Source organism: Lactuca serriola, chromosome 4 (genome assembly GCF_051521515.1).
Source record: "Lactuca serriola cultivar US96UC23 chromosome 4, Lser_US96UC23_V15, whole genome shotgun sequence".
Lineage (NCBI taxonomy): Eukaryota > Viridiplantae > Streptophyta > Magnoliopsida > Asterales > Asteraceae > Lactuca > Lactuca serriola.
In genome coordinates this window covers 67704664-67765611 of record NC_136411.1, presented here as the reverse complement: position 1 = coordinate 67765611, position 60948 = coordinate 67704664, and the positions used below count along the sequence as shown (strand labels likewise).

The following is a 60948-nucleotide window of genomic DNA, read 5'->3' as shown; positions in this document are numbered from 1 at the left end:
GGCAACCAGGTGAGCTTCTACCCAATTCTTTTCCATACTCATCTAATCGGGATCTCGACCACCTAGTACCTTTGTAAAACTTCATCAGATAGAGGGAACACCAATAACTTCTAGAGAACCCATATTGCAAATGTAGATTTAAGTATATGGAAGCAAAATAGAAAAGTGAAAGAGCAATGGGACCTCCGTCAAATCTTGAAGCGATGAATGCATACCCATAAAATCTCTCAACCTCCAAATCAGTCTCGATCTCCTCCACCTGCAAATTGATCTTGTTGAGCAGAAATGGTGCCACAGTGGGTTGACGAGAGAGAGAGAGAGAGAGAGAGTGTATGTGTGTGTGTGTGAGAGAGAGGGAGAGATAGACAGGGGGAGCAGCCTAGATACAGTCGTTGCTTCACCATGGTTGTCGGTGGTGCTTATCTGGTTCCTAGCCAATGTTCTTCACGGCTGAAGCACATATCTGTGAAGATCAAAATTAAGTCACAAACCGATGGTGCTTGATGTGGTTCGGGTTCTGATTTTCCTATAGGCTATCTTCTCCGACGATGCTCTTTACTTTCATGCTTCACCTTCGTCGCATTTTCGTGATCTTCTTTTGGGTAGAGAATTAAGTGCAGGGAGATAAGAGAACGAGAGAGAGAGAGAGAGAGAGAGGGGAGGGAGGATGGGTGGGACCCCTTGCATATTAAATATTATATATTTATTTATTTTTTAAAAAGTAATTAAAAACCTCATAAATGGTCCCTGTGTAGTGAAATGACAAAATTACCCCCGACTTAACGGCTAAATGGTAACGGAGTTAGCCGGAAGGACCAAATGTTAAAAGTTTTGAAACCACAGGGACGATCCGTGAGGTTTTTTGAACTTAGGGACTAAACTTGATATTTTCGAAAACCACAAGGACCATTTTTGAAGTTTTGTCTTATTTAAAAGATAAAAGTATTTTCTATAACGCCTGGCAATGCTAGTAATAATAATAATAACACATTAAATAGAGTGACTCTATGGGCCTAGCCAGTATAGGGCAAAAGTGAGATAATATATTGTTGTTTATATCGATTAAACTCCATTTTAAATTATTTTATTGATGTAAGACAACATCGTTTGCAACTTAAATAAAAAATTTAGTTAAAATTCCTATATAGTTACATTTTGTAATCATTTGAAGAATTTTGCAAATCATTCATATTTTGTATATTATTTGGCATACCCTAAAATAAAATGTTGATTATTGAAACAAGCTTTGAATCCAATATGAAAAAAATATAAAGGATGTTGTTGTTGTTGTCATATTGCAACTTGGCTTTACAAAATGGGTCAGGGGCTGTTTGATGCACCTTCCAATTGGGTTTAATGCTTGGACTCGGTCAGAAATCTCCAGTCTGTGCGTTTGTTTTCCTGCGACATCCTTGGGCTCGGTCTAAAATGTTGATTCAGTTCCCATTTTTCTACTGATTCGGTCCAAAGGAAAAACATGGCTAACTGGGGAGGAATGAAGAAAAAGACATGTTTTGCCCTCTAATGGCGACGCTCCTTCACCTCTCCTTGACGATGAATATTCTTCCTTCATTCATCCTTTTCCTGCGATGGATGAAGGATACTTTTTTTAATCTTCATAATTTTGTTTTATAACCATCAAAATCGAAACATATCCCTTAGTACAATTGATCCTAATTGATTTCTCCAATCATTTCATCATCTCCAAGCCAAGGTATGCTATATTTATATTTTGATCTTTGTAATTAGTTTTTTTTTTTTTTTTTTTTTTTTTTTTTTGTAATTTGTCTTCAATTGTATCAGTGCTCTTGTGATTCAATTATATCAGTTATTGATTGGTTGAATGAGAAATTTGAATAAGCTATGACCAGGAATGATGTAAAAGCTATCAAAACGGTTAATTCATTGAATAAACATGTTTCTTTTACTGAAATTGTTTGTTACTTTGATGTAATTTCTATGAATTGGAATGCTAGTAAACTATTTGATGTCTTGATTTAACGAGATTACAATTAAACAAGCTACTGCAAGTGACTCAACGGTATGTTAAATGTGATTTGATAATGAAATTTTAAGTGGAAAAAATAAAAATCAATGTTTTCGATGGATTTTGTTTGTTGTTTACAAATATGGATGGATTTTGTTGGTCTTAAATTGCTGGAAGCCTTGTGTTAGAGATCAACAGCTTTTACTTTTCTTGGAAGAACATTTTTAATAAGGGGCAAAATAGTCTTTATTGGAGATTTTATTTTATCTCTTGCAACCTCAATCTTTTTCCTGAGATGGACATTTTTCAAATATAGAAAGTCAAAATTAATGAAACAAGAAGGAGAAGAGTTTTAATACTAGTAATAATTTGTCTGATGTACAATCTTTTTCCTAGCCTAGGCATGAATATGATGGGATAACATGAAAAAAAGAGTTAGGAAAAAATTATATATTTATAAGTTTTTTAGTAGAGATGGTGATAAATACTAGCAATAATTTAGTAATATGTGTTGTACAATTAATTACATTATCAGAGCCATTGACAAAGTGAGCAAAATAGGATTAAGTTATCAAAACTTAATTATTACATAGTTATGTTAGTTTTTTATTTTTCAAAAATTGAGCTTTTAAGGTACTAAAAGCTTTGCTATTTTTTGAACTTTCTAATATGATATGATGTTTGGGACTTTGGGTTACCGAAGAGGAATGTACATGTAAACTAACAAATGAAATACATATAACGGCTAGGGTTTCATATTATTATCAAAGAGAAGTACAAATACAATGAAAAGGAAAGACATAATATATAGACAAGCTAATTAGGGTTTCCTAGCGAAAAGGCCCAATCATCAAACTCAATACAAAATAAAAACCAAAATATTATTAGGCTAACATCCCCCTTCAAACTCACAATGCAACGGCAATAAGCATTGAGAGTTTGTCAGACAGAAAATGGAATCGATGAGCAGTCAACGGCTTCGTAATAATATTAGCAATCTGCAAAGAGGAAGGAACATAAGGAAGGGAGATAGTGCCCTTCTGGAGATGATGACGTGTGAAATGACAATCAATCTCAATGTGCTTTGTGCGCTCATGAAACACTGAATTCTTGGAAATCATTATCGCACTCTCGTTATCACAATACAAAGGGGTAGGCTGAGAGATGTGAACGCCCATATCTGCAAGAAGCCATCTCAACCAAACAATCTCACAAGTGGCGATAGCCATGGCTCGATACTCAGATTCTGTAGAAGATCGAGAAACAACATCTTGTTTCTTGCTTTTCCATGATATCAATGAATCTCCAAGAAAAACACAATACCCAGTAGTGGACTTACGATCATAAATATCACTATCCCAATTTACATCACTATAGGCACGCAACTCAAGAGAGGGTGAAGAAGGAAACATAAGAGTGCGGAACTGAGTACCAAGTAAATATCTCAAAATACGAAGAACAGCTCCCCAATGAACAGTAGTAGGAGCAATGACAAACTGGCTAACCACATGAACTGCATGAGCAATATCCGGTCTAGTGACAGTCATATAAACCAAACTCCCAACAATGGTATGATAAAGACTTGGATCTGATAATGGGACACCATTGGTTGGAGAGTACTTTGCATTACTCTCTATAGGCGTATCAACTGTTCAATTATCCGTGAGTCGTGCACGTTCAAACAAATCTGAAATATACTTCGTTTGAGATAAAAGATAACCCTTTGGAGATTGAGCAACTTAAATCCCCAAGAAATAACGAAGTAATCCCAAGTCTTTCATAGCAAAACGGTGAGCCAAATCACGCTTTAAAGACTCTATACCATCATGATCATCACCAGTAATAATCATGTCATCGACATACAAGGAAAGAATAATCCGACCTGCATTTGTACATCGAATAAGTAGAGCCAAATCATGGTTACTTGGTTGAAAACCAAGAGAAGTAATCACCGTAGAAAATTTCTCAAACCAAGCACGAGGGGCTTGTTTGAGGCCATATATAGTCTTCCGAAGTCGACAAACTTCACCTGGTCGGTGAGCAATACCAGGGGGAGGAGACAAGTATACTTCTTCATGAAGATCACCATTCAATAAAGCATTCTTGACATCCATTTGATAAATCTTCCATTGACGAATGGAAGAAACTGCAATCAAGGTGCGAACAGTCGTCATTTTTGCAACAGGAGCAAACGTCTCCTCATAATCCATACCATACTTTTGCGCGTACCCTTTCGCAACAAGTCTGGCTTTATAACGCTCAACGGATCCATCAGACTTTGTTTTGATTTTATAAACCCAACGACAACCAATCGTGTGTTTTCCAGGTGGAAGCGGAACCAGATCCCATGTATGAGTCTGATAAAGAGCTACAAGTTCCTCAGCCATAGCGGTCTGCCAAAGGGGATCAGAAATGGCCTCTTTATAGGATGTTGGCTCAGAGAGACGATGTACATTAGCAATAAAAGTGGAAAAAGCCAGTGAGTAAGAGAAATTGACAAATTCAGGAAGCTTTGTGGACTTCTTATTACGATAAGGTCTCGATGAAGGGGGGGGGGGGGTCTTGATGATTTGTAGGCAGAGGATCAACGATAGGTGTTGGATCAACCACATGTGGTGGATCAGCAGCAAGTGGTGGATCAGTGACATGTGGTGGATCATCAATGTCAATGCTAAACGGATCAATAGTATAGAGCTCCTCTCGGGTTGCATCATGTGACTGAACAGGAATGTTATAGAATGGAATATGCTCCAAAAAGGTGACATTGTGAGATACATACAGTTTCTGATTTGAAGGATCATAGCACCGATAACCTTTCTGACCAATACCATATCCCAGAAAAACACAAAGAGCTGATTTTGAAGAAAACTTATCTCTCTCTACATGAGGCTTCAAGACAAAACATGTACACCCAAACACTCGTAATGAAGAATAATCTGGGAGTTGTCCAAACAACATTTCATAAGGAGACTTCCCCGAAGTGTACGCAGTAGGAATGCGATTAATAACATAAGTAGCGGTATGAAAAACTTCTCCCCAAAACATATTGGGAACTTGAGCAGAGAGTAGTAAGGATCTAGCAGTTTCTAGGAGATGTCGATGTTTTCTTTCTGCAACACCATTCCGCTGAGGAGTGTCTGTACAAGATGATTGATGTATAGTGCCATCAGATGCCAATAATTGTTTAAAATCATTAGAGGTAAATTCTCCTCCCAGATCACACCGAAAACATTTTATGATATCAGAGTGTTGAGTCTTGACAATAGCTCTGAATTCACTATATATGGAGAAAAAGTCAGACCTGCGCTTCATAAAATAAACCCACGTATAACGAGTGTAATCATCAATGAATGAAACATAATAGTTAGCTCCTGACTTGGAGGTTATCGGAGAGGGACCCCACACATCAGAATGCACGATATCAAAGGGAGCAACAAAACGAGTGACACTTTTATTAAACGGTAAAGCAGAAAATTTTCCCAGTTTACAACCACAACAATCAGAAAATATCATCAAATTTCAAAGAGCCTAACACACCAGTGGAAACCAAAAACTGTAAACGAGACGCTGAAACATGTCCCAAACAAGAATGCCAAAGATAAAAAGGAGACGATGAAGGGTTTAAACGAAAAGACGACAAATCGACACTAGATGCAGCAACATCAGCAACATGTAGCTACTCCAAGACATAAAGCTCCCCAAGTCTACGGCCTATCCCAATCACCCTCCGAGACCGAATGTCCTGTACACAGCAGAATGAATCAGAAAAGAAGACCCAACAACCAGATTTACACAACTGACTGACCGATGCAAGATTCAAAGCGAGTGTAGGAATGTAATACACATCTGTTAAAGATATATAAGGAGTGACAATAGAACCAACACCCTCTACTGACATGGGTGTAGCACTAGTAGACATAACAGAGACAGGTGTACGAGAAGATAATGAAGCAAAAGATGAAAAATGTGGTGACATGTGATGAGATGCACCAGAATCCAATATCCACAAGGATGAAGGAATACCTGACGTGTTGGATGAAGACAGACCTGAATGAGACATGGAAGCTGACATGACAGTTGGATTGGTAGCTAAGAACTGTCTGAACTGCTCAACAATCTATGGATCCAAGGCTGGTGGTGGTGTGAAATCTGTTTCAATCTCAACTGAAGGTGTAGCAGTAGCGTACTGTGCTGGCCTAAAAGATGAAAAAGAGGGACGTGACTGTCCAGAAGACTTGTTTTGCTGTGAAGACTGAGAGTGTGCTGGTGATCTTGTTTGTTGTTGTTGTTGATTTCCCTTGCTTGTAAGTAAAGGACAATTTGCCTTTCAATGGTTTTTCTTCTTACAGAAAGCACACTCATCAAATGCAACTCTGAGACGATTTCGGTTTGAAGATTGGGGTCGTTGTGAAACAGCAAAGACAACAGGAGTGGCTGTCTTGGGAGCTTTGTCAGCATGGGACTTGATACGAGTTTCTTCAGCAATCAACTCGTGAACAACCGAATCAACAGTGGGAAGAGGTGTACGATGCAAGATTGATCCACGCAGACCTTCAAAATCTGAACGTAATGCCATCAAGAACTGAACCAAACGTTGCTTTTCCCTTCTATCAATATAAGGCTTAAAGCCTTCAACACATCAGGTTCTGTAAGAGCTAACTGATCCCACAAATCCGACATAGCTGCATAAAATTCCTGAACACTAAGATTGTTCTGTTGGAGGGCTCGAATATCAAACTCTAACTGATACTGCTTTGCAAAGTTAGACTGAGTATACAACCTAGCCAAGTGATCCCAAACCTCCTTTGTCGTATCATACTTCGCCAACTGAGTACCAATAGACTGGATGACAGAATTATTAATCCAAGTAATGATCTTGGAGTTATCAGTCTCCCATGAATCCAGTAAGGTTTCATAATTAGCGGCATTCTCGTCTATTGGTTTCTTCTTTTCACCTGTAACAATCCCCCACATAGTCTTGCCCCGCAAGAAATTTTTCATAACATAACTCCAATAGACATAGTTTTTGCCATCAAGTTGAATACTAATGGACTGAAGAGAATCATCTCTTGGGGCCATATTTCAATATCAGTCAAATAGTAAATACGAGTAGCAGCAAAAAATGATCAAGATCTCGAAATCAACAAAGCTAGACGAAAACGAAACCCTCAAAACCGACAAACGAACAAATCAAACCAAACCAAATACAGAAACGAGCAAAAAAGGCATACCCCAAAATTGCAAATGGTGACAATGAACAGTGCACGTGAACAGTATCGATGAATAGTGCAATGAACAGTAATCAATGAACAGTACTTCGATGAACAGTACTCGCCCAAAAAAAAAAACGAAAAACTACAGATAATCAACCGAGTTCTGATACCATGTAAACTAACAAATGAAATACATATAACGGCTAGGGTTTCATATTATTATCAAAGAGAAGTACAAATACAATGAAAAGGAAAGACATAATATATAGACAAGCTAATTAGGGTTTCCTAGCGAAAAGACCCAATCATAAAACTCAAAACAAAATAAAAACCAAAATATTATTAGGCTAACGGTACAAAAGAGTTGTTACGTTGATTTGATATTAATTTTATAAAAAAGTTGTTTGTTTCGTGCCAAAATATGTAGTTCTTCATCTTGAGGGTTTTTTTCTCCGAACAAAAGTTACAAATCTTTAATTTCTTTATTTACATCCGACAAAATTCATATTTATACCTGAAACTTATATTTATTTCGCGGAGCCCTTGGAGTTTACCTCTGCAAAACTCATATAAATACTTGGAAATTTGATTTTTTTATTACTATATTTTAAAATTTCATCCCAAAAAATATTTACATACGACAAAATTCTTGAAAAAAATTAAAACAAAATAAAATTACGAAGATGCGTTGTGATATTTCTCTTTTTCTAAAAATACAAAAAATACATATATATTTTTGGGTTGGTAAGATGTGGGGGGGTTTGGTGAGGGAAATGACACTTTAAAAGCCGCCACCAAACTTCCCACCACCAACACCAATGCCACCTCCTCTTCCTCTTCCAATTCACAATCTTCGATCTCTACGCTAGATTTAGTTCAACTCGCCACGGCTATTGCCTCTTGTGTGCAAAACGCAGAAAGGGAGAATGTCGATTCACGTTAACAACATAGCTAATTTTACTTCCAATCTCTCCAAAACCCACAACCCTTCTTCCAAATCATCACCATCACCATTATCCTTTTTATCTTTTGGATCGAAATTCGAAAACCCGATGATGAAAATCGCTCTTCCGTCTAGTCAAAACCTCCGGAGAAACTCCCTTACCATTTCAGCCTCTGTTGCCACCGCTGAGAAGCCTTCCACAGCACCGGAGGAGATTGTGTTGCAGCCCATTAAAGAGATATCTGGAACCGTTAATTTGCCTGGATCCAAGTCTCTATCCAATCGGATTCTTCTCCTCGCTGCTCTTTCTGAGGTATCACAATCTCATTTGATTTGATTTTGTCAAAAGTACTTCAATCAAAATGCTTGTCAAGGTTAATGAATTAAGTTTCCAATTCAAATTTGATAAGTTATTTACTTAATATTGCTTAACTTAGATAATTATTTCATTGCAGCTACATTATAATGTAAAACAAGCGTAATAATTATTTACTTGCAACAATTCATTATGTATTCTGCATTAAAAAGGTGCATGATTTGGTATCAAAATCGAAATTCAGCTCATCTTTTGCTATCGAGTCACAGACTATACAATTTTGTTTGATATTTTGTAGATGTATTTCTATCATGAATACTTTTGCAATTCTGTATAAAGTTTGAATTTCTGATCATTTGTTAGAAAACATGTTGGATTTGTTATTTTGGGGGTTTTGTATGTGCTCCTTACAGTCGATTTATTGCTAACTGAATAATCAAAATCAGTAACCCTATCTAAACACCCCCTCTGATATTTATCTACTTCTTAATGTGGGAAATGAAGAGGTAGAATATTAGTATCATTGTATTACATAAAATAGTTTTATTCACAATCTTTCAGCTTTCCATTCTTCATATCATAAATTTTTGTGAAATATATTGTCAGGGGACTACTGTTGTGGACAACTTATTGAACAGTGATGATGTTCATTACATGTTGGGGGCTTTAAGAGCTCTAGGGTTACATGTTGAAGAAAATGGTGCACTTAAAAGGGCAATTGTGGAAGGTTGTGGTGGTGTGTTTCCAGTGGGTAGAGAATCCAAGGATGAAATCCAGCTTTTCCTTGGAAATGCAGGAACAGCTATGCGTCCATTGACTGCTGCAGTTACTGCTGCAGGGGGTAGTTCAAGGTAAATTTTTAATTAATCTTTTTCTAAAAACATCTAAACCTTTACCTATCAGTTCAAACAACTAATGATCAAAACGTAACATTGTTATCAAGTCTATAGAAATGGAATGAATTTTTCATCACTTTTTTATATCTTATATATGCACATGCTACTACCCACATTCCTATTTACTTAACATGTATGATATGGATATTTTGTTCAGCTACATTCTAGATGGTGTTCCTCGAATGAGAGAGAGGCCAATTGGTGATTTAGTCACAGGTCTTAAACAACTTGGTGCAGATGTCGATTGTTTTCTAGGTACAGATTGCCCACCTGTTCGGGTAGTTGGAAGTGGAGGCCTTCCTGGTGGAAAGGTGAATCTCAAATGACCTTTATACCCCTTACACGACTAGACACAACAGGTTGTACTGTGTTTGACATGCATTTGACGTGCACTGACTGATTGAGACATGTGGGACCAAAGTTGAAAGTTTTTTTGTCTCACCCAAAAAGACACATAGTGACATGAAAGTTGAAACAAAACTTTATATATAATAAATAATTGGTAAAAAAATATAATTCTTCTTCTATCTTTTAGTGACTTTCTCTATTATTTGCATTGCATTGCAGGTGAAATTGTCGGGATCTATTAGTAGTCAATACTTGACTGCTTTGCTGATGGCAGCTCCCCTAGCACTAGGAGATGTAGAGATAGAAATTATAGATAAACTTATCTCTATACCTTATGTGGAAATGACACTTAAGTTGATGGAAAGATTTGGTGTTTCTGTACAACACAGTGACACATGGGACAGGTTCCATGTCCAAGGTGGTCAGAAGTACAAGTAAGACATTGTTTCATATTGACTTAATTGGCTTAATCACGTAATCTTGACAACTACACAGACAGGGCTGTTTCTTTTTTACTTAATCTGGACAGAATGACTTAACAGGTTAAGCAAATAAACCTTGCTTCATGTATCGACATTAGTCTTTACCTATTTCTCATTCTTCCTCTCATATTAAATTGATGGGTATTGTCAAAATTAATGAATATTATGAAGGAAAAAAAAATCAGAATGTAAGGGTAAAATGGTCATTTAGTCTCATTCAGACTGGTTATTCAGTCTAGAAAAGAAACAAACCTTATGTATACTAACACTTTATCCAAGAATCCCCTTAGCCTCTCATTTAAAAAAAAGAACTTAAATTCACACTTTTCTTCAAATTTATGGGCTTTTATAATAACAATAATAATAATAATAAATAATATTTCTTCAGGTCGCCAGGAAATGCTTATGTGGAAGGTGATGCTTCAAGTGCTAGCTACTTTTTGGCGGGTGCCGCCATTACTGGCGGCACCATCACGGTGGAAGGCTGCGGGACCAGCAGTTTACAGGGAGATGTAAAGTTTGCTGAGGTTCTTGGACAAATGGGTGCTCAAGTCACGTGGACTGAGAATTCTGTTACAGTGAAGGGCCCACCAAGGGATCCTTCCGGAAGAAAACATTTGCGTCCTGTTGATGTAAACATGAACAAAATGCCTGATGTTGCCATGACCCTTGCGGTGGTTGCTCTGTATGCTGATGGCCCCACAGCCATTAGAGACGGTATGACTCCTGTAAATAAGTTTGAGTAAAATTACAACTTTGGCCCTGCATTATCTCGAAAGTTATGGTTTTAGTCCGGCTGTTTCATTGATTTACATGTGTGATATTTGGTAGTGGCTAGCTGGAGGGTAAAAGAGACCGAAAGGATGATTGCAATTTGCACAGAACTAAGAAAGGTACACGTTAATAAAATAAAAAGGATTTATCTACCATTTATTTGTTTAACGCTGAAAAGACTGTTTTGCCCTTGGAACATTTCAGTTGGGAGCAACAGTGGAAGAAGGACCTGATTATTGTATAATCACTCCACCAGAGAAATTAAATGTGACAGCGATTGATACATATGATGATCATAGAATGGCCATGGCTTTCTCACTTGCAGCATGTGCTGACGTGGCTGTAACCATTAAGGACCCTGGTTGCACCCGTAAGACCTTCCCTGACTACTTTGAAGTGCTTCAGAGGTTTGCTAAGCACTGAACCAAATCTCTTGACGACTTTACCCTTTTGCTAGTGCTTTGGTTATACTACATGTTTGAGGCTATAATTGTCTTCTTCTTTATGAAATTTGTAGTTGTTTTTAGAGGACCACTACAAAGAATGTATTAGTTTAAGCTGGATTTTGAAATCACTTGAATCGTATGCAAAATCTGTTAGCAAGATATGATGTTTGATGCATAATGTATGAGTTAAGTTGTTATAATAAATGTGTTTTGAATATAGCAAATGTTTGTATAACTATTAGTTTAATGAGTTTTTGACCTTTTTTTTTAAAACGTTTGGAATGCAATTTATATAGCCACTAGAACTTTCATGATTTGGTTTTGATAGAGAAAACATGAGGAATCATATCACAACCAAGATATGCGTTAGAACTTTCATGATTTGGTGGAATATATCTATAAAAGTTAGCTATGTATCTTTGACACGGATTCAAAGTGATATATTTTTTTAATTAATATTATGTTTTAGTCTTGCTTTAATATTATTATGTAATTTTTTTTTTAAATTTTAGTTTGAGTTAATGAAAAGTTTCAAGTTTTACTATCTTTGAATTTACTTATAAATAAATTAAATTTCTTATAAGGACATGCTACTTACCCTATGTCCTTATTAGCTATTAGAATTAGGTATTCTTGTAACTTTGTGGAGTCTAGTATCACCGACTTCCATGAATAGCTCATTTTTTTTTGGACTGAACCAATGCAACATGTTCACGTGCTTTGTGTGTATTTTATTCTCATCGAGTCATTGTTGTGTTTTTTTCTCTTTATTTTATTATTATTATTATTATTATTATTATTATTATTATTATTATTATTATTATTATTATTATTATTTTGCTTCTATTACATGCGTGACATCCGTACGTGTTCACTGATTCCTAACAGGTAAATTATATCAAACATGTACAACTTTTGTACTAAATTAAATATTTTTATAGCAAAAAACTTTTTATTCGAAAATATAGCTGAAAATATTTTTGTGATGTTAACTAAAATCCGATTTTGTTAAAAAACAATAATTTTAGAGTTTCTAAAGCTTTTAGTTATATTCATGCCTAATATAATCATTTACCAAAATAGTTCAATTTTGTTTATAATATAAAATGGTTTAAAACGTGAAATGGAGCTAAACCTACATTTTAATTGTGCTATTATCAATTCAATTATATACAAATTATAGTTATGAGCTTAGACATCTAATCCAACAATTTATCCATCATTCTTCAAGAACTAAAAAACTATTGGTGTTTACTAAAGGCATCTTTGTGGATATAAAAATTGTATGTAACGATCGGAATCTAGGTAATTACACTTCTTTCCCTTAGTATGAAAATTTATGGCAATTTGGTCCTCTCGTACGCTGGGCGTACTTGAGGAGTACACTTAGCGTACTAAGGGATGAGTGATCGCGGAGGCTGGCTATGTACGCTGGGCGTACGCGACTGAAGGCCAAACCCTAATTTTTGGGCTTGACCTATTTAAACGTCCTTAAGTCCTTTGGACCAAACTAAAATAAGCCTCCATAGCCCTATTTCGTCCCTCAACCTCAGATTTCCTTGTGAGTGTGATTCTTGAGCTTAGAAAGTGTGTTGGTGGCCATTTTAGAAAGCATTCAAGAAGGTGAAGGTGGTGAACAAGCTTTGGGTGTCTTTGAGCTTTCAGATCCTACATCTAGTTTATCTTGAAGAACTTCTAGAGGTATAAAGTCATGACCTTGTCATCTATTTTGATTGTTTGAGCTAGGGTTTTGGTTATGGAGTCCTTTTTTGGCTTTTAGAACTTCTATTGTGAGTTGAGCAACTTCAGAGATTAAAATTGCTAGAGCTAAGCTCCTTGAGCATGTTTGATGCACAAAGATGTCATCTTGAAGGTAGTTTTGACTCCATTCATATCCTAGAGGTCTTAATGAGGTCTTAATGAGAAGAATGAAGTATTGGGGTCACTCATGGCTTGCAAGGGCATAAAGTTGCCAACTTTATGCCCTAGGACGTCTTAATGGACTCAGATCTAAAGTTTTACATTGAAATCCCAAGTATTAAGCACTTAATGATCATATGTTGCATATCCTACTTGTACGCCGTGCGTAAATTCATGTACACAACACGTACTGCTTAAGGGGGTAGTATGCTTAGCGTATTGGAGTGGTATGGAGGGCGTACACACTCCAGTTGGATTTGGGCTTTATGTGGGCTTGGAAGCTTTTGGGCCTTATTCGGTGTTAGGCCTAGTCTTATTTAGAGCTTTGGGCTAATTTTCTGTTTTAGGCCATAGTTATTTTGGGTTGGGTCTTATTGGGTCGTGTGGCCTATTAATGGTCTTTAGCATGGACCTTAGGCCCATTTGCAAAGGGGAGACCTTTGGGACATTATGGAAGGACTTAGGCTTAAGGTTTTAGACTCTTTAATTAGGTTGCGTATAATCCAAATTTAGGGGTAATTGTATCATTGTTTAGTGTGTGGTTTCGGACTGTTAGACGAGCAACTTTCGTGTTCAACAGATTGAGGTGAGTCTTCTCACCACACTCATGGGTCGAAGGCCCAAGGCCGATCCATTAATTGATATGTGATGATTAGTAATGGAGTATGTAAACGTTGCTATTTGGTCTATATGTGGATTTATGTGAAGACCATGGGAGGAGCCCATGGCCCGGGGATACAAGACCATAGGGTAGCCCATGACATTCCAAATGAAGACTACGGAGGGAGACCGTAGCAAACTTATGTGTATATATATGTGTGCATGGTATTATGTGATTATATGATTCGGGTGTTATGGGAAACTCACTAAGCTTGTGCTTACAGTTTTATTGAATGTTTCAGGTACCTTTATTGATAAGGGCAAGGGACTGGTTTGATGGCGCGACGTGCATTCTCCAGTGATTTCATATTTTGGTTTTGTACTCCGAACATTAAAATAATATGGCTATGTAATGGGGATTTTTTGACATCTTGTGGTTGATATTTATGAAATTAAAAGTTAATTTTTTTTCTATAAAATTGTGTTGTTACATTGTAATAAGATCATCTCATAACCAAAGGTATATTTCCGAACATCCATTGTTTGCATTACTTACTAAATTGGATAATTGGTTAATTAATTATGTGTGTATTTGATATTAACAGGGCTTGAAGCATAACTTTATAATGCTTGTGCACGAGGAGGATTTTTTTGATCAATGGAGACATAAACACACATTTGTGTTGATGTTTTGGTGGATATTAGGCCACCATTGAAGAATAAGTAGAAAGGATTTCAAAATAATCTTGGGGTTCATAGTCTTTAAAATTACAATCTTTGGACCAGAGTCTGTGTAACACCCTATTTCGATTTGTTTCCTATTTCAGGATGGTCATTAAGGAGTGGATATTAGCAGACTTAGGATCTATGAAGAATTGAGATTTAGACTCATTTGGAGGTGGATGATCCGGGTGTCCAGTTTGTGTTTTAGAGCCAAAGGGCATTTTTATAATATGTCAACTCAGGCTTTTATGGAAATTAGATATTTATTTGGGTAATTATAAGGCATGTATGAGTTGATTAAAGCGTAAAGCTTCTTGTTACCTTTCCATGGATATAAGGATCGTAAGGATCATATTTATAATGAAGAAGTTATGGCCTTTGGAGTGCTTTAGGGTTTACAGGGAAACCCTAGTACGCGGGGCGTATAGGTGCGAAGAGTAGTACGTGAGGCGTAATGTGGTGTATGCTTAGCGTACTGCGAAGGAAGGATCGGGGTGCGAGGTCTCATACGATGGGCGTACGAGGAGTACGTGGGGCGTACAAGGTGTAAATGAAAACCCTAATTTAAGATGTTGTACACTATATAAGCACTTTGAGTCTTTAGGGCTAGCCTCTCTACCAGCCCCAAGCCCCTAAAACCCTAGAAATCATCCATTAGCCTCCATGGTGGTGTTTTTGAGCTCAATGTGTGCATTTTGGTGTGTTTTGGTTCATATTCAAGAAGATGGAGTTTGGTGCAAGATTGTTGATCTAGGAAGAGCTTATGGATCTTGATTCTCTACTTCATTTCTAACTAGTTTGAGGTAAAAAGCTATGAGCTTGTTCATTTTTGGCTTATATCTATTATATATGAGTTTTGGTTCCTTTTTGGCCCCAAGAATGAGATCTAGTGGTTTGATAACACTATAGGAGTTATGAGTTGCCACTCTTGGTGTTTCTGAGGTTCTAGATTCATAAAGTTGTCTCTTTTAGGGTTTAGAATTCCCCATGCATGATATTTTGTCCATTTGGTGAAAGTATAATGTTATATCTTGAAGTTAGGTTCTTTTGGGGCATTCAAAGTCACCAAGTCAGCGAATTTATGGTTCTAGACACTTATTAGGACTCAAATCTGTGTTTTGGACTTCTGGACTTAAGCATTAAGAGCTTAATGTAGAGTTTGGCTTAATGAATGAGTACGCTGGGCGTATAACTCTGTACGTGCAACGTACAAGCCAAATAACGTGTACGCTTAGCGTACAGCTGAGTACGCCCTGCGTACTCAGGTGGGATTTTACATATTGGGATTCAAGGTTGGGCTTTCTTTTGGGCTTGGGTGTTTGAGTTCTTAGTGGGCCATCTGAGTGCAAGTGTTTTGGACTGGGGAAGAATGGTTGGGGTATAGGGTAAGGCCCATGTAAGGGGTTTGGGCCCAATTTGGAAAATTAGGCCATAATTGGGCCTTGGTTGGTTATTTGGATTTTAGGCCTTTTAGCTTGTGAGTTTGGGCCTTAATCTTGGTCCAAACTTGGTAAGGGGTAAATTGGTCATTTACCCTAGTAATGGTCTGACGGTTTGGATGGGAATCCAATTATTAATTTTATGTTATTTGATATTGATAGTTCGGGGATCTGTCAGCCAGCAGCCAGGAATTTTCTGTGTGATTTGGCAGTGTGAGGTGAGTTTTCTCACTAGTTTTAGAGGGTCAAAGGTGTAACACCTGCAAATTCGGGCTAGTCAATTAAGATATAATAAGCATTTAAAATGATTTTTTTATTATCTAGGATAATGTAACGCTTGTGTTTCCGGGCTTGCCATTTTTAGCAATGTAATAGTCTAGGTTAACATTTGTAACCCGTTTTGAAATAATAAGATTGTATTATTTGAGTATTATGTGTTTTATGCTTAATTGCTTAATTATGTGGTTGGATTAATTAAGAATCAAAATAAGCGTCAAAATTTAAGTGTAAAATAAACTTGATATCTTTGGTTAATGTTGTAGTAGTTGAAACGAGGTTTCCGAAAATATATAGAACGCCCAAATCTGACTTCGTATGAGGAAGTTATGATTTATCGAAGTTTTGGCTTAGCGGTATGCAGCCTGAAATACTCGATTTGAGATCGAGCGGTTTTTAGTCGAATCGATCTAAACGAGAATCGAAGATCCCGTTGTTGGTATCGAAGCGATGAAAAGTTGGGCCAGAACGGACGTCAAACGAAGAAGTTATGAATTTATAACGAAGTTTTTCTGTCCCGACCTATTAAAAATAAATAATAAAAATAAAGTTAAAATTAGCCGACGAAGTCTAAACGAAAGTTGTAGAGCGTAGTCTCACCTTCGCGTGGATATAAAGAACGTCGAAAACGGAGTTCGTATGAAGAAGATATGAATTTCCAAAGTTTATTAAATATTTTGTATTTAAATTTAATCTTTAATTCGGATGATTATCCGAAGGAGTCACCGATCTGATCCGAAGTACGCCCCGCGTACAGCGAAGCATGACGACCTTCGCACTCGAGTTCTTCGGATGAAGAAAGCCATGACGTTTCGGAGCAGTACGCCCCGCGTACTCCGAGGCTCCAGCCTCCTATAAATAGGAAGCGAGGGCAGCCGAGTTCTTTTGCTATTTTCTTTCTTCTCTCTCCCTTTTTGCATCGATTTGCATGCTAGAAATACCCCGAAGCCCCGGTAATATTCTCGAGCCCCGAGGCAAGTCCCGAGATCCCGAAGATCCCGAGAAGTGCGGTTCCCGAGCCGAAGCTCTGCCCGCGAGAAGTTTGATTTTTGTGAAGATCTTCCAGATCTGCTGAGGATTACTACTTCTGCAAGTCGTAGTGCTGTCTGATCATCTTCTGATCAAGTGAGTATATACTACCTTTCATAAACACGATAATAATACAAGTATGGTTTGAGTGTATTAAGTATATTGTTGTTTATATGTGTGAATGTGTATTCACTTCCTTCTATCTCATAGATATGATTATTCTCTATGAAATACATGTTATGTTTGTGTGTGCCTCATCTGTTATGTGGAATATGTATTGATTAAAGCATGCTATACAGGTTTTTAAACTATGTATAAAAATGTATATTTTTATCTACTAATATGTTGGGTAGAACATGGGTAGATAGTTGGTGTGTAATAAACATATGAGAGACCTCGTTATTGTTTGATTTAGTCATCTAGCGGAGTTTAGATGACGACCATGAACTTTTCTAGATAGTATTGTGGAAACATTAGCAGGTTCGCCACCTGTAGGTGTTAATGAACTTGGGTGTTCATTCGCTGTACTCCATCCCCCTCATGGTTGCCTTATTTGACTTATATTGTTGAGGAACCCCCGAAGCATGTGTTGTCGCCCCGATGAAATATTCTTAGACTAGGTCCCTTATGTTAGTTGTCTTAGGGACATAAAGTGGGAATAACGGGAATGGGTAATTGAGTTATTGTTGGTTGGTGGAAATTAAATATGATTATTTATTGTGGGTTGAAAACCCTATATGCTCACCAGGCTCCCAAGCCTGACCCACTCAGATTTATATGTATTACAAGAAGTGGCGCGAGGGCATAAGATGGACGAACCATCAAGTTGTTTTGTTTACAAGTCTGTATATGTATATATTTGTTGAATGACTTGTAATGTTATCGTTTATGCTTATTGGTTTGTATCGGAACATGACACCCCGAGTTTTGATTATATAATGAAAATACATTTCTTTTATGAAATGCTTTGGTAAACATTGTTTTATCATGTTTTGTTTTTGGGAACAAATTCCGCAACTCTTTCAAATCAAAAGGATTTACTCTGAAATTATTTAAAAGCATAAATAAAAATCGGTCTTTTCTAGCCGAGATTTTGGGGATGTCACAGTTGGTATCAGAGCATTAGTTTAAGCGAACTAGGAATTTGTAGGATTTCTAGACTTAAACTTAGAATGCTAAGTGAAGTTTTGAGATGTGTGTCTGTTATGTTTTAGACACGAGCACTGGTTTATTTTAGGAAAGTTGCCTAAAATGCTTTTATGTGCTAAATGTTATATGTTGCCATATATGATATTATTTGTTCGGATCTATGGTCTGTTGCCGACCGGATCTAGAAACCTTATGTGTGTAGGATTCTAAGCGTACGTCTACGATATCAGAACTAGCATGTAAACGTTTCGGAGCGATAAGGATGATTTGAATATCTATCGTGATTGAGGATATAATTTCACCTTATTCGGTGTGTAGATCAAAATGGTGAGAACAAGAAGTGGAGTTGGAAATGCTGATGAAAACAGGAATCAACCACCAGTGATTGAACAAATACCTGTCGTAGCAGCAGCACCTGAGCCAATAACCATGGCTGGTGTGCAAATGATGATTCAGACGATGTTGGATCGTCAGATGGATGAAACTAGACGGTTGCTTCAACAGAATCGTGAAGAACTGTCAATTCGTGTGGAGGAGCCTGAATTAAATGAAGGGCACTCGGAAGGTGGAAACTTCAGTGGGTCTATTGGTCAAGCCAACCCACCGATAGTTAGGCAAAACAACCATGATGGAAGGAATGATGGAATGGGATGCAAGTACAAGGACTTTCTAACTTGCAAACCATCGACCTTCAATGGAAAGGAGGATCCGATTGGGGTTATGGATTGGATCTCAGAAATGGAGTTAGCCTTCATGACTTGTGGCTGCAGAGGCAAGTTGCAGACTCTCTATGCAGTGCGTCAATTCCGAGGTGGAGCCGTTCGTTGGTGGAACACTCTAGGGAAGACTTTGAGCCCTAATGATCCACTGCAATTGACATGGGCATAATTCTTGGTACAGTTCAAAGGCAAGTTCTGTTCGGCCCAAAATTTATTGGAATTGGAGAACAAGTTTTTGACATTGACGAAAGGCAGCATGTCAGTTGATGATTACACCAATAACTTCACCGATAAGATGGAGTTTGCCTTGCGTATCATCCCAGACGAGTTGACAAAGGTGGACCGGTATGCGAAGGGACTCCCATGGGAGTACGAGGTGCCAGTACGTCAGGCACATACTCTAGAGGCAGCTATCTGGGCTGCCAAGTCTGTTGAGAACATGATTAAGGGGAGAACCACCAACAAGGTTGAGGTTGGTGAGAAGAGAAAGTTTGAGGGAACATCTGGTTCCGGTAAGAAAAAGCAAGTTTTTGAAATCTGATTCGAAAAAGTTTGGTGGAGGAAAAGGAGGCGAAGCGAAGTGGTGTGATAAGTGTAAGAAAAAGCACTTTGGGAAATGTAGCGAGGATGTAACCTGCTACAAGTGTGGGAAGGTTGGAAATTTTGCCAATGAATGTCCGAACAACAAAAGGATGTGTTTTGGTTGTAATGAAGAGGGGCATATTTTGAAAGACTGTCCGAAGAAGAAGGAGGCAACAAAGCCCAACATTCCACCAAAGCCGAAGGCGAGAGCCTTCCAGATGACACTTGAGGCTGCGAAAGATGAAGCTGATGTCGCTTCAGGTACCTTTCTCGTAAACGAATTACCTGCTCAAATTTTGTTTGATTCTGGAGCCCACTACTCCTTTATTTCTCACGAGTTTGGTAGAAAACTAGATTTGCCTGTTGATAGACTAGATAATGCTTTATTAGTCGAAGTTGCTAGTGGAAAGTTTGTACCTGTTAGCCATCGTATGAAAACATCTTAATCGACCTTAATGGGAATAAGTTTCACGAGGAATTATTTCCTATCGAGCTAAATGGTTTCGACATCGTGTTGGGAATGGATTGGCTTAGCGCCAATGATGCCGAAATTTTGTGCAAGAAGAAGATAGTTAAAGTAAACCCGCCTGGGAAAGATTCGTTTATGGTGTATGGGGACAAACGCAGAGTAAATTCTGGAATCATTTCCCTAATGAAAGCCAGGAAGTGTTTGACCAAGGGATGTACATCATATTTAGCATTCGTGATCGTTGCTAAGAAAGAAAAGAAGGTGATGCAGAGTATTCCAGTGGTGTGTGATTATCCGGAAGTATTTCCCGAAGATCTTCCTGGATTACCACCTGATAGACAAGTAGAGTTCAGAATAGACTTGTTACCAGGGACCACGCCAATAGCAAAAGCACCTTATCGATTAGCACCGACGGAGATGAAAGAGCTAATGATGAAACTTCAGGAGTTATTGGACAAAGGTTTCATTAGACCTAGTTCATCGCCCTGGGGAGCTCCGGTGTTATTCGTGAAGAAGAAAGATGGAAGTATGAGAATGTGCATCGATAACAGAGAGATGAACAAGGAAACAATAAAGAATAGATATCCGTTGCTGAGGATTGATGACCTATTTGATCAATTGCAAGGTTCGAGCTATTTCTCGAAGATCGATCTTAGGTCAGAGAGTGACATGTTGAGTCGCTATCCGTATTTGTTTGTTGATGTGTGATTCCGGGGACGGAATCATTCTAAGGTGGACAGAATTGTAACGCTTGTGTTTCTGGGCTTGCCATTTTTAGCAATGTAATAGTCTAGGTTAACCTTTGTAACCCGTTTTGAAATAATAAGATTGTATTATTTGAGTATTATGTGTTCTGTGCTTAATTGCTTAATTATGTGGCTGGATTAATTAAGAATAAAAATAAGCATCAAAATTTAAGTGTAAAATAAACGTGATATCTTTGGTTAATGTTGTAGTAGTTGAAACGAGGTTTCCGAAAATATATAGAACGCCCAAATCTGACTTCGTATGAGGAAGTTATGATTTATCGAAGTTTCGGCTTAGCGGTATGCAGCCTGAAATACTCGATTTGAGATCGAGCAGTTTTTAGTCGAATCGATCTAAACGATAATCGAAGATCCCGTTGTTGGTATCGAAGCGATGAAAAGTTAGGCGAGAACGGACGTCAAACGAAGAAGTTATGAATTTATAACGAAGTTTTTCTGTCCCGGCCTATTAAAAATAAATAATAAAAATAAAGTTAAAATTAGCCGACGGAGTCTAAACGAAAGTTGTAGAGCGTAGTCTCACCTTCGCGTGGATATAAAGAACGTCGAAAACGGAGTTCGTATGAAGAAGATATGAATTTCCAAAGTTTATTAAATATTTTGTATTTAAATTTAATCTTTAATTCGGATGATTATCCGAAGGAGTCACCGATCTGATCCGAAGTACGCCCCGCGTACAGCGAAGCATGACGACCTTCGCACTCGAGTTCTTCGGATGAAGAAAGCCATGACGTTTCGGAGCAGTACGCCCCGCGTACTCCGAGGCTCCAGCCTCCTATAAATAGGAAGCGAGGGCAGCCGAGTTCTTTTGCTATTTTCTCTCTTCTCTCTCCCTTTTTGCATCGATTTGCATGCCAGAAATACCCCGAAGCCCCGGTAATATTCTCGAGCCCCGAGGCAAGTCCCGAGATCCCGAAGATCCCGAGAAGTGCGATTCCCGAGCCGAAGCTCTGCCCGCGAGAAGTTCGATTTTTGTGAAGATCTTCCAGATCTGCTGAGGATTACTACTTCTGCAAGTCATAGTGCTTTCTGATCATCTTCTGATCAAGTGAGTATATACTACCTTTCATAAACACGATAATAATACAAGTATGGTTTGAGTGTATTAAGTATATTGTTGTTTATATGTGTGAATGTGTATTCACTTCCTTCTATCTCATAGATATGATTATTCTCTATGAAATACATGTTATGTTTGTGTGTGCCTCATCTGTTATGTGGAATATGTATTGATTAAAGCATGCTACACAGGTTTTTAAACTATGTATAAAAATGTATATTTTTATCTACTAATATGTTGGCTAGAACATGGGTAGATAGTTGGTGTGTAATAAACAGATGAGAGGCCTCGTTGTTGTTTGATTTAGTCATCTAGATATTCTTGTGGAAACATTAGCAGGTTCGCCACCTGTAGGTGTTAATGAACTTGGGTGTTCATTCGATGTACTCCATCCCCCTCATGGTTGCCTTATTTGACTTATATTGTTGAGGAACCCCCGAAGCATGTGTTGTCGCCCCGATGAAATATTCTTAGACTAGGTCCCTTATGTTAGTTGTCTTAGGGACATAAAGTGAGAATAACGGGAATGGGTAATTGGGTTATTGTTGGTTGGTGGAAATAATATGATTATTTATTGTGGGTTGAAAACCCTATATGCTCACCAGGCTCCCAAGCCTGACCCACTCAGATTTATTTGTATTACAGGAAGTGGCGCGAGGGCATAAGATGGACGAACCATCAAGTTGTTTTGTTTACAAGTCTGTATATGTATATATCTGTTGAATGACTTGTAATGTTATCGTTTATGCTTATTGGTCTGTATCGGAACATGACACCCCGAGTTTTGATTATATAATGAAAATACATTTCTTTTATGAAATGCTTTGGTAAACATTGTTTTATCATGTTTTGTTTTTGGGAACAAATTCCGCAACTCTTTCAAATCAAAAGGATTTACTCTGAAATTATTTAAAAGCATAAATGAAAATCGGTCTTTTCTGGCCGAGATTTTGGGGATGTCACAGATAAATAATCTTAACCAAAGTAATAGTTATGGTTAACAATTGTAACCTATTTGACGTATAAAGATGATAGGGTTAGTTGACTTTATGATAAGATGTTTCACCATTTTCCCATGTAGTTTATTACCTAATGAATACCCAAGCTTATAACCATTATATTAGCAAGCAAAGGAAAACTCATAGTACTTCCATATATTAGAATAAGTTCACCATAAAATCCTCCCACCACTTTCATTTCCTTTCCTGTTAACTCCATTATCTCCCACAGAACCAAATCCAAGCTTCCAAGTTCAGAAATCTCCTAGTTGATCCTTAGAATTTTGGTAAGACTTTCTTATTAATCTAGTGCATTTATATGTTTTTATGTAAGTTTCATCCTATTTACACACATTAATATGTGTTAAATACTTAGGATAATACTCTTTCCAAGGAATTTCAACAATCTCATTCAAGAGTTTAGGCTTGAAATCTTCACTTCATCACTCCAAACAACCCACAAATCCACTCAGGGTGAGTTCATACCCCCATATTTTCAAGAGTTTTCATGTTTAAGGGCGGGGGGGGGGGGGGGGGATACAAGTCAAAAATTGCTTATCACACAAATACTTGCATATATTATCTTTATATTTCTTGCCACCCGGCAGCACGAGGGCCTACCATTGCTTCCAGGTTGTTATGCAACCAATTAAGAACTCTCATAACTCACATACATAGTTAACTTTAACTGGAATGGGCACAAAAACAAGAATATGTCAACACGATATGTTACAAACCTCAAGTCGTGTGCTAGCGATTAACAATAGGTTTACTCTTGATTAGTTCTTGAAATTTTTCAAAATCTTTAAGACTCCCACTAACCACTTAACATATAAGATTCTCTTTGTCAAGAAACACTACTTGACAAACAAATACTCAAGAGTTAGTGCGGATTCTTATCAAGACAAACACTTCACACAATTGGTCTTAGTTGGTCTTTGTTTTATCCAAAACATCACAACTTAGCAATTTCAAACGTACAAGAGTAGAAAACATTTTACTCTACATTTGATAAGTGTTATAAACCTTTCTTAAGATTATGTCACTCAAAGCTCGATCTTGGAGTGTTACTTTAAGACTTGATTTTGGAACGAAGTATGATTCATCTGTTTGATTTAACCATTTCTACAATTCACGATTCCTCTTCTTAGCCATACAAATGCACTAAGATTTCCTTAGAGGATCAATTGCGATATTATTTTCATAATCGTTAAGATGATCATAAAACACGATACTCACCTAATTTGATTCTTTGTATTCACTCTGCTACACATTGAAACTTTTCCAATGATTCAGAATTACACTTAATCTTGTAAGTATAACCATATTTACTAAACTTTAGTAAATCATGACGAATAACCTTATTGTTCTTTGTGGTGGACCTAACCAGTGCACAACCAAGTGTACCCGATCCCCCAGTCCTTCACTTGACTCACATATACATGTGAACAAGGAATTAGTCTTAATTTCCCAAAGATGAAGGTTCTCACTCATCACACAATACAAATTGCATGATTCCAAGTTTCTATCCAACTGAGACTTGGGTGATGAGAATTTTTCCTTATTTGGTAGATTATGACACTACCATAAACGAAAGAATCAAATCCATTTTCCAATATTGCTATCAGTGGAAACATATAAGCAACAAATTTCACAAATGCCATTGTAAGGAAATTTAAAATCAAATAAAATTCAAAATTTTTCTTTATTTATAAAAGTGCAGAAAACTTGTCCTTACAATGCAAATACAAATGAAAAATATGTTGTTATCTATTCCTAAGCAATCTATCATAACTCTTAAGCAACAACTCAAAATTTTGATCATTGAGCCATGCGATCGAAATCCATCTCTTCGCGATTAGAATTAACTTACTCTTCCTTTAAGATTCCTTTCTTTTCTTTGATTCTAAAAAACATGAAAATGTAATTACATTACATCATGTGTTAAGAATCTGCAAATAGGAACTTAGTAGAGTTAGACAGTGGACTTACCTGAACTAGACTTAAATTTTCTGACTTTACCATCCTTATGATCTTTCATGTAAATATGGCAGCCTCGCAACCAATGTCCCTTCTCTTGGAAATAGAAACATATGGACTCTTTAGGAATGGTAAACAGGACTATCTCAGACTTAGCCTTTCTCTTTACCATTTGGTCAGATGACTTGACCATGGACAATCCCTTTCCATTAGGAAGAGAAAGCTTTTCTGGACTTCCAGTGTTACCATTGTCAATGTCCATGGAAGTTTGGGAAGTAGATCTTCCAATCAAATTTGCTTTACCAGTGCGCCAAATCATTTCTGATTTAGCAACAACAAGCAAATAGGCAAGATCGATAAGGATCATGTCATGATCTGTCACATAGTAGTCTTTAACAAACTCACTATATGACTTGGGAAGTAAATGAAGAACCAAGTCAACAGCCAACTTCCTTGGGAACATGATACCCAACATTCCTAGCCTGTCAATATGCAGCTTCATGTCCAAGACGTGAGCATATACATAATTTCCATCTTCATTTTGGCTTGCCAATAGGGCTTAAGTGACCTCGAACTTTTCAAGTCTTCGAACATGTGGGTCAAGGAGAATTATTGGAGGAGGTGGAGGAAGTGAAGTATGATTCGGGGAACATCATCTTCACGAGGAAAGCTTTTTCTAAAAGATTCGGGAAGACCATAGTTGTTAAAACTAGACATCTACAGGGAGAAATTCAAGTTAGTTGATTTAAGTCCTTAATATAACACCCAAAATGAAATATTAAGACTAGGACCCAACACAATATTTTACAATTCGGAAGAGGGATGCCGTAAACCAATCGCAAAATATTTGAAGGTAGGTAAATAACGATTTACCAATTTCCACCATGAAAAAGGAAATTGATTATTAAGTTTTAAATGAATTGAAATTCCTAGATCTTTTGAGATTCATTGAACTTTTCAATGACATGTTTAAATCTCGATTGTGCCCTTCAAGTTTGTGACTGGGATGTTGAGGATCACAAACAAGGTGTGAATAACCATGAAAAATTAGATCGGTATACTTAATGTTACAAATCACCTAATCAATGTGTCGGTTAACCACACACGCTCCATCGATTTATGATTAACATCAAGCTACCCTTTGCCACACACTGTCAGTCCCAAATTAGTGTGCCGATTAACCACACGCGCTCTACTAACGACTAAACAAGGTGCAAAGTGCAATTTCATGGGTTAGCACCAAATTTACATTTTTCCTAAGTAACTAAGATCGGGAATTTATAAGTGCTTAGTTACTTGGTATTTTTATTATACTTTTAATGAGAATTAATGTCCTATCCTACCCATTCGGCTAATGACTCTCCACCAGTCAAGAAAGTAGTGGGTGAGAGTGGACACCCATTGAACTGCCATTTTATAAGCAGTAACCTTATACCCTTCTTATAGACCGACTTCGTGAATGAGACCTACTAACGGTAAGACCGACTTTTTTATTATACATATAAAATATTAAACTTTTAATATTATAATAGTATAAGGGGGTATTTTAAACTTTTAAAATACTAAGTGGTTTAATCTATTAATTAAACTATACTCTTAATTTAATTAAACTTAAACCATTTCATTATGGAATTATTAATTCTCTTTTAATTAAACACTTTAATTAACTATTAATAAAGTCCATAAAGATGTAATATGAATTATTCAATACATCAATATGCTAAAACAAAATTAAAACTAATTAATTTATTATTAAGTTATGAACCCATGAGTTACACTTTTGAAAACTTTTCAAATAACTTTAGTTTTAGAATTCAATGTCTCATAAAAAAACTTTTCAAATTCCAACACTTGAGGGAAAGTTTTGTAACTCTTGAAAACTTCTAGAATTCCATAAAAGAGACTTTCCAAGTTCCATAAGTTGAGGGCAACTTATGAAACTCTTCAAAACCATTTATAAAATTTTTGTAATCTTTGAAAACTCTTGGAATTCATAACTTAAAGAGTTAATGAATGAGACTTTTCACATCCATAACTTATGGAAGTTTCAAAACTCTTAAGATCATAACTTTTAAAAAAGACTTTTGAGTTCCAAAATTTTATGACAAAATTTGTAACTTCTTAAAAACATTTAGATCAAACTTTTAAAACAAATAAAATAATCATATCATTCTATCTTTTAATAAATTGACCTAATTCAACTCTTGTAGTAAAATGACTCAAATTTTACAAATAATTAGCTTTTCATAAAATCAAGTAATTATCTTAAAATTTGAAAAACTTCATGTTTTTTTTCAACTTTGAAAATCAAAAATTTGCATCAATAACAACAAAACAACCCATGACTCTAATACCACTGTTGGGTTTTAGTATACTACAACATCCTATGGTGCACATACAACCGTAAATGCTTTGGATCTATGTTTTCTCTAATTATACATGCAATATTGTTTCCAAAGCATTAATCCTACAACTAGCATACAATTGACATAAACAACATAAAATACTAGTTAGGAGTTTACCTCTTTATGTAGCTTGTAGAACCTGTTGTATTTGGCATTTTAGTATTTAGCACCCCAAGTGCGATGCCTCAAACGGTTCACAACACACCTAGGACAAAGGAGAACTTGAGAGAGATGTTGCTAGCTCCAAAATCGGCTCTAATGAACTCCAAGAACTGTAGTGTCCAATTTTGGGTGCTAAGGGAGTCCTTTTATAGTGTGGCAAAGTCTAGGGTTACATCCATGCAAACCCTAATGCCCATGACCTTTCATGTTACTTAGGCTCCATGGGTTAAACCTCCATGGTCTATCCATGGACTACCATATTGTTTTAGCCCATCCTAAATAACAATTGTCCCACACTATAAGAATTATTGATTCACCAAATCAATCCCCATATATTTAATTAGTCTCTTTTGATCACATAATTAATTCCAAATTAATTATTGATAAATAGTAATTAAATAATATGATTTCATATAATATATTAGAACTTATAATATATTAATAAATCATAAGTAACCTCTTACTCAAGTATCCATCCTATTAAATTGTCCTGGTGATATGCAACCCGAAATGGACCATGCTACTCTTGGGTCAAGTGCATACCAATAATAGTTATGGGCTTAGACACCTAATCCAACAAGAAGGTTATCTCGTAGTGGAGAGGGTATCATCTGAAGAGAATCCTATAAATCCACTCATAAAGGGTATGAGTAGGGTTAAACATATTCATCATTATAGGAGCATTGATTTGATAGATGATATTAGTTTTAGTAGTTAGATAGTTAGTTTGAAACTTGTAACAAAGTAAATGTAATTTACTTTTGGTGATTAAATAATAGAGAGTTATTTATGAGTTTGTTTACTACCTTTTGTCTATTGTGTATTCTTGTGTTTCATTTTGCATGTCTTACTTCCCACATAATTCGATTATTCGAACTCTGTAGTGGATCATACTTTTGGAGGTAACTAGTAAGTTAAGACTACCATGGATTAGATTGTAGATTGTCTAAAAAGTTTAGACATAACAATGGTATTCCTACAATGTCCATGAGTACTTAGAAATTGAGATTTAAGTATTGAATTAATCCACGCTCAGAGAATTACTTCATGAAATTTATCACGAGTAATTATGAGACGATAAGATCTTATAATCTTGAAACGGAGATATACGAGTTGTGGTTTACAAGTCAATAATGCATTGATAATACGTAAACGCATCAGTAACTTGATTTTATAAAACATATTGTTGTGCATGATTTGATGAGTAAATGGTGCAAGCATAGAATTCAAAGTTTATTTGTTCCTTTTATCCTAACAGGAAATGCAATATCTTTGGGCCCCACGGTGATTTGGTGTTGACTTATAGTGTCGGACCATGACATGACTAAATTGATGTGTTTAGTTAAAAGTTCTATGTCATTAAAAATCAGAAATTGGGAAACAACGTATTAGACAATGAGATTGATTCTATTCCATGTCTCATGTTCAAATGATATCTTGCATAACAAATGATTATATAATCACTTATCTTAGGACACGTACTGAATGGGTTAGAGTTCGATAGTGTCTTTTAGAAGCTATAATTTTTTGATCTATTTGGAAGTTATACTGGCAATTATAATTATAGACTTATCCAAGTGGGAGACTGTTGGATTAGGTGTGTAAGCACGGTGCTTTTAGGTTGCCCTCAAACCTAACAATTGGACATGATGATTTTTGGAGAGAAAGGTTGATTTATTATTTAATTAATAAATTGAAATAAATAATTTGTTAATATATTATGAGAATAATATATTAATTAGAAATAGTTATATTTAATTAATAATTAATCAAAAATTAATCGGAATTAATTTTGGGATTAATGGAATTAATTAAAAGTGCAGGGTCTAAAATGAAATTGTTCAATAGTGGATCAAAAGGCTCCAGAAGCTTCCACCAGGGGGTGGATGGTTTCTAGAGGACTTTAGGGTTTCTAAAATTATCCTTGGAGGATAATTAGGAAGCTAGATAATTTCCAATTCAAGATAATATTATTATATTGGTTTTAGGTTTATCTAGGGTTTCCTAGATGCATTATATAAGGACCCCTAGCCCTTTGATTTACGGTCACTTCTTCCCCAAGGGTTGGCCTAATTTATACTTCCCTTTCTCCATAATCATCTTCTTGCTGGCTTAGGTGTGAGCCATTAGAGACACGACACTTGTGGCGCTTGTTACCAAAAGCTTTGAAGAAATGATTCTTGATTGTTTACTACAACAATCAAAAAGTTATGTATTTATCCTTATGAATTCGGATTTCTAATAGAAAAAAAATAGTTTGATAGTTCATAGTATGTTGCCTTTACGTGAAAGACATAGATCCTTCTTAGGTTAAATGTGCCATAATCATTTAATTGTTAAATGTTTTTCCGGTTATAGCATTGTTTTGTAACCTACGTTTTCCATCAGTAGCCCTAGTGAATTCATCCACAATAGTAAAAAAAATATAAAACCACCTACACACTCAATATGAGATGATCCCCACACATCTAGATGAATGAGCTCACCAAGAACCTTAGTTATATGAAGACTATTATGAAAAACATCCCTAGTTTTCTTAGATTTATAACAAACCTCAAAAGAAGGTAAAGAAACATTATTAAAATTAAGTTTATTTTTAAGGATGTTTAAGGCTTGATCAGCTGGATGACCAAGTCTACTGTTCCAAATAAACTTAGAGATGAAACAAGCATTTTTAACAATAGATGAGTTATTACCTGAAACATGGGGATCAAGATAATAGAGTCCCCTAAATTGATTACCAGTCTCCACCGTTCCCTTGGACAGAGAATCCTAAATATGAAAGTTATGTTCATTAAAAAAAAACTTCACACTTACTGTCCTTACAAAGCATATGAACAAATAACAAGTTAACATTGAAATCAGGAATTGCAAACACATCAAATAGTGTAAGAGTGTTTGGCAGTTGCATGTTTCCAAATTTTATTAATTTAGGTAGAGAAACCATTTGTGTGACTAACTCTAAGGTTTATTTTAGATACATCAACATAATCTTGAATATGTGACTCAGAACAACTCATATGTTGACTACCTCCAGAGTCAACGACCCACTTGTTACAATTAGTACTAAGAAAAGAGTTACATGAAATACCTGCCATATTGGCATCGATAGATGTTTCATCCAAAGCTTGTTCACTTTCACCAATGAGATTGAGAAACTTAACATGTTGCTCATTAGTCAAACAATAACAATCATTACCGTTATCATTAGTTCTAGACCCAGAAGACTCAGTCTAAAAAACAGAAGTAAAATTACCAAAGAAACTCTTGTTTTGATTGTTACAATCAGACCTAGGTTTAAGATATTTAGGATACCCTATTATCTTGAAACACTTTTATATAGAGTGACCTTTAAGATTATGGTATTTGACCTTTAGATTTAGACTTCTTCTAATCAACAAACTTAGACACAAAAGCAGAAGACGAAGTTTTAAGAACTGGAATTATGACTTTTATTTGACTCATCAAGAGAAACTAAAGAGAAAGCAGTTTTGATAGATGGAAGAGGTTCAATTAACAAAATATGACTTTTAAATTGATTATAAGACTCATCTAACCCACTAAAAATTTGCATTAATTTCATTAACTTTGAATGATTTTTGAATCTATTTGCAACTTCACAAGTACACTTAGTAAGATTAGTTAGCCCATCAAATTCTTTCCGATACGAATCTAATTTACTTAAATAATCAGATGAGGAAAAACTACCCTGAGTGTAACATCTTGATTTCCAGGTAATCTCTTTTAAACCATTGGTTGGTGATTATATTGCTAAGTTAGTCCCTAATGGCAATTTTGTAATTATTGAGCATGGCTTGTGTACACTGGGTGTACACCTCGTACGCTAGATGTCACACCCCGAAACCGATGGCGGAAACGTTCCAGGGCGGAGGACGTCATGTATATCGCAACCAATGTACATAGTAAGCGTAGTAAACACAAAACATTACATTACATAGAATTATTACATTTGTTTGAAATTAAAGTGTTACAAGTGTTATACATATATATCATATGAACAAAAGCAAAGACGAGTCTTCTATACGCTCCGTCTTCTCCAAAAGATCGCGGTGTACCTGTCTAATATGGACCTGAGAATACAAGCAGTTTGAAAATCAGCATAAAGTTGGTGAGTTCATAAGCGGTTTGTTTTTCTGAAAAATGAACAAATTTCCTTTGGTTTTCTGAAAAAGTTATGAATCCAAGAAAATCCCATATTTTCTTATAAGTAAAGTTTAGTTATCCATTAGTTACACGGTCTAGCTAAGAACAGTTCAGTTATCCCAGGAAAAACCCTTATTTTCCTAAAAGTTTGTGTTTGGTTATCGAATCCAAATGTAATGTACAAGTATCTACCATACTTAAAATGTTTGTGTGAAGTTTCCTGAAAGCCTGGTTATCCTTGAAATGTATGTTATTTTTAACACGTATATAAAACTATTGTGTGAAAAAGTAAACTAATTCTTAAGGTTATTAGCTTACTAAATTCATTATTACCAACAAGTAAATCTCCGTTATCTAAATTGCGAGTTCCATAACCATACGATAGACTAAATATGGCAATAAGTAGTCCATCATCAATTTATGACTTTCGTCAACCTTGAACCTTTCGCTTCGGCTGTAGCTAGCAGCCAGGTGCGGGGTAGTCAGCCCCGTATAGATCTATACACTCAAGTCACGCTCTCCTTCCAGGAGATTCTGGTTACTGGTGCGGTCCTCCACTCGCGTATCTCTGTGGAGTGTTACAGTGGACGTGTCTCCAATTATTAAGATTAACGAATTTACAAGTAATAATGCGGAAAATTCTGTTTTAGATTCTAGTTACAAAGGACGGTCCTCCACTCGCGTATCTCTGTGGAGTGTTACAGAGGACAAAACAAAAGTACTAACTAATGCATTTAACAATAATAAAGTGGAAAATCATGTGAGAAACATATATTATAACAATATATAATAAGATTTGAAAACTAACTCTGCAAGTCAAACTGTTGGTTAATATGGTTTTGATTGTTAAAAGCATGTGGAATATGAAACATTTCAAATAAAATAATAAATTTGAGTACAAGATATCCTTGTACTTTTGCTTGTATTCCCCCTGAAAACATTGAAAAACACGGAAAAGGTGTAGGGGTATGAACTCACTAGTCGAGGAACGTGTCGGCTAGGATGCTAAGTGTCAGATCGGGGCTTGATAACGCGTGAGGTTCCTATGTAATATGAAATGATACACAATTGTATCCAATTAGACTTTGAACCAATAATTAGATGATATTATACACTCCAAGACGCGAAAACACTTCAAATCAAGTGTTTGGAGTGACCCGGGTGACATCTACGGACGTATAGGGCATAGATATGGAGTTTGCTCTTCAAGAGTAAACTCCTAAGGGAGTTTTCGGCCCTAAGACCATGTCCCCATGAGTTTACGGCCGTAAACTCATGGTTGATGGGTTCTTGGTTGCTAAATGGCCTTATAACACTTGGGGAAATTAGCTAGGATCAAATCTAGGGTATAGGGAAGGATTAAACCACCAAAGGGACCATTTAATGGAGTTTACGGCCGTGAACTAGGAGTTTACGGCCATAAGCTCCTAAGTATTCCTTCCTTTCATGTTTTGGTGGCCCTAGATTAATCACATGTGATTCAAACTCATTTTTACAAGTCATGGGGTGAAGTTAGGGCACATTTTGACCAAGTTATAGGAGTTTATGGCCCAGGAACCTATACTTGGGGGGTTTACGGTCGTGCACTCCTAAGGGAGGGGTTTTTATCAAGTTTAAGGCCCGTAACTTGATTGTGGTTGCTTCTAGACTTTATTCCTAGGCTTAGGAGGTGTTTAAGGGGCTTCTTAACACCTTAAAAGGAGTTTACTGCCCATGAAAGGGTGTTTACGTTCCAAGCATGTGCTTGGGCCGTTAACTCATGTTTACCCCCTAAATTTTGAGTTTATGGTGTTCCTAGTCCATTACAATAAGTCCTTAAGTCATTTCCAAGCTCCAAAAGTGATTGTGAGGGTTTTGGGGGCTCAAAAACCCCTTTTATGTGTGTTTGCGGCCCAAGACTATTCTAGGGCCATAAACACATGATGTTGGTCCTATTCCATGATTTGAACATGAAATTGAAGGCTAAGGATGCTAATCTATGAGTTAGGGTAGTTACCTTAACGATTTGAGGCTTGAATTGAATGATTTTGGACCAAGGACTTGGTTTTGAGGAGAGAGAGTAGAGAGAGAGTGAAAAAGGCTTCAAATGAGGTCCTTTGAACTTTATATATGGGTTGAGTTTGAGACACGGTGGAATTCTACCCGATACTAACGTTAAGCGAAGCTTTTGGTCGGACCCGGTTAAGTTGTCGTAACCTGATATGGTCGAAACTAAAAGTTTTCCAATTACTAAATTGGGGTGTTTTCATGGGTTTCTAACGTGTTTGGACACCCATTAAGTCATAATAGAAGTCTCTAAATAAATGACTTAAATTAAAATGTAAACGGAAACAATCCGAAAAGGACGAATTTTAATAACGGAACGGGTTACAAAGACGGGATAAACTTCAGGTTGTCACACTAGACATACGTGACAAGGGTGGAAACCCTAATTTTTAGGTTTTGGATCCTATTTAAAAATCTTTATGGCCTCATACACTCTCTTAACTACAATCTCCTTCCTCATTTCGAAAACCCTAAAGTGTGTGAGTGCATTTTGAAGCTTAGAGAGTCTTTCGCTGCCATTTTGAAGCTTTTGGAGGTGAAGGAAGAGCTTTGAAGTTGTAGATTTTTCCTCAAGACATTGGATCCAACATCTACACTCCCTTGTGCACCTTTTGGAGGTATAACGCTCCAACCTCGATGAGTATTTCATTTAGATCTAGTTTTAGCTTAAAGTTGGCACCTTTTATCCCTAGTCTTGATCCTTGTGAGTATGGAGTACTCCAAGATGTTTGAGTTATCCTTTCAGATGTTATAGGGTGTGTTAAGTCATAAAAATAGGATCTTGGATGTTATCGTCTTCCCATGCATGTTGTAGGTTATCTTAATGGGTCAAGAAGCTACGGTTGTTGATGTTAAGGACTTATTAGCCATTCAAAACCATAAAGCTGGAAACTTTATGGTTAAGAACACCTTTTAGGGTATGTATCTGGATTTTGGATGAAAGTGCTTAAGGATGAAGCACTTAATAGGTTGAGTTGGTGGCAGCCACGTACGATGGGCGTACCAAAGGGTAAGATGTGTGTATGTGGTCAGCCCTTCGTGTTTTGGTCTAACACTCTATACGCCCCGTGTACGTGTGAGTACGCCCAGTGTCACTGAGTTGACTTGATTGAATTTGACCAGGATCTTTACCAAGGTCTGACCTGGGGGGTATTTTGAACTGTATTCTGAGTTTGGTCACTGTATTTATTAAGGTGACTGGTAGAGTTGATTTATGAGAAACATTATGTTATGTTTCCTTTTCTATCTATGAGATAAGTTTTCTCATTGTATCCATGGGTCAAAGGAACCAATTCCGACCCATTAATATGTTAAGCATAACGGTATTTGTTATGTGGCTTGTATGTGTTTGCATGTTCGGGTAGAAACATACCCTAGGACGAGGCCCACTATGGTATGTCGGGTTGAAATACACCCCAGGGCGGCACCCACTATGGCATGTTCGGGTTAAAACATACCCTAGGGCGGGGCCTATACTTGTTATTGGGTTGAAATATACCCCAGGGTGAGGCCCATATATGTATATTGGGTTGGGTAAATCCCAAGGTTAAGCCGAGTTGTTAGTTTGGTATGTGGTGCTTTGTGGAACTCACTAAGCTTTATGCTTATAGTTTTTGGTTATGGTTTTTGGTACTTTTGGTTCGAAAGGGAAGGACCCGACGTAATGACACAACATCCTCCCCTCATGATTTCTGCAATTTGAATCATTATACTCTGATGTTTTAAATATTATGATTTGGTGTTGGTTTTTGAAATAATTGATGAATGATTTGATAGAATTCAAATGAAAATTTTTATTATTGATTTTGGACTGTTACACTAAGTGAATGTTATTTTTGATGGATATTAAAAATAATAGAACCATCAATTTTATGATAAGATTCAGATAAATCATTCCATACTTCTTGAGCACTTTCAGAGCAGGCATGATTAGCATACAAATTTTCAAAAATAGACCCAAGGATCCAAGAACAAGTAATCGCATTAGCATGTTCCCATTTAGATTCTTCAATAGGATCATTAGCAGGTTTAAAAATTATTCCATTAGTAAAACCAAGTTTATTACGATCTTTTAATGCTCTAACCATTAGGGGTGAGCATGGTGTGGTTTGATGCATGTGTGAGGCCAAACCGAACTGCAAACCGCAAGGTGTGGTTTTGCATTCTTAAAACCGTCGGGTGTGGTTTTACAATGGGTCGGTTCTACGGTTTTGAAATGCGGGTTCGTTTTCGTATTTGTATGGTGTCGGTTTTAAATGTTATGACTTTAGATGTTTACTGGTGTGGTTTTTTTAAACTGTGAACACAAATTACATGTAAGCTACTGATTTTTATTTTTATTTTTTTGAAACTGTCTATTTGCAAATGTTTATTTTCACCACAAAAGAAAAAATATAAAAGTAAAAATTGTTTTAAATACCACATCTCACAAATAAATTAAGAATTCAAGTTTGGTTAACTTTGTTATAACACACATACTCAATTAAAATCAATTAATGACATGCTCTGCTGAATACAAAACTAAAAACAAAATTGAAAATAAATTTAGCCAATGATATATTTGAAAGTTTTGAAAGCCTAATTGAATGGTTAATCCTACCGTCAAAACCAAAATATAATATGTACTAATATTTCTTTGTATTTTAAATAATACGTATTTATTATATAATATAAATTAGTGATTTACTATTTTATACATCTTCGGTGCGGCTCGGTTTTGGTGGACCAATTTCTTGATAAAAACCGCACCAACCCGCAGACCTTTGGTTTTTGCGAAAAAGAAAACCACATCATTGGTTTTTGCATCGGTTTCAGTTTGTTGGTTACAATATGTTACGGTTTTGTTGGGTTTTTGTTAGATGTTTCGATTTTTGCTCATCCATACTAACCACTGAACTATGCCATATTCTATAGTTTTCAGTTCCTAACTACTTACAACTTATAACACTTGTAACAATATTATCAGAAGGATGAACATATAAAGGGTCATCAAAGTTTGTAGTTGGATCAGGCTTAGACCTACTGGAAGACTCAATTACAAGACCTATCATATTAACAAGTAATCAAGAACAAACAGATAAAGCCAAAATCTTAATCACAAATGAAAAACACAGACAACAGTGAAAGCCTTGAAGTCTAGATGGTCACCACGGTATGTTGGGGCCCAAGACAAGCGATCATAGTGTCAAGAAAAAAACAACAATAAGCAACACAAAAGTAACCGGCATACTCAAGACAACCAGGATCTTCCATAACAATATAAAAAAGGAAAAAGAATCCTTCACAAAAGCCCTGAAGAGCTTAAGCAACACAAAGAACCAATCGAATCTTAAGATCTGTTCCCTACTAAGGTTAATCGGTGATGAACTTCGATCCTTAGAGGGTTATTTCAAATCAACAAGATTAACTAACTGATCCGGTAGAAGAGAGCAGTGTCCAGTAAACCAAAGGATAGGAAGCCAAGAATAGGTCTCGTAATCTGCAAGAGACACATACAAATCGTAGTAACCAAGATCAAAGAAACAATAAAGAACAAAACAATAAAAAAATGAGACTGAAACCCTAGTTTTTCACACGACCATTGAAAGAAACTAGATCAAAACAGAAGTGATCAAAAGGAAACAAGTACAGTTACCTTGATTCACAAAGAAGACAAAGCTTTGATGATCAATCAAAGACCAGAATCAAAGCCTTATAGTTCTGATACCATGTAAAAATCTGTAGAAACATGATTACCCAACAACATCATCTATTAAATCATTTTTAGGATCAATAGACAGATGATTTTCATCAACTTACAACGAAACCTCACTACAAAATACCTATACTACTCTCTATACAACTCTTTCAACCTAAAACTAACCTATCTACAAGATTAGACGATGGATTGTACAAACTCTAAGAATAAACCCTAATCAGAGAAGGTGAAAATGAGAGAACAAGAGAGAACACAAAATTTGAATGAACTGGCGAATGACTATTCTTCACTTGTTCAGCCCTTAAGTACCCGGGTCACACAGGATCCAAAGATCTGCATATAAACCTGTAAAATATTTGCTTCCTTTACAACTTGCATCCTTCACCTTTCAATAACTTAACCTGTAAAACCTTAAAACATATAATACCACAAAATGAACCTAAACTAGAATAAGCAAAATATTAGATTTATCTTATTTTTAATAAAACAGTTATTTATTTCAAAAAGTATCATCTCTTTAAGCTTCCTATACTAAGACGACCATACTTTCTACCCATAAAATTGCATGCCATACTACCCGACTTGACTTCTTGGAGTTTGTATCATGCCTCATAGGAAACATATTGTAGTAGTTCCCAACACCTCCACTACTTTTTTGGAGCTTTGAATAGTGAGAAATAACACTAAGTGAGGTTGTCAAGAACCGCTTTAACAAGGGTTAGTTGACTTCCAAGAGAAAGACAATGAGCTTACCAAGTATTGCTTTTATCAAATCTATCAGCAATTATGGTTGAGTTGAACTTGTTGATCAAGTAAATCTACCACGGTCGATATCAAAAAAGATGTACACAACTTTCCAAATACTTTAATTTGTCATTTGGGTTGTGCAAAATATCCATATATGATGTCACATTGTCATGCCCGTCGTTGAGGGGCTTTTTCGATGCGGACCTTTTGAATCGCCAACCTTGTACATAAAAAGTATTATTGGGTTTATGTATAGGGAACAGTAAAAATGTTGTCAACGAGTCCATAAAACAATAATTAGCATCGATAATAATAAAAAGAAAAAAGAAAATACAAAGAAGCAGAACAACTAAACCTATTAAATGTTTACTAAAATTTAGGTAAGAATTAAACATTTTCTGAAAATAACTACAAGTTTTTGAAATCTCACATATGTTCGCATGCACAGTATTTTTGAAATCACCAAAATGACGTTGTCTTGAAAAAAAAAGTTTAACCTGCAAAAATAAAGAATTTACCTATAAAACAAGAGAAAAAAAGAGAATGAATTTTTTTGTTGTAGATGTAACGCCCGGTTCCTGGTACGTATCTTAAATATGAATTTTTGCACTTTTACTCTGGGACTCAGCGAGTTGGAGGCCGCAACTCGTCGAGTCGAGGCGAAACTTGGACGCGGGTGGAAGGACCTACTCGCCAAGTCAGATACCCCGACTCGACGAGTAGGCATGTCAGGATGAAACCCTAATTTTAAGGGTTTGCACCCTATTTAAACAACTTATAGGACCTCCATTACAACCTCCATCACCCTCAGACCATCTTCACAAAACCCTAATCATTTATTGAGTGTTCTTGAGCTTGTTGTGCCTTTTTGTGTGTGTTTGAAGCTTGAGAAGAAAGAGGAGGCTTGGAGGTCAAGAGAAAGCAGGTAAATCCAGAGGTTTTGGCACAGTTCCAGCTTGTTTAAGGTAAAAAGCTTTAACCTTGACCATTTATCTCTTAGATCTCTAGTTAGGGCTAGTTTTTACCTTTTCCAAGCTTTAGTAGGGCCATTTTCGGGATTTTGTGGTTCAAAGGGGGATATAACTTCAAATATTGAACCATTAAGGGTTCCCATGGCATAAAGGTGCCAACTTTATGGTTATAGGAGTCCCATGCATCTTATGGACCTTATTTTTGGGTCTTTTTGAGCTTGAAGGCTCATGCATGAACGTAAAGTTTGTGACTTTACGTGTAATATCGAACCTAGGAGGCCAGATCTAGGTTCTGGAAGCATTAAGACCGACTAAAATCAACTGTTTGGTCTTGGACTTTGTGGGACTCGACGAGTCGTTCATGGAACTTGGCGAGTCGGGTTATGGTTCCCCAACCTTTTCTGTTTCTGATCGATCTGGTTGAGTCTAGAAGAGAACTCAACAAGATGGCCATGAATATGGACTTGAAGATCGAAGGACTCGACAAGTTCAAGAATAAACTCGGTGAGTTCAAGGCGTTGTCCCAAGTGTAGGAAGAAGGACTCGGCGAGTCAAGGACGAACTTGGTGAGTCCAGGACTAAATGTGCCAACTTGCATGAAGAAGGACTTGACGAGTTCAAGGATGAACTCGGCGAGTCAGGTGCAAAAAGCCCTGATTTTGTATGAAGGAGAACTCGACGAGTTCTTGAAAGACTCGACGAGTAGGGTCGAAGTCCTAGGACTTTGAGGATTATGGAACTCAACAAGTTGGTGAACCAACTCCGTGATTCGAGTCAACCAGATGTTAACTTTGACCAAGGTGTTGACCTTGACTTTGACTTTAACCTGAGTTGACCATTTAAAGGGGTTAAGGGTATGAAATGACAATTAAAGAAGGTTGTTATGTGTAGGAGTTGAGAGGAGTTGATCCCTACATCGAGGGCAGTTCAGACACTTGACGACATTGAGCGAGTTACCTTCTAGTAGAAGTGGGTCGAAGGCACCAATGTCGACCCACTAGTAGTTTATTATAGTTAAGACAATTGTTTGCATGATAATTTTCCGATATGTCACTATATGTTATGAGTTATGTGTTAGCATGTCATGATGGTATGTGATAGTAGTTGTAGGAGTGGATAGACCCCAATATCGGTTGTAAGGATCGACATGGTAGGTCGGGCACCCTGGATAAGCCTGACAGTATGGTTATGTTATGTTATTATGTGGTAGTAGTAGGGGTTGAAATAGCCCCCGTAGCCGGTTGAGATAAACCGAAGGGTAGGTCGGTACCCTAGAATGACCAGACAAGGTAGGTCGGCACCCTAGAATTGTCAGGTGCCAGACATGGTAGGTCGAGCACCCCATAATTGCCCGACAGTATGCTTGTTATGTGGTATGATGGGGGAACTCACTAAGCTTTGTGCTTACAGTTTTGAGTTTTGTTTCAGGTACCTCTTCACCAAAGGGGAAGGAACTGACACAGTAGTTACGCATCACATACACATGATTTTCGCACTATGATGTTCTTGAGATTGTACTCAGATGATATTACTATTTGTATGATATGGTTTTGAAACATGTGATTATGTTTTTACGAAAGGATGTTAATCGGTGATGTTTTATTACAAATGTTTTTATAAACCGATTTATTAAAATGAAATTTTTGGTCTCAAAATTTGAGATGTTACAGTAGAAATCTTCAAATACCATTTCACAGCAAAAAGATTTTTTATATTGTAATTCTCATGTATGAAATGACAAAAAAATCTCATGAGAATTTCACAAGTCTAACTTGCGAAATTCTAAAAGAAAATGCGAAAATAATAGGTTTTTAACCGAAAAAACATTCGCCTTTTTAGTTTTTTGTAATAGAAATGTTCAAATACCATTTTATAGCAAAAAATGTTTTAAATGGTGTAAAAATGCAAGTTTTGAAGTTTTTTAAAAGAGTTTTCACCAAAAATGTTAAATTAAGAAAATATGAGAAAAACATGATAGTTCAAGGCTCATTTTGGAGTTCCGTTACCTAATTTTGCAGGCTATTTAACAATTTTTCAGTCTTCATGTGCAAAATTGATGGTTAAAATAAAAAATCTGTAAATTTTTGTCTAAATCTTAAAAAATACTCAATAAAGTTAAGCATTTTTTTTCTCAAAAAACAATACCTACTTACAAATGGCATGTGTATATTTTTTAAGATATCGATGACTAATATGCTTACGGCAATTACCAAACTCAATAACTCATTGTCACGTAAACATTTAAACAACCATTTAGGTTTTAGGTGAATCCATCGGGCATTTTTTGTAAAACCCTAAACAATTAGATACAAAGGGTACAATGATAGTACATTAAGGACTTATTTGCAAAATACGTGTTTCCTTTCATTTTCAAGCTTTGTGTGCTCTTTATATATTAACCTCACACTAAACATGACTCATCCCATTCTCACATGACATGTCTCTTTGCCTCCCCTTTTATAATTATTATTTTTTCCATCTACAACTGTATTGGTGTATAATTAAATGATTAAAGGAGAACATGAACACATCATTATTATAAAACTTTATTACTAAATTTATTATCTTTTAAGAACAAGCAATATAACTATGAAAAAAGATGCATTGTATCACTGTTTTCATTTTAAAGTTATAACAGAATTGATAATAACGTTTACAATGAGTATAGTATAGATTCATTCTTAAGAAATTGTCTCAAAATAGAACGTTACTTTAATGGTTTAGAATAACAAATGTATGTTATGTCATTGTTTGATTTAGTAGTGTGCTATAATGTTAATCGATTTTTTACAAATATGTTTCATATCTATTTTCCAAGAAATAATCTCGGTACACATTTTTGCCAAAGATGTTTTATGCCAAATATATAATTAGATTGCTCAATCAATCAATCATTGATTATATGACTAGATGAACCTCATTATTTATAATAGAAGATGTGAGATGATCTCTTATAATTCTAATGACAATATATATAATCTAATTACAAGATTTACATTATACAAATTATATTGTCTAATATTTCTCATAGTTTGAGGAGGAGGTTAGACTTTCAAGCCTATCTTTTGTTGGACTAGGAAGGAGAATATGGTTTCTGAAATCAATGATAACTTGGATCGTCTTAAAGGATCATGTGAACACTTTTTGAAGTTGATATTTTGACTATATGCATAGGTTACACGAAATCTTGATTATTGAGATAATCCTTCAAGGAACAATCTCGTATCAAGACAGTGATATGAGGTCACGAATTTGGGTTTATGTAGCATTCAATTCTTCTGATTACCAAAGATAAGTATTAATCGTCATTAAATACCTATTTTATCCTATACATAAGAGGTGGAGGTTTCAAGGATAACTATGGAGAATACATTTCAAAAAAATAAGATTTTTCATAACCGTTTCCTTAACAAATAGATATTTGGGCCAGGGTGCAGCCCCCTTGACCCCAACCATTTGGTTAAACCGAAATCAAACTCATTACATACAAGCATGCACTCAGCATAAAATCAAGAATTAGACTCCATTTGTAATATGTAAATTCCATTATACCAAAATGACATAGTGTCACTAAAATCACTAACAATCCTCCTCGATTTAGTGTAACCATGAGTTTACACAAACAAGATTTGGAATTGACCAAACTTATGCATACATGGAAATATCAAAATGGTTCAATTTTCATATTAGTATATTATGTGTTCCAAATACTCAAGAATCACAGTGTTCTAAGAATTGAACCCTTTAACCCATTTGAATACATGATGATAACTTACACATAAGTTTAAATAAAACACCCAATTACAAAAATCCTGACACTATTACTAACCTATGTGTCCCAATCCATTCATGATCATTTTAAAGACAAGTCCCAACTTCCTAATGTGACAACCCCAAATCTATTCCCGTTACAAATCCCATTTTCACTAACGGAATGCGTCACTATACGTTATTTTATGTAATATTTGGAATCGTCAATAACCGAATATCTAGTTATATGCATGTCTTGATATTATCATAAGAAATATAACTCGTATGTGTTAACCCCGTTTAACCTAATAGAGTTGTATTACTTTCTCAACCACTTCACCCGGGTAAAAAGTTTTAACCCTGTTAACTTTAAGCATCGGGTAGCCGTGTATCGGGTGCGATACCCGAGACATATGAAATGAGTGTGCACAACATTTGAACACTCTTTTACCACACATTCACTCTCTCTCATTACTTTCTCTCTCTAGACCCGAAATCGACCCCAATTCCGCTAATTTCCGACTTCCAAACGTAAGTACTCATTCCCTATCTTAATCTAGACATACTTCACTGTATTTAGAGGCCAAAATCATAGAAATCAAGGTCCAAAAAGGAGTTTACGGCCTAAGAAGCCCCTTAGGCCGTAAACCCCTAGAAACATGCCAAAAACCTCATTTTTCCTTCCTTTAAGCTTATGGACTAATTAAGGCATATACCTAGGAGATTTTGGACACTAAAACACAAGGAATTGAAGCTTAAAAAGGAGTTTACGGCCCAAGCTTGTTCTTAGGCCGTAAACACCCCAAAAACCCCACAAATCCTTGTTTAAAGCCCCAAAAACTCATATAAGGTGTTTGGTAATTTAGACTTGACACTAAGGAAGGTTTAAATGTACCAAACAACATCAATTGAAGACAAAAAGAGGAGTTTACGGCCAAGGTTAAGCTTGGGCCGTAAACACCCAATTTTTTGTGTCAAACAAGTCCCAAAACTCCTCTAATGCATGTAAGGAATTTAGCTAAGGCCCTTGGATGTGTGTTGTACCATTAAACTTCCCATTTTGAGGCCAAATGAAGAGTTTACGGCCAAGGATATTCTTGGGCCGTAAACTCCCCAATTTTCATGCCAAATTGTTCCAAAACTCATTTTAAGGTCTTCTAGGATTTATCTAAGGTGAATGAGAACATGTTGTACCATTTAAACAACCATTTTGATGGATTAAATGGAGTTTACGGCCTAAGAACAAGCCTTGGCCGTAAACTCCCCAAAATGTCACAAATTAAGAGTTTAATCCCTCCATTTTGGTCCAAGACACATACCATTAAAGTAAGGAAGTGAAATAAGGCCTTAAACATACAATTTGGAGGACCACATGAGTTTACGGCCAAGCCTAGGGGGCTTACGGACGTAAACTCCCAAGGAGTGGCCTTTGGGCCGTAAACTCCAAGGGAGTGAGCTCATGGACCCTCCCGTAAATCATTCTTGGCCTTGTACCACTCCCGGGAACCCTTTCTAGGCCCTAAAACCCCGAAAACGATGCTAGAATGTCCAAATACTATAATGAAAAGCATAAGATGATTAACTTCTTGTAAAATACATATTTCATATGAAATTAGGGTCCTAAAAGGTGCTCAAGTTGTTATTTGGTACCAAACGCTCAACCGACACTTTTACCCGATTTACCCGATTCACCCGAATTACGCGATTTCAGGTGAGTTCATACCCCTTTAATGAACCTTTCAAATGTTTTAAATGTTTTAGGGGGGAGATACAAGTTGCTTATAAATGTTTATGGAAAGTTTTACAGAACGATTTCCGCGTTACAAGGATTAATCACATGTGATTCACTATCCTTAGTTCAAATCACATGTGATTTATCACTATGCCTTATAAACAGGTTTTTACATTTTTAAAACTATTTTTGGACAGCAAGCCAGATTTTAAATGTTCTTTTGGAAAATACTTTTATTAAATCAATTTACTTATAAAATGTAACCATTCTGATATAGTTATATAAGTAAGACTTGGAGGACTTAGGACCGATATCTCGCCTTATTTCCTGTTCTTGTTTGATTGTGGGCTTAGGGTAGTAGTTATCTGTCCGACTGTCGTTGATTTCTTAGTTATATAACTTGTATATTAGTATGGGATACGAATAATTCTCTTTTCACTAAAATACTAAAGTCACTAACATGTCAAGAACCATCCACACTAAGATAACTATAATAGGTATAGTTACGATTGCTACTGCTACTACTCGCTAAAGTCACTACTCTCTACACTATACTACTCACTATTACCAGAAAATACACTAGTAAGAGAATACACTATGCTCAATACTATAGGATTTCTACACTATAACAAAAGAGAAAACACTAAACAAACAATAATACACTAACCCACTACGAGATACTCTATTCGCTATCCACTACGCCCGAAGTTTTCCGGCAGGGAGACGACTCTACATGTATAGATCTATACGGGGCAGACGCTATTACATCCCGACTGTTAATTTCAGTCCGCGTCGTGCAGGCCCAGGGATGCCACTACTTCACTATACTGTGCATTACTGGGAAGGTCACGGGGTCCTCTATTATCCTCACTATTAGTAATATACAAGGAATACACTACAACTACTCTAAAATACTACACTAAATGCTAAACTACATCCCGAAGTAAGTAAGTATCTATCACTAAAGGAGCTTGCACCTCTATCACTTATTACAGGCTTAACTTATTCTATCACATTTACTATTTGGAGATTTGCTAATATACTTTTACAATAAACTGTTTCAAAAAATGAAGAATGCATACTTTTCACAGATTTTCACTTACAATGTATTTTCTGGAAAATATGGGATTTTCTAAGTTTCTACTACTTATGAATATAAATGACACATTTTTCGCACTAATGCTTTGATTACAAAATCTCACACTAAACTCTTATGAACTCACCAGCTTTATGCTGATATTCGTTTTCAAAATAACTTGTATCTTCAGGTCAAAGATAGACAGGTACAGACGCAGCATTTTTGGAGAAGGTGGAGCACACAAGACCCATCTCTTATTTTTGATTTACTTTTGGGTGATTGTTAAACATTACAAAACACACTTGTAATTAAATTCACTAGGTAAATGCAATGGTTGTCTGTTTCTTGTTTTTACTATTATGCAATTGTGATGATACCGTACACTACGTCATCCACCCCGAAACGTATTCCGCCATTATCGGTTTGGGGGTGTGACAGATTGGTATCAGAGCATTGTTTATAGTGAATCAAGTATATCAACCTATAAAAGATATACGAACTCTAAACACTTCGGGACTAAAACACTCTGACCAAGAATATAGATTGTTAAGTATGTAAAAGATCTAACTAAGTATATATATACACAAATCACTATAAAACACCGAATTTAGTATCATCCTAGAACAAAACGAAAGTATTAAAATTGATGGACAGCACAATTGGGTTTATAGACATATAGTCACATTCAGGGTGATGTAGCCTGATCAACTACGTTTTCCTGAGAGTGACTAGCATGTGCCTAAGTTTGGTTGTGATGTTGCAACAAGTCTAAAACTTACCAACAATACCATAATAACGCTACCATAAGAATACTATAGGAGTATTTTGTATCTCTAGATTATACGTATGTGTTAACAAAAAGGGTAGTTACTAGTAGGACAATAGTTGCTAAGTGGATACATCACGATTACATGTGATTAAGGCATCATAGACTCAGAATCTGCAGCCTTTGCTTCATTCCCTGTTCTTGTTTGATTGGGGGTCTGAAGTTAGGGTGGTTTATTCGAAGGACTATCTTGCTTCGGTTACAGGTAATCGGTATGCACTATGCAAGTATTGGGTCAACTAGTAATGATTCATCCTATAAGTATCTTAGAATAGTACGTCTATTAATCCTCTTTTCCCCCTTTCTCGCGTAGATAGCATGGCTGGCTTCCACCTACCCGGCGATCCGTACTTTCCGAACCAGGGCAATGGAGGATGGCTCGAAGAGGAGTCAGACGACGATCACCCTATTCCTTTGGATGATCATCATGCTGAAGGCTTCTCGGATAGCTCGAGCTCCGAGCCAGAAGTCAACAACCAACCTCCTGAAGCCCCGAACCCTAACCCCCGACCGGCATTTCAGGGCCCCACTCCTATGTGGGCAATATCCTTGCATCGATGGAGCGAGGAGCAGGGTCAGCCCTTGCCTTACAATGGAGACCGAAGCTTCTACAACATAAGCGAAGGAGGATCAGCGGATCGGGTTCTGCCCATCATGATCCGAAGGATTGCCAGGAATGTTGAGCAAAGTCAAGCTGCTATTGGTCGAGTTGTAGAAGTGGATGCCAACTCAAACCTCAACACTGTTCGCATCCGCCAACTCGAAGAAGCCGTGGACAGGACAAGGAGGACCAACGAGGCTCTGCAGCATCAGCTGGCTGCATCCCGAGCTGAAGTTAGGGAACTCCGAGCACGCCAAAGGACTCATGATCGACACCTTCAAGAAGTTATGCGTCAACTAGCGGATCTGAGGATTCGCCCAACAAGCAACCGTCGCCAGTAGAAGACATCTAGTTACCTCACTCTTTTGTTTAAAGGACTAGCCTTTTATCTCTATGTTCCGTAGGTCTCTTGTCTGTAAACATTCCTAGTTTAAAAGTACTCTAGTTGAACCTCTAAACTGCCAACATTTCCTCTATGATATGATGTAAGACCTACTGCTAGGTCAATTTTCATGAACTTGTGTTGCATCATTAATACCAGTATAATGGCTGTTGATTTCTTTCTTGCTAAGACTCTCATACTGATCTTGGATTATGTTGAGTTAATCCATGAAACACTCTATTCATTTCGCAATAGGCTCTTACTATTGCTATCATTTCTATGGTTTTCCAGTGAAGGATGCCTCCTCGAAAGCGTCCAAACCGAGGAAGACCAGCTACTCAAACCCCTCCTCCACCACCTCCTCCCCCTCAGTTCGATCCGGTATTGTTCCAAACGGCTGTGACTGCGGCTGTAACAGCAGCCATGGCCCAAATGAACTCGGGAGATGCGAGCGGTGGTAACTCCAGGTTCGGTGAAGTCCATCAGAGGGTGCAGGGATGCACTTATAAGGACTTCATGAATTGTAAACCTGCTTTCTTCGATGGTACCGGAGGAATTCTGGCATTGTCCCAATGGTTCGAAAGAACCGAAGCTGTATTCGAGATGTGCTCTTGTCCCGAAGAGAGCAAAATCAAGTTCGCTACTGCTACCCTCACTAACAGGGCCTTGTCATGGTGGAACGACCATGTTAGTGCACTCTCCTTGGTCACAGCCAATGCCATGGGCTGGGACACTCTAAAGGATCTCATGAGAGGAGAGTATTGCCCTAGGGGCGAAGTTCAGAAGCTTGAGGAAGAACTCTGGAACCTCAAAATGAAGGGGACTGACATAGCAGCTTACACTGCCAGGTTTTGCGACTTGGCGGCTATGTGTCCCAATATGATCCCGTCCGAAAGCAAGAAAATTGAACGGTACATCTGGGGTTTAGTGCCCCCGTATCAAGGAAATGTTATGGCTTCATGCCCTACCACTTTCGACAGCGCCAAGGAATTGGCCCAGAGTCTGATCAACCACGAAATCTCCTCCACTCCAACAACAACAACCACAACAACCACTGCACCATCCGGATCATCTGACAAAAAAAGGAAACGATGGGATAAGAAGAAAGGCAAGAAAACTCAAACTGCCTCCAAGGACCAACAAATTGTGGCGGTCCATGCTGCTACCACCCCAGCTACACCAACTGCTCCAGCCCCACCAAAAGCTTACAGTGGAAACTTGCCTAAGTGTCCCAAGTGCCCTTTCCACCACAACGGCCCTTGCCGTGAATTACAGTGTTCCAACTGCGGCCGAAAGGGCCATACTGTCCGATTTTGCAAGGCCCCTCCCAAACCTATCACACAGGTTCCTGGTACAGGAGTGACCCCAACTTGTTATGGCTGCGGTGAAGCGGGCCATTTTAAGAAGAACTGTCCGAAAGCTGCAAATGCTGGGGGAACTGGAAGGTTACTCGCTATCGGTCACAATGAAGCGGTAGCTGATCCCACGGTGGTCACGGGTACGTTTCTTCTCAACAACTCTTATGCCTGTGTCTTATTCGATAGTGGTGCAGAAAGAAGCTTCATAAATCAAAACTTTAAACACTTACTCAAACAAACCCCTCAACCACTAAAAGAAACATTCGTTGTAGAAATGGCTAATGGGAAGATAGAAAGCTCTAATGAAATCTATATAGGTTGTACTATCACGTTAGATGATCGCCCCTTTTTAATCGATCTTATACCAGTCTCAATCAAATATTTCGATGTCATTGTTGGTATGGATTGGTTAAGCCTTCACTACGCCGATATCCTATGCTCCAAGAAAGCCATTCGCCTGAACTTTCCGAATCGAGAGACCCTATTGATATACGGAGATAAGCCAAGTACAAACCTTCGTATCATCTCTAGTATTCAGGCTTAGAAATACTTGCGCAAGGAATAGCGCGCCTTTCTTGCTCACGTTGTCGACACTAACCAGAAATCGAAAGATCCAAAAGACATTCCTGTAGTGTGCGATTTTCCTGATGTCTTCTCGGAGGATCTTCCAGGCCTACCTCCCAAACGACAGGTTGATTTCAGAATCGACCTAATCCCAGGAGCTACCCCCGTAGCTAAGTCGCCCTACCGTCTAGCGCTCGCCGAAATGCAAGAACTATCCGGTCAACTCAACGAACTGCTCAGCAAGGGCTTTATAAGACCGAGCTTCTCACCTTGGGGAGCTCCGGTCTTGTTCGTGAAGAAAAAGGATGGGTCGTTTCGGATGTGCATCGATTATAGGGAACTCAATAAACTCACGATCAAAAATCGCTATCCTCTCCCTCGTATCGACGACCTATTCGACCAACTCCAAGGAGCAAGTTACTTCTCCAAGATTGATCTTAGATCGGGGTATCATCAGTTACGGGTGCTTGAGGAAGATGTTCCAAAGACAGCCTTCCAAACCCGCTACAGGCATTTTGAGTTCGTAGTGATGCCCTTTGGACTGACTAACGCCCCCGCAGTATTCATGGACTTGATGAATAGGGTATGTCGTCCATATCTAGATCAGTTCGTCATCGTCTTTATTGATGACATACTCGTCTACTCTCGGAGCGAGGAAGAGCACGGAAATCATTTACGATTAGTCCTGGAAACCCTGCGATCCGAGAAGTTGTATGCGAAGTTCTCTAAGTGCGAGTTTTGGATCCGAAGAGTTGAATTCTTAGGGCACGTGGTCAGTGAAGACGGAATCCACATGGACCCCTCCAAAATTAAAGCTATTGAGAACTGGTCAGCACCAAAGACGCCTACGGAAATTCGTCAATTTCTAGGCCTCGCTGGCTACTACCGCCGATTCATCCAAAATTTCTCTCGGATTGCGAAACCTCTCACCATGCTAACACAGAAGGGTGTATCATTCGACTGGGAAGAGAAACAGGAGAAGGCATTTCAGACCCTGAAGCGAGCCCTATGCACCGCACCAGTATTATCCCTTCCCGAAGGGACAGAAGATTTCGTCGTATACTGTGATGCATCCAATCAGGGGCTCGGTTGTGTCTTGATGCAACGAGGCAAGGTTATCGCCTATGCCTCGAGACAGCTAAAGAACCATGAAGTGAACTACACTACTCACGACCTCGAGTTAGGAGCGGTCGTCTTCGCACTAAAAATCTGGAGACACTACTTGTATGGGACGAAGACCGTGGTGTACACTGATCATAAAAGCCTCCAACATATACTGAACCAAAAAGAACTCAACATGAGACAGCGTCGATGGGTCGAGTTACTTAACGATTACGACTGTGAAATTAGATATCATCCGGGGAAAGCCAACGTAGTAGCTGACGCCCTGAGCAGAAAGGAATATTCCGGACGAAGGACCAAGTCGTTGACAATGACTATACATTCACATCTATCCATGCAGATCAAAGAGGCTCAGCTGGAAGCCTTAAAGCCTGGAAACGTGACGGGAGAATCCCTGCGCGGAATGGATAAAAATCTGGAGGTTAAGGGTGACGGAGCCTATTACTTCATGGACCGAATCTGGACTCCACGCCATGGAGGTTTCAGAGATTTGGTTATGAGGGAAGCACACAACACTCGTTACTCCGTCCACCCGGGTTCAGATAAGATGTATCTGGATCTCAAAAAGCTATACTGGTGGCCGAACATGAAAGCGGAGATCGCTACCTTTGTAAGTAAGTGCCTTACTTGCGCGAAGGTCAAAGTCGAATATCAAAAGCCATCAGGACTCCTCCAACAACCGGAAGTACCAGAATGGAAGTGGGAGCGAATCACAATGGACTTTATCACCAAGCTGCCCAAGACAGCAGGTGGATTAGATACCCTTTGGGTCATCGTTGACAGGTTGACCAAGTCTGCCCACTTTCTACCCATCAAGGAGACGGACAAGATGGAAAAGCTCACTAGGACTTATATAAAAGAAATAGTGCGACTGCATGGCATCCCTATATCTATTATATCAGACAGAGATAGTAGGTTCACCTCTAGATTTTGGCAATCATTGCAAAAGGCACTAGGGACGAGGCTGGACATGAGTACAGCCTACCATTTGCAGACCGACGGACAAAGTGAGAGGACGATCCAAACCTTAGAAGACATGCTGCGAGCTTGTGTGATCGACTTCGGGAAATCGTGGGATACACACTTGCCTCTTGTGGAGTTTTCCTACAACAATAGTTATCATACGAGCATCAAGGCAGCTCCATTCGAAGCCCTCTACGGCCGGAAGTGCAGATCCCCTTTGTGATGGGCTGAGGTGGGAGACACTCAGTTAGCTAAAGGACGAGTTCCTGACAGCGCCCTCACTGGTCCGGAGATCATTCGAGAGACGACCGAGAAGATTGTACAGATACGTGAACGACTAAAAGCCGCTAGGGATCGACAGAAAAGCTACGCCGACAAACGAAGAAAACCCTTGGAATTCCAGGTGGGAGACCGAGTCCTTCTGAAGGTCTCGCCCTGGAAAGGCACGATCCGCTTCGGGAAGCGTGGAAAGTTAAACCCAAGGTACATAGGGCCTTTTGAGATTCTTGCCAGAATCGGCCCTGTAGCTTACAAACTAAACTTACCCCGCGAGCTAAGTAACATACATCCTACCTTCCACGTCTCAAACTTGAAGAAATGTCTGTCTGACGAGACTCTCGTGATCCCCCTCGACGAGATCGAGATCAATGAGAGCCTCAACTTCGTGGAAGAGCCTGCGGAGGTTTTGGATCGTGAAGTAAAGCGGACGAAACAAAGCCGCATCCCAATTGTGAAGGTTCGGTGGAATGCCAAGCGAGGGCCGGAATTCACTTGGGAGCGCGAGGATCAAATGAAACTCAAATATCCTCATCTCTTTGCTTAGTAGTATTGTAATAACGTATCTGTTTGTATTCTAAATTTCGGGACGAAATTCCCCTAACGGGGGGATGATGTGACAACCCCAAATCTATTCTCGTTACAAATCCCATTTTCACTAACGGAATGCGTCACTATACGTTATTTTATGTAATATTTGGAATCGTCAATAACCGAATATCTAGTTATATGCATGTCTTGATATTATCATAAGAAATATAACTCGTATGTGTTAACCCCGTTTAACCTAATAGAGTTGTATTACTTTCTCAACCACTTCACCCGGGTAAAAAGTTTTAACCCTGTTAACTTTAAGCATCGGTTAGCCGTGTATCGGTTGCGATACCCGAGACATATGAAATGAGTGTGCACAACATTTGAACACTCTTTTACCACACATTCACTCTCTCTCTCACTACTTTCTCTCTCTAGACCCGAAATCGACCCCAATTCTGCTAATTTCCGACTTCCAAACGTAAGTACTCATTCCCTATCTTAATCTAGACATACTTCACTGTATTTAGAGGCCAAAATCATAGAAATCAAGGTCCAAAAAGGAGTTTACGGCCTAAGAAGCCCCTTAGGCCGTAAACCCCTAGAAACATGCCAAAAACCTCATTTTTCCTTCCTTTAAGCTTATGGACTAATTAAGGCATATACCTAGGAGAGTTTGGACACTAAAACACAAGGAATTGAAGCTTAAAAAGGAGTTTACGACCCATGCTTGTTCTTAGGCCGTAAACACCCCAAAAACCCCACAAATCCTTGTTTAAAGCCCCAAAAACTCATATAAGGTGTTTGGTAATTTAGACTTGACACTAAGGAAGGCTTAAATGTACCAAACAACATCAATTGAAGACAAAAAGAGGAGTTTATGGCCAAGGTTAAGCTTGGGCCGTAAACACCCAAGTTTTTGTGTCAAACAAGTCCCAAAACTCCTCTAATGCATGTAAGGAATTTAGCTAAGGCCCTTGGATGTGTGTTGTACCATTAAACTTCCCATTTTGAGGCCAAATGAAGAGTTTACGGCCAAGGATATTCTTGGGCCATAAACTCCCCAATTTTCATGCCAAATTGTTCCAAAACTCATTTTAAGGTCTTCTAGGATTTATCTAAGGTGAATGAGAACATGTTGTACCATTTAAACAACCATTTTGATGGATTAAATGGAGTTTACGGCCTAAGAACAAGCCTTGGCCGTAAACTCCCCAAAATTTCACAAATTAAGAGTTTAATCCCTCCATTTTGGTCCAAGACACATACCATTAAAGTAACGAAGTGAAATAAGGCCTTAAACATACAATTTGGAGGACCACATGAGTTTACGGCCAAGCCTAGGGGGCTTACGGCCGTAAACTCCCAATGAGTGGCCTTTGGGCCGTAAACTCCAAGGGAGTGAGCTCATGGACCCTCCCGTAAATCATTCTTGGCCTTGTACCACTCCCGGGAACCCTTTCTAGGCCCTAAAACCCCGAAAACGATGCTAGAATGTCCAAATACTATAATGAAAAGCATAAGATGATTAACTTCTTGTAAAATACATATTTCATATGAAATTAGGGTCCTAAAAGGTGCTCAAGTTGTTATTTGGTACCAAACGCTCAACCGACACTTTTACCCGATTTACCCGATTCACCCGAATTACGCAATTTCAGGTGAGTTCATACCCCTTTAATGAACCTTTCAAATGTTTTAAATGTTTTAGGGGGGGAGATACAAGTTGCTTATAAATGTTTATGGAAAGTTTTACAGAACGATTTCCGCGTTACAAGGATTAATCACATGTGATTCACTATCCTTAGTTCAAATCACATGTGATTTATCACTATGCCTTATAAACAGGTTTTTACATTTTTAAAACTATTTTTGGACAGCAAGCCATATTTTAAATGTTCTTTTGGAAAATACTTTTATTAAATCAATTTACTTATAAAATGTAACCATTCTGATATAGTTATATAAGTAAGACTTGGAGGACTTAGGACCGATATCTCGCCTTATTTCCTGTTCTTGTTTGATTGTGGGCTTAGGGTAGTAGTTATCTGTCCGACTGTCGTTGATTTCTTAGTTATATAACTTGTATATTAGTATGGGATACGAATAATTCTCTTTTCACTAAAATACTAAAGTCACTAACATGTCAAGAACCATCCACACTAAGATAACTATAATAGGTATAGTTACGATTGCTACTGCTACTACTCGCTAAAGTCACTACTCTCTACACTATAATACTCACTATTACCAGACAATACACTAGTAAGAGAATACACTATGCTCAATACTATAGGATTTCTACACTATAACAAAAGAGAAAACACTAAACAAACAATAATACACTAACCCACTACGAGATACTCTATTCGCTATCCACTACGCCCGAAGTTTTCCGGCAGGGAGACGACTCTACATGTATAGATCTATACGGGGCAGACGCTATTACATCCCGACTGTTAATTTCAGTCCGCGTCGTGCAGGCCCAGGGATGCCACTACTTCACTATACTGTGCATTACTGGGAAGGTCACGGGGTCCTCTATTATCCTCACTATTAGTAATATACAAGGAATACACTACAACTACTCTAAAATACTACACTAAATGCTAAACTACATCCTGAAGTAAGTAAGTATCTATCACTAAAGGAAGCTTGCACCTCTATCACTGATTACAGGCTTAACTTATTCTATCACATTTACTATTTGGAGATTTGCTAATATACTTTTACAATAAACTGTTTCAAAAAAATGAAGAATGCATACTTTTCACAGATTTTCACTTACAATGTATTTTCTGGAAAATATGGGATTTTCTAAGTTTCTACTACTTATGAATATAAATGACACATTTTTCGCACTAATGCTTTGATTACAAAATCTCACACTAAACTCTTATGAACTCACCAGCTTTATGCTGATATTCGTTTTCAAAATAACTTGTATCTTCAGGTCAAAGATAGACAGGTACAGACGCAGCATTTTTGGAGAAGGTGGAGCACACAAGACCCATCTCTTATTTTTGATTTACTTTTGGGTGATTGTTAAACATTACAAAACACACTTGTAATTAAATTCACTAGGTAAATGCAATGGTTGTATGTTTCTTGTTTTTACTATTATGCAATTGTGATGATACCGTACACTACGTCATCCACCCCGAAACGTATTCCGCCGTTATCGGTTTGGGGGTGTGACACCTAAAGCGCGAGTATACCTCATAATCATATAGGTAATTCCCTTCATCATTTATGTGCTTACATTTTATCAAAAAATTATTAAGATTACACATCAACCTTCCCATTACAGGCTTGAACACACCAACTTATAATGATATACTATATGTGTTACACCCATCAAGTATGAGATCTTATCATTGAATTCAACCTCTAACATTATACTAGAGCGGAATTGGGAGTCTCACCATTAAGGAATTAAATGAACATCAAATCCATACAAATGGCAGACGTGCACACTAAGTCCCTGATCAGACCTTTACTCAAGTGATCTGCCAAATTTTGTTGCAACATTAGAAAGCCCACTGAAATTACACCATTCATGATTAAATTCCCAATCATGTTATGTCTAACATCCAAGTGTCTAAACTTCCCATTGTACTCACAAGAGAATAATCACTATAATTAAACTTTTTGATAATTTTCTCAACATAGTGTTTTTGCATCATAGCAATTCCCTTATTAACCCATTTAATCCTAATACCAAGGATCACATTGGCCTCCCCTTTATACTTCATGGAAAACTTTGATGACAACAAATGTTTAGTTTCATCAACTTGAAGTTGATCAGTTCCAAAGAACAACATGTCATCAACATAAAGGCAAATAATCATACTAGAACCATATAAATTAAAATGACTGTAAACACATTTGTTTGATTTGTTCAACTTGAAACCACATGACAATATGACTTCATTAAACTTTTTATGTCATTTTTTAGGTGATTGTTTCATCCTATATAGTGATTTGACAATTTTACACACCTTATGCTCATTATTAGGCATATCAAATCCTTCGAGTTGTATCATCTAAAATTCTTCATAAAGATCTACATTTTAAGAAGGCTTTTTTGACATACATTTGATGGATAATCAGATTGTGAATATTCGTTAAAGCTACCAACAATCTAATGGTAGATATAAGAGCCACCGATATATACGTGTCAAAATAAGCAATATTGGTTTTGTCTAAATCCTTTAATGACTAACCAGGCTTTGAACTTATCAATATTAAATATGCCCATTTCCTATTTTGGCATCTATAAGATACAGTCCTTCCCATTTAGGTGCTAGTTTACCTGAACTAGGATCCTTGGTGTTTTGGAATGTTTTCCTTAGTACCAAGTTTCCTGTTTGGAATCTTCTGACTTTTATATTTTTGTTGTACACCTTGGTGATTCTTTGTTAATGAGCAGCGATGTGGATTTTAGCAAGATCCCCGAGTTCATCAATAGTATCAAGATCCTGGGCCAAGATCCTATCGTCGTTTTCTTAATTTAGAAGTAGGTATCTTGCTATTGCGACCACCACTTCAGTGGGGATCATTACTTCTGCTCCAAACACCAAGGAGTATGGGGTTTGGCTTGTGGCTACTTTGTAAATGGTTCTATCTACCCATAGTACGAAAGGAAGTTCTTCTGACCATATTCCTTTCTTTTTGTCCAACCTTTTCTTCAAGTTATTTACTATGATTTTGTTGCTAGATTTTGCTTGACCGTTGGCTTGAGGGTAAATAGGAGTGGACATTATCATCTTAATTCCCCAACTCGTACAAAAGTATCGCGTCCTCTTGCTTATGAATTGGGATCTGTTTTCGTATATGATTTTGGCAGGGATCCCGAACCTGGTCAAGATATTACATTTAATAAATGAGACTATATCTTTGACTCTTACCTGGAGAAAGGCTTTGGCTTCTATCCACTTTGAGAAGTAGTCAATCACCACTAGCATAAAGACCTTTCCTCCAGGAGCTACCGACAATTTTCCACTATATCCATCCCCCACTTCATGAATGGCCAAGGGGAGATGAAAGGATATAGAGGTTCTACCGGTTGATGTAGGATGTTGTTATGTATTTGACAAGCATTACATTTTTGAGCATGAGGAAGGAAGCTTTCTTCATGGTTGGCCAATAGTATCCTGTCCTCAACACTTTGGAGCATAAGGATCTGCCCCCAGTGTGATTGTCGCAGCCTCCTTCATGTATATCCTTTAGAACTTCTGTAGCCTCATGATCTTCTAAACATCTAAGGTATGAACCTGCCATAGATTTTTTATATAATTTACCTAGGATTATAAAAAATATGTGAGACCCTTGTTCGAAATGCTCTGTCGCCTTTTCTTCTTTTGGGAATGTGCCATTCGGGAGGTATTCCATAATAGGTTGGATCCAGGATCTTGAGGTTGGGGAAGGATCCTTGATGTTAGGATCCTAAAGAAGAAGTTGAGGATCGGGGTCTTCGGTAGTAGCGATGTTGGTAGTTTTCTCATGATCGTTGGGATCCTTCAGTCTTTTGGCAGGATCCTCGATTGCTGGGATTAACACGTGGGTTATCGGGATCTTGGTTTCAGGCGAGATACTAAGATAAGATCCTAGGTTGGCTAAAGCATATGCTTCAACATTGTCTTCTCTAGGGACATGGTTTAGGCTAAATGCTTCGAATTGTGAGGCTAAGTTTTTGAGGATCTACATATATAGTGCTAGTCTTTCTCCTTTTACTGCATAGGATCCATTAAAATGGTTAGTCAATAATAAAGAATCGACGAATACATGTAGATCCTTGATTCAAAGATCCTTGGCTAACTGTAATCCCATGATTAGTGCCTCGTATGCTGCTTCATTGTTGGTTGCATTGAACTCACAGTTGATCACTTGGGGTAGGATGTCCCCCTGTGGCAATTTTAGTATGATCCCTAGGCCAATTCCTCTTTGGTTTGATGCTCCATCTGTGAATAGTGTCCATTTTCCCATGTTTTCTTCTTCTAGAAGTTGTTTGGCTTCTACTTCTACTTTAGTTCGTAGGTCATCACTAAAGTCAGCCACAAAGTCTTCCAATGCTTGAGAATTTATAGTGGATCGTGGCTCATACTTTATGTCGTATGTACTTAACTTCACATACCACTTTTCCATCCTTCCTGACATTTCTGGTTTTCTCATAACAATCTTTATCGATAATTAGTTCTTACATTCATAGGATGTGTTTCAAAATAGTGTCTTAATTTAGTAGAAGCAGTTACTAATGCAATCATAAGTTTTTAAAGGTAGGAGTACCTGGTCTCAAGATCCAAGAGACTTTTACTTACATAGTAGATGGGATGTTGGTCCCCGTTAAGATCCTTAGCCAAGACTGCACTCACCGCATTTGAGGATACTGAAAGGTAGAGGAGATGTGGTTCACCATATAATGGTTTTACCAATAGGGGTACTGAACTTAAATATTTTTTAAGTTCCTGGAAAGCATCTTCATGTTCCTTGGTCCACTCAAACCTTTTGTTCTTCTTCAAGATTTTGTAGAAAGGCTTGTATCTCTTTGAGGATCTTGAGATGAACCTGATTAGGGTTGCCACTATCCCTATTAGTCTTTGAATATCTTTTGTCGAGTACGGTGATGTTAGATCAAGGATGGAATTTATTTTCTCTGGGCTTGCTTCAATTCCTCTTTTGGTCACCGTATATCCAAGGAACTTGCTTGATCTCATTCCAAAGTAACACTTGGAAGGATTTAGCTTCATGTTATATTCGTCCAGTATGTCGAAGGCTTCTTCGAGATCCTTGAGGTGATCTTCAACTTTCTTAGATTTGACCACCATGTCATCGATGTAGACATTCGTTGTGTCCCCTAGTTAGTCTTTGAAAATCTTGTAGCCTAGACTTTGGTATGTTGCACCTGCATTTTAAGACCAAATGCCATGACAATATAACAATATATACATGTTGGAGTTATGAATGATGTATCCTCTTGGTTGGATGGTTCCTTCTGGATCTGTTGGAATCCTGATGATGCATCCATGAATGTTAATAATTCATGACTTGTTGTTGCGTCTATCATGGATTCTATGTGTGATATAGGGAAAGGATCCTTGGGATAAGCCATGTTAAGATCTGTGTAATTTACACACATTCTCCATTTACCATTCTTCTTTTGTACCACGACCATATTAGCTAGCCACCTTCGGGATTTCACCTCCTTGATTCTTCATGTTTTAAGAAGTTTTTCAACTTCTTCTTGTATAACTTGGTTTCTCTCCGGTGCAAACTTCCTTCTCTTTTGGTATATTGGTTTGAAAGATGGATCAATGTTAACTCTATATGTTATTATATTTTTAATTATACCTGTCATGTCCTTGTGCTTCCATGCAAATGTCTTGCTTCTAGCTTTAAGGAACTTCATTAGATCTTGTTCAATTTGTTCAGGCATTGATAATCCTATGAGAATTTTGGCTTCAGGATTCTCAAGGTTCAGGGGAACTTCTTTTACATCTTGCTCTCTTGTTTCCAGTACGTCTTGTGCCCCCTGCTTTAATTGCTATGCTTTTCATGGTATCGTTTAGGATTTCATCGAAGTCTTGTACCATTCTTTGGATTCTTTTTGATATCTTGTGACCTTCATTGTCCCCCATGGGGTAGGCATCTTCACATACTGATGATATGTCGATGGGACAACCTTCATTTCTTGGATCCGTGGTCTATCTAGTATAATATTATAAGAGGATAATGTATCAATTACACAAAAACGTTGCATAGATTTTACCCCCTCTATGTATATAGGTAACTTTATCTCGCCGATGGTGTGTTTGGTTTTGCCAATAAATCCAATTAGCACCGAAGATCTTCTAACTATTTTGGACTCCGAGATGTTCATTCTTTTTAATGCGTCCAAGAGTATAATGTTGACTAAGGATCCACCATCGACAAGGATCCTTCTGACGAAATGGTTGGCGATGTAAATAGTGATCACTAATCTGTCATGGTGAGGATCCTGGATATCTTGTCTATCTGCTTCGTCGAAGGTGATCTTCTTCTTATTTGTGATTAACGTATTCTTTTTTTCTCTGTTTTTGACACCTTGGAATGCCTCTTTGCTGCAAAATAAGAGGTACCAGTAATGTCAGATCCTCCAAAGATCAAATTGATTACCTTGGCGTCAGCAGGAGGGGATCCTGGTTTGTCGAGGACCCTCTGAGGATCCTGATCTTTCTCTTTGGATCTCTCCTTTCTTCTTCCAAGGATTTCTTTGAGATATCCTTTGCCTAAGAGGTAGCTGATCTCCTTCTTGAGAGCTATATAATCCTCTATGATATGACCAAAGTCTTCATGGTATGCACACCATATGGATTTGTCTTTCCAAGTGTTGGATTTTTCTACTTTTCTTGTCCATCTTGCTTTGTCTCCAAGATCTTGCATAGCAAATATCACACCTTCAATATCCACAAAAAA

General features: G+C 37.5%; 2 protein-coding genes across 2 annotated transcripts; one reads left to right on the top strand and one right to left on the bottom strand.

Annotated features, from left to right (window-relative positions):
- Positions 1-6562: 6562 nt before the first annotated feature.
- Positions 6563-7066, bottom strand: LOC145098478 (uncharacterized). Its single transcript, XM_079036112.1, has one exon. It carries the CDS (start codon positions 7064-7066, stop codon positions 6563-6565), a length of 504 nt encoding a protein of 167 aa, XP_078892238.1.
- Positions 7067-7950: 884 nt separating this feature from the next.
- LOC145101801 (3-phosphoshikimate 1-carboxyvinyltransferase 2-like) lies at positions 7951-11629 on the top strand. Its single transcript, XM_079039068.1, has 7 exons — positions 7951-8456; positions 9066-9310; positions 9513-9666; positions 9923-10137; positions 10574-10902; positions 11017-11078; positions 11164-11629. Exons 1-7 carry the CDS (start codon positions 8127-8129, stop codon positions 11380-11382), a joined length of 1554 nt encoding a protein of 517 aa, XP_078895194.1. The 5' UTR covers positions 7951-8126; the 3' UTR covers positions 11383-11629.
- The last annotated feature ends 49319 nt before the right edge of the window (positions 11630-60948 follow it).

Coding starts and splice junctions, on each gene's coding strand:
- LOC145101801 (XM_079039068.1), top strand. CDS start 8,127: ATGTCGATTCACGTTAACAACATAGCTAATTTTACTTCCAATCTCTCC. Junction 9,667..9,922: donor GAGGCCTTCCTGGTGGAAAG/GTGAATCTCAAA, acceptor ATTGCATTGCAG/GTGAAATTGTCGGGATCTAT. Junction 10,138..10,573: donor CAAGGTGGTCAGAAGTACAA/GTAAGACATTGT, acceptor ATATTTCTTCAG/GTCGCCAGGAAATGCTTATG.
- LOC145098478 (XM_079036112.1), bottom strand. CDS start 7,066: ATGGCCCCAAGAGATGATTCTCTTCAGTCCATTAGTATTCAACTTGAT.